We start from the raw sequence: 72,089 nt of genomic DNA, 5'->3' as shown, positions 1-72,089 counted from the left end.
CAAAAAGCCCTTAAGAAATACCCAAGAAAGGAAATACTTTATCACAAACCTTAACCAAAAGAGAACAGACTTAATTCTTACAGATATGTTATTCAGTACCCAATTTTTTCATACCTTTTTCACCCCAAGTATTTAATCCACACTTTTGCATCTCAGTTCATTTTTTTTTTCATCTGGACTTCTTTGTTCAGCTCTTGTCATGGATCTCTCTAATCATTCCCTCCACAGGCCCCCCAGGCAACGTATTTATTCAATAATCAAGGCCAATTATTTTCTGACAATTGCCATCATTTTGTTTATCTTTTAGTAATTTGATGACCGGGCATGCTATTACCTTATTCTCTGCATTTGTTGTAGCTCACATCATACATAATCCCATCCACAATTAATCTCTGGCTGGTGGCAAGTCTAACCCAAACACTTCTTCATTTCAAGCAGCCGGCATCACTATAGGAGACCAGCGCTGACTTTGGGGAGATGTACCTCAGAAGGGTGACTATTGGAAATATAATATTGCCTTTATCTTCAAGTAACAGCAGCTACACCAAATAAATAAGTCTTATTTGTTTCTGCTTCCTAATTGGCATAATAAAATGTTTCCCATTTTTTTATGGATATGCCTGTTTTGCAGTTTAGGCCTTGGGCTATTTTGTAAAAGTGGCGTTCAGAAAAATGATTTGTAATTCCTTAGCTGTGTGGTACCAAACCATGAAGGTGAGATGGGGTAAAAAATTTCTACAATCCCCTAATTGTTTTTAAAAGTAAAACTAATTTTCAGAGTGAGTAGAGTAATTAGGAAGGGGAAGTCCTACTGATTATTTTTGTAAATTAGACTCCCGAATGACTAAGTTCATTTTTAAAATGGAACCAAAATTTCTAAGACACTAATGTGGTTTTGATGTCCTTTTTAATAAAACCCCATAGAAAAGTTTCATTAATTGCACGGGCAAGAGGAAATTTTAGCCATGTTCTTGTGAGCTTCCTGAATGAAATGTTGCAACGCCTTGACCACACGTACACCCACACACTGCATCTGAGGTCTAATGACAGCGGAAAAGATCTTTGCAAACAGCTCAGTAGCGTGCTCTGACCTTTCTTTCACCGTTCAAAATAAAGCCTTGATAATGCTCTGGACAAATGAAGTAAGAAGGATAACACTGGAGAAAAGTCCAACATCAGCAGAGGAAAGGAGAGTAGGACAAAGCATATGAGAAAAGCGCAGCGAGAACAAACAAGAAGTCGTCTTCCCCAAAGCCAGGTACACAGGAGACCTCCTCTGTTAGAGATGTTTCTAATACACAGTGCCAGCCATACTTTCCAATTGTGAAACGGCCGTCTTTCTCAAGGGACAAAAATATTTTGCTTCTCTAAAACTTATTTCTATATTAAGGATGATAGGCCAAAACAGGATTACGGACAAACAAACATCTATATTAAGGATGATGGCCAAACATCAGGCCAAAACAATCATATATGACTATGCAACTACTGACTCTTAGAAGAATCTCACTGAAAATATTGCTTACTCTGTTTTTCCCCAAGCTATAATAGAATTCTTCTAATAGCTTTGCTAACATCTTTACCACCAAACTTGAAATTTAATAGCTCCTACAGATTGCTACCAGTAACAGATTCACAGAGCACAGAAGATACAATATACTGTGGTGAATGAGCTACAAAACTGTTTTGCCCCTGCCAAAAACTGAAACCTGCATCAAAACCTGTTCTCCTGCTCTTATGCAGCACTCTTCATTCAGAAAACCAGACCTGTTTTGTACATGCAGCCAGCATCGCAGCACTAGAAATCATGCAGGGACATGATACAGCTTCCCTAAAGGATGTATAAAATAGGGCAGGCACGGCCATTTGGAAAGAGATTGAAGGTGTGCCAGACAGCTTTATAAAACCAGCAACAGCGCAGGCAAAATGTGTAGGGAATGGGTGTGCATTGTTCTCACAGCAAAAGAAGTAGGGGGGATTTCATCATGGACGCAGAAAAAAACCAGGAAAAAAGTGTTACACGCACCATAACATTATACAGGACTTTGTGCAGGCCAAATACACAAATGGGTCTGAAAAAGAGATTAAACACAGCGATAGGGAACAGGTCCATAAAAGACTATTAAACACAATGATCTGCATGGTCCAGATCAGGAGTTCCTAATCTGATGATTGCCTGAATGAGGGAGGTGCTCAAAGCATCACTAAATATTTCTCCATTTCTTGTGCTCTTGCTTTGGCCTTTATCAGAGACATTTTTACTGGACTAAAACCCATTGGTCTAAAGTAGTATGGCAGTACGGGTGTTTATGTTAGCTTGACTCTCTGATTTTAGCAAGGACAATTCAGGCAAGACAGATCATTGCGTAGGAAGTTAGTGACAGTGAGGATTAAAATCTAGGGACAAGGTTTAGAAGTAACCCTCAATTCATGCACAGGCACTAAGGGAGTTTGCTGTTAAGTAAGTTCAAGCTTTCCTTCAGGTCATGGGGTTTTTTTCAGCCTTGGCTTGGCTTCTGTGTGCTCAGCTGAAGCCAGTGGCTACAGTCTATATGAAGTATCTCATTTTCCCTTTCTAACTGCTGTTGAAGATGGATGGAGTGAATAGCTGCGTTGGAACAGCATGTTGGTTATGTACCGAAGGGATGGTGTTGCCAAGTGTGCAGAGCATTGTAAAAGGGTTTGTCCTGGATTTCCTGCTCCTTTCTGAGTAACTTTGAATGAGTCCCTTCGTTGTCTGCATCCCCATGGGGATAATGATAGATACCATCCTTTGTAAAGAACTTTAAAAACTTTGATATCCAATGATGCTATTGACATTCCCAGGTACTTGCACAATCTAATTACTTAATAGAACCCAACAAAGGATGCAAGTTTATTTGAGATAATTTTTTTTCACAGCTGCAAAATATTATTTTTTTGTAGGAGAGGATGATCCATATCATCTTTGGCAATTCAAAGAGGCAAAAATTCTTTTCTGAATTTACTACTTCTCAGGGGAGGGGAAGAAGAGAGTGGAAAGATAAGAGTGTACACCCTGTCTTTAAGAATCGAAAGCGGTAGCTCTTGTATCACTTCCGTGCTAGGAGGGTCACCTCTCCAGTCACTCTGAAGGTAAAGGAGAGAGGCAGGCGTGTCTGCGTCAGGAGGCTGCGTTGCTCTGTGTCACTCTACCTGCACGGAAGGCAGTTACCCCATCTCTCTCCACCAAGGACGTGAAGGCCCATGAAGAGGGTCTCACCCTGCCATAATGCACAGCTCCGGATGCCGAAAGTGAGATGCATTTGAGGTAATGCTGCGTTAAATGAGGCAGTTGGATACTACGGGGTCCTAGACACGCCTTTTAACTTGCCTTAGTGGTTCTCACATTCTTAAACAGTCTGATATTAAAGCAGCATTTGCTCTTAAAGTCTCACCGTGGCCGAGCATCAGCGGTGTTGCTGAATCACAGTGCCGGTCATTTGCAGGTCCCCTCTTCAGCGCTTCCTAAAAACACCTCCCTGACTAGAGCTGTTGCAAGAACTGGTCCTATAGTGTTTTCTTTTCAATTCTATTTGAAGCATAGGGCAGGAAATGGGGAAAAAATCATCAATACATTAACAGTAATTATGAGGGAAAATTAAATTATTAATATTTACAAAGCTTTTTAAACTGGCTTATTTACTAGCTGCTGCTCTGGGAACCCATCTACACAAATGTCAATTTATGAAGGCCACAATGTACGTATCTGCATCTGAATTATTCACATCAGTCAATGCAATTCATCTTCTCTATAGCTGAGGTTTAAAATTGGTCAGATGAATAATATTTCTAAGGTTCCTTTTTCCTTCTGTAGACCCTAAGGGGAGCTTACAGTGACTCGCTTCATTATAGAGGACTATATTTTAGCTATCAAAAGCTCTGTGAGAAGAATCTCATCTTCCACAGTTCTTTTCATGACATCTCATTTTTGTTGTTCTCTGTCACACACATCCCGTGCTAGAAATGTGTATTAGTGACAGCCTAATGGAAGTTTTTAGAAATTATTGCAATATTTTTTGTTTAATGAAAGCAGATAAAGACGGTGGGTTTCGTGCTACTACAACTAGCTCATTTATAACTTCATTTTTCCCTTCATGTCTTAGGCACCGATATCTCTGTTAGTGGAAGCTGAGGGCCTGATACATCTGCTATTTTATCTCCTGGCTAAACACTGCTCCAGAATAGTGACCAGCAAATAATTCTACAATGTGCAGGCAGCTGTGGTTCCCAGCACTCCGTATTATTCTTCTCACGGGTATTACTCTATTCCAGTCACACTGTTAAGTCCATACACTCAACCAGTCACCTCTGCAATTAAAGGTACCTTTTCATACCAGGCCTAAAGAGTTCACTTTTCTACTTAGTTGAGAGTTATTAAAAATAAAACTGGGCCTTTTAACTGATCCCAGTGCTCTGATTATCAGCACAATTCTACGAATCTTGCGACTTTCACGTAGATGAGTACCGATGTGCAAATAACAAAGAAATTTCCTTTCTAGACATACCAGCTCCTCTTTCTTGAATGAGGTTAAACAAGAGCAGGGTTACCGAGCTGTCAAAAGGGCAGGACATGTGGAAACAATATTGTGCCAGTAAAGGAAAATTTTAAAGGAGCAAAGCTTTTTCCGTTAAGTCTTCATGCATTAAGAATATGGTCCACAACACGTGTGTTAGAAGAGCATGAATATGTAGAGCCTTGGGGTGTTCACATTAAAAGATAAAGTGGGCTGGAAAGCAATGAGTGGTTTCAAACTAAAGGGTCATTCACCATGCCAGCGAAGATTAAACATTTTAGCAAGTCTCCAGGTTTATATCTAATATTGCAGTAAATATCTCCAGGTAAATATCTAATATTTATATAGAGCTGAGCCCACAGAACTGCTGTCCTACCACTCAAAATGTAGACAAGATCACCAACTGACAAAGCAGCACTCACACTATTAAGCAGTAATAATGATACTTCTCGCCCGGGTACCATTATCCCAACTTCTTCAGACACGAAAATGAAGATTCCTGAAGCATGTAGATAAGTGATGTGTTTGTATTACTAGATAACATTTTCCTTTGCCATTGCTGAAAATGGCATTAGTTACATAAAAGACAAATTAACAATAAATATGGATTTAGGTCTAAACTTCCCAATGGGGAGGTCTGCAAACATCTGCTGCTTGAAACATTACCTGTCATTTAAAAATGAAAATTACATCAGGAATTGCTTGACAGTATTTCTAAGAAAGCGTTTTCTTTTTTGTCTCTCATGTTTTAATTGCAGGCTCAAAATTTCCCTTTGTCTTGAATCTGCCCAATCCCACCCGCAATCACAGATACGGCATTCAGTTCTCACATAGTTTGTTCCTGGCTGGAACTTTTCAGAAAGTGTCTGATCTGCAGAGGTATTGAAAAGAACAGCAGATAAGAAAAAATAAATCCATTTATTTGGATTTATGCTTTTGAAGAACAATATACTTTTTTTCCTTAAAATTTATCTTTATAGTTCACAGGTTATTTTTACAACTAATTTTATAGAGCAAATTATCTCAAATTAAGGTACAACCTAAGAAAACTATTGCAGAATCTTAATTCTGAAGTCCTGTTGTTCTCTGGTCATGCATTCAGTGGTAGCACAGATCCTATTAATTCTGTATAATCTTCTTTCAGAGCGCATCTCTAGAGCAGATGGACCAAGCGGGCATAGTGCTGCTGAATATGAACAGCCGTGGATGAACAGATGCATCTGACAATGTCATTCAGGAGAAAGTGTATTTATACTGTTTTCTGGGGCCCTATTTTTTCACTCAGTCTTATCTGTAAAATAAGATTTTATTTTCTCCACCAGACAGTATCAAACCAGGTCTGGTTTGCTTTGGTTTGAGGTGGTAAATAAGTCAATTGCTGAAAATGCTATAACTTAAGGAAGGTGTTTTTGCACTTGTGTATTAATTGGCTCTATTTTTCATTGAAATTATGTGCTCACCGACTTGAGGGACCACCTTATTTCAGGGGCTTTTCAAGTGAATTCACAAGCAGGTGGCGCTTTTTTCATTCTTGTCTTTGTCTGCTTTTTGATGCCAAGCTCTGGCAAGTATCATCTGTTAATATCTAACTGCACCTTTTTTAATCAGACTGCATTTCGGGACCCAGGTTCAACATTTGCAAAACAAGCGGCCCCGTAACAACATATAACAGTGTTGCCAGCCCAATGATTATCCCGCTTTGCTATCTAGTTTATACAGACAGATGAAGCAGCCGAGAAATAATAAGATCAATAATATGATCAAGATAAGGGTGAAGATAATCAGGGAAAGAGAAAACATAATTAAATGCTTTAGGGGAAAGGTTCCAAAAACACAGAGCAGAACACCAACATCCACCGTGGTATTTCTACAGCAGAAACGGGCACGACGTTTTTCACCAATTGATTTGTGAGCAATGTATTAGATTTATTGAAAACAAAGGAGTCGTCATCCTATTAAGAAGAGAGAGGAATCACCCTCTTGAGAAGAGAAAGAAAAAGAACAGAATACTGAGAGCACAGAGAGCACCTGGATGATGGGAAGCTTTAGAAACCCCACCAGTGAGCCATAGCCAACGTTGCGAAGCCCGAAGCGAGGCCGTGCGGGGTCCGTTTCATCAGACTGTTGAAGTGAAGAGATACGCACGCTCTAAGCTGTTTAACCTGTGAAGAGGATTTATTGAATTTACATTCTGCTTTTAATTCTCCAGAATATTTTCAGAAAATTCAGCAAGTGCTTTCACGAACCTAAGGACTGGGGGTCATAATAAAGTACCGGAACCTATTCCAGCCAGAAAGCATTACACAAGATCTCCAGAAAAATAAACCAGATTTCTGCCCCCCCTTGAAGCTTTTTCTTACTTCCCCCAGCAGAAAGCAAAATTACCCTTTTCAAAGTTCTTATGGAGAGCCTTGCACTTCTTGATAAAGCAAGATGGAGAGACCAATTCAGTACACAGTGTTTTTATAATGTATAAACTAGTTTAAATTGCACCATGTCATACGACTAGAATTTTAAATGTCATGAAACTCCATCCTTTTCCTCCCGTCCAAAAGGCAGCACAGACACAAACCACAGCGAGGACTCGACCTCTGAACAATGAGAGACGGTTGCTGGCACTGCTGAATGCACAACTTTCTCCAGCAAGGTCGTGGACGTGCTGGAAAATTTTGCTGCTATAAATTTTATTGACTTTCAGTTTCTGATAACACTCTAAGTGAAGGCACGCTGAACTCTGGCGTTGTGCCACGAGAGACTGTTTCATTCTGACGGCCAAACCCTTCAGTTTGCTGAGTCACAGAAAACTTGCAGTGATAAGTCTGTGTAAATGAAAGGCACCTTTAGTCAATGACAAATTGGTTTCTTTTCTGTCCCCTCTGTGGGGGAATATAACCAGAATATAACTCGGAGAGAAAAATATTGGTTCTGCACATGCAGGTCATAGAAAACCCTCCAGTTTGCCCGGCCTGTGGCCATTCCTCAATTTCCCTAGTGACTGTATGGTGAAAGGAATAAAACAGCTCCAGGAGCAACACATTTTATTTCCACTGCATCTTGTTGCACTGTCACGGATCACACTACCTCTTCTCTGTCAGTGTGCTTTGGTGATATGAAGAAAAATGTAGAACATAGCTCCTTTTTAAACACAGTTTCCTTTTTGCTTGCAAGACTTTGATTTCCTTATGACAGAGGGTGACCCATATTATATTCTTCAGTAGGAACAGGTAAGTACTTGCTTGTGATTTTTAGTATTCCTGTCATGAACAATTTTTTTTCCACAAGGAGCAATATATTTGCATCTGCCCCAGTTAAAACATGCAAATAGTAAAACATGATGAAAGAATCCTTTGCTTTAAATATATTTTGGCAGTTAGAGGCCACCTAAGCTTTCATTCACCAGTGGTCAAATTTGAGCCCACAAAACCTACTTACACCATCGCAAAGGTGAAACATATACAATTGTATATATGCGAACTCAAGAGCTGCTTAAACTCACTGGTGCTTATGTTTGGAAAGTACAACTGTTGCACGGACCTGTGTGGAGAAAAGTCGGTGGTGGGTGGTGGGTGGATCCTATCAGGCTGCCTCGGTGACTCAGCTGGTTAGCACGATACTCACCTTGTGGGCTTCCTCTAGCCCCAGCAGCGCGCTTGACAGTGAGGGGTCAATAACATGCACTGTAAGGGATGCTGAACTCACCACTCCCTTCCTCAAAGATCCCAGCAGGTGAAGCTGGGCAAGCTAGCTGGAGAAGGAGAATTTCCAGAGACTCGTCACTGAACTTGCCTTAAAAATCAGCTTCTCTGGCGCTCCGCTTCCACAGACATTGTTTCAGCACAGTGAGGTGCTGCTCAGCTTCACCTGACCCTCCACAGAGATGCAAAGTCAAAGAGGTTGCCTCCTTACTCCATCCCAGAAAAGCCATCCAGCCTATTTTTGTGCCATCTAGGCTATTTTTTAACGAATCTTAAAAGCCTAAGACACTATCTCTTCTTTCCATGAACACTGATGGCAAAGTGATCGGGTTTAATTTTTTTTCCAAAACCATCTCTGCTGGGCAAGCACAACTTCAAAATGTTTTCTCATATTAGAAACTTTCAGAAGATGTTCATGATTTCTGTACTATTCAAATGAACAAAGAGCCCCAAGTCTTCAATAGTCTTTGCTGAACAAAATGTTTTCAAGCTGGAACGTCATGTGCTGTATAAAGCAAACCTCTAGTTCCATAGTGGAGATCAGTGGAGGAGCAGTATCTCATTACACAGGTCTAAGAACATCTTCCTTCTCTCCCCAATGCCAGACTCCCGAGCAGTAAGCCCTGTGCGGTGGTACTTCAAAGTAGCATGGCTGATTTTGACAGTCCTTCTCCCTGACAGGTCCTTGGGGAATCAAGTACTGCTCTTTCTCGATTCACCTATAAGTGACCACAGAGTGGCCTCTTACTGATTTCACTTTAAAAAATCAAATCTGAAGATTTGTGATTCCTTCGGGGCTCATCCTTGGCAAGCAGGTTTTATATTACTTAGCGAAGGCCAAAGAGGCATCACCCTTCAGTCTATCGACAAAACCTTACACGCCATGTGCATGATAACTCCTTCTGTATTTAATTTCTACTTGTAATTATTGATGATAAAGCAAATTAAGGCAGAGCTACTTCACATAATGTGCAATGTGCATATGACATAATAGGAGACAATAATTTAACCCACAAAGATCCACTCACCACAAGTGCAGTGACTCATCAGCTTTTCAAAATATGATGAAATCTACCTAACAGATTCTAACGAAGCAAAACCACAGTCTAATATAAACTGCTGTAGATGATACGCGTTTGTTTTGATGCTTTTTCTTTTTCTCTGTGCACAACATCAGAGCAAAAGTAGGGAAAAGTACCCATTTTCAGGTAAGAAAGTGAACTGTCTCAGGCCTGGGCTCACAAGCCCAGATGGCATGCAACATGTTGGGCAGTCCTAGAAAAACTATTTTATTTCTAGGAATGCTCTTTGCAAAAATGGCACATTTACCTCATAGTTTAAATATTTTTATTCTGTAGTTTGAAACATTGAGACACAAAAATAATGACTTGTCCAAAGCTCCTGAGGAAGCCTGTGGCAGAGATGGAAACCTAGAGCTTTTGACTTTCAGTGCTCTGATTCAGCCAGAAGACCTTCCTCGCCATGTCATCAGAGTGGTGAATTATAGACCAAAGTCTACCATAACTCACACTTATAGAACACACGTAATGGACAACAGAATTTGGCACTGCCTTTTATTTTAGTTTTAGATAATACTATGAGAAGCAAGGGTTGTGTGGCTCCATTGCCAGGTGCCAGCAGGCTGGAGTTTAGCCACTGGTCAGGCAATGGTTACCTCAGCTGCATTTTTTTGCCTGGTTGCTTCCTCCCAAAGCCAGGCATTCAATTAACTCACAAGTTGCCACCGGTCAGCCAACAACTTTGTTCTTTTTTTTAAAGCTTGCATGAAAAAAAAAAAATGAAAGGACTTGGGAAAAATATAGTCAGAAGAAGCTCCATCTAAGAGAGCACTTAAAATCGATTTCCAATGAAATTATGGCTGAACGTGACAGGGAGGGTAGTAAGGAATGACGTCTCTGTGACTGACTCGTCTTTGCTGTTCTTTGAAATCAAGAGCATTGATTTTTTTTATACTTTTACTTGGGTTTGCTTCCAGCATCCTGGGATTCCCCAGGGCCCAGAAGGATACAATACTTGACACGCAGGCAAATTGCTGAAAGGTCAGTGTGCTCAGTGCACATCAGTAGCATCTGTGCTGCTGCTATATTTGCCAAGATCCAAGCAAATTCAAAGAAGAAATTTATATTTGAAGAATGTTTATCTGCAGTTCTGGCTCAGCCTCCTGAAAACTACCCGTCATTGCTAACTTTTATTTATACATTCGTGTGAAACAGTCCACATCAGTTTAAACAGGCTTGCATCTGAATTTTTCCACCCTTTCTTTTGCAGACTCACTCTAATGTTAAGTAAAAGCCTAGGGTTTCCTCTAAGCTAGTGACACCATCCAGTCCCACATGTACGAACATCACGGTGACACAAACCGGCACTGACACACAACACATTCTGGCCACCTCTGTGTAACCAACTTGTCAGCAACAAGCAAATCCCAGCTTGTACCCCAACCCTAATATTAACCTTTTACCCAGCCTCGCATTTAAGCTCCAGAGCAAAAGGTGGCCCAGAAACTGAATTTGGCATCATTTCTTAAGTCAGTCTGAAACAAGTGATTGCCTTAGCCCTTTGATTTACCTCAGCCTCGACTCAAGGTATATCCCAATCTCACATCCATCCTCTCGCAGTGGAATTTCCTAGCCTGCCACTGACCTGCCAACCAAAACACAGGACAGCAGCTCTGTTTCCCCTGGCAGACACTCTCCTTTACCCTGGAACTCTGTGAACTTGAGGCCCATCTCTAGCTCCAGCCTTTGCACCCCACTTCTTTTCCCTAGATGTGTTTTTTGCTCCATACCTCTTCTAGTCCAGCTAGGAACTACCACTAGGATTATGGTGGATTTTAGGTTTACTTTTTAGGTTTGCACAAATCATGTTTTTACTCAGTCTGACTCCTCACCTTTATCCCAGCCAAGGCTAATCATAGCCTAAAAACTGCTTTAGGATCCCAACATAAACACAGCTCAGTGCTTTATGCCTGAACTCTGAAAAGCTTCCCTGGTAACCTGCTATGAACTCAAGCTTTGCATTTTTCCTTTTATCTCTGGAAGTCAAACCCTACTTTACCCCACGGGGACACCCAGTGACTGAACCTCCTGTCTCAGAGCTCATTTCACAATGACACCGGACAGCATCACCTCTCAGTTTAGTTTAGCAGGCCCCGTTAATTACTGTCAATTATTACGTGACTTTATAAACTTACATAAACAACCTCTAATTCTATGCAAAATCTGTTTACTCTTACCAGGACACGTAACCTTAATTTGGAAGGAAATATACAGCCAGGAGTACCAGCCTTTCAGATCTGCCTGCCTTGCAGAAAACTGTGTCTTTTATGAAGGCAGAAGCAGTGCCAAGAGAACTTCAAACACATTAAAATGCTCAAAGCTTGACAAGAATCAGAGAGTTTCTTTAAGTTTGTATGAAAATGAACTTATTTTTCTTGCAGCGGGGATACAGTGATGTTTTAGAGATGAGACAATGTCTGCTGCGCACGTGTACTGTCTCATATTACTCTGGATGCCACATTTCCACTCAGATTATAGCATCAGAACACATTATTGACTAACTTAAAGGTAATAATTGGAAGGGTTTTATGATGTAAGAGTATTATGATCTGATAACAAATTGCCCTTTTTTTGTGTTTTGTTTTCTGCCTACATCATAGCAAGCACCTAACAAAAGCAAATTATAACTAAGAGCAGCTGGTAATAGCTGCAAATGTAATCCGTTAGCAGCAGTGGTGAGCCACATAATCAAATGAGGAAAAGAGGTGATGCAGCCTCTGGCTGTCTTTGGAAGTGGGACTACACACATGCACAGCCAAACTGGGTAGAAAAGGTTTAAACTAGCATAATCACCTCTGGCTTTAAACTTACAGGTCACACTCGCTGTAATGCCTCGTCGGGCTACCAGAAATTAGCCCAATAGAGAAGCCCCTCTTCACCTGGAGCACAAAGCCCCCCTTCCGCACAGAAGTGCAAAGAGACACTAAGGAACAGGCAAGCACTAAGGACCACACATGGATGAACTCCAGGACAATTTTCACAGCTTTCTGAACATGAAAGTTAGGGAGATTTCAGCTGGGAGCCCATCCTGAAAGGGACACTGTACCATGCATCTTCAGTGAGCTCCTCACACACAACAAATGGTATAGACAGAGAAAAAGGGCAGAAAGCCTAAATCACCCAGGTCATCACAGATTACAAGTGATACCTGCTGTTTTACCAGAAGCTATCAGAGAGCAACGCTCAGGCTGGAGCTAGGGATGTAAGCCCGTCCGACTGCAGCGCTCGCAAAGCAGGCAACTCATCTGCTGCAGGAACGTCACCGGGATCTGAAGGCAAATCACCCTCAGCTCTGCCAAGGGTTGTCCTGCTGTCTGTCAAAGGCCCGCGACTGGAGACAGGTCCAGCAAAATCTTTTGCCTAGCGAGGATATAAAAGATCTCCTGAGCTCTGCTGAGAGCCTGAGCCTCGCAGGGAGGGAAGGACCCGGAGGGATCTAACTTCAGAGTCACTCTGGTGATGGGAAGTGACTGCACTCTGCTACGTTCATCTCTTCCTAGGTAAGTCAGGACTTCCAGAGAAAGCATAAAACATAAGCTAATTAGAAGCTTTTTTTAAAAAATCCAAATTACTGCTTTTGGCAGAGGAAATGGTCAGTAACTCAGAACCCCCCCGCAGCCTGTGCTCAGAACAGGAAAGCTTTGTGCCTGTCCTACTGCCCTGGGGGCAGGAGCTGCTTGCTTCAGAGTTGGTCTGTGTGACGGGCAGGGTCTGAAATGCCCTGCTAAGGCAACTACTGCCTGCTGGTTTGCAGACTATGAGCTTGTATACAAGCTGCACAACACAGAGTACAGTGGGTTCATTTCCTTCAGGGAAATATTCTTCTACCTGATAAACTGTAGAGGTAGTCGCTGCCTGTGGGGTAAATAAGCTATGCAAGGCATGCCTCGCTAAAAATGCTGGACTTTCCTTTTTGAGAATTGCTATAAATATTAAAACTATTTAGAAAGATTTCTAACTGCATCAAACCACCCTGCAGTTCAGATTTACGTTCACAGCGTAGGTTTACTTAGAGGTAATTATATGAGACATGTATGTTCCCAGGAAGTTGTTTTGTGATGCTGTCTGTTTTACTTAAAACACAATTGCCATGCAAAATTGACCTGGTGAGCTGGAGCATCCACAAAACACTGTTTAGCTTCTTTGACAATGAGCAGAAAATGGACAAGAATGAAATAAATCCTCTGAGGGAACAATTATTATTCAAACAGCTGCATATGCTAATAATCAGAAGGTATAGCCTTTATAAACTTGCTAAGAAAAAAAAATAGCGGCCTGAAATTGTCCCTAAAATTGACTCTGTCAATGAGCCTACAGCCCACCACTTGTGTAAAAGCAGAGAGCAGCAAATGAAGCCAGCGGGCCTCTCGCTGGAAGGTGGGAGCTGCAAAAAGGCTGCCTGGAAGGAGTATTTTTTTCAAGAGGATGCAAGTTACAGCCTTCACAGTGAAATACAAGGCAAACTGGTACCATGATTTGCTGCAAATATAATGACTGAGCAGCAGGCACAGATCACATAATGAAATGATGGAAAGAGGCAACGTACCAAGCTGCCAGGCTCTGGATATGTGTCCAGAGGGTCTGCGTGTGCACCCTTGCATACACACACACATGCTGCGCAGTGTGACCATCACCAGTGCAAATGAAGGCAGCATTCCTGCCTTTCTTTACCTTTTCTGCCTGTATACATCTGGTAGTAATGGAAGATAATTATGTTTTTTGAATTATTTTTTAAAGACTTTTAATTTTAAACAAGCATTGATGAAGTTATCCTGAGCGGCTTCCATCACTGATTTGGAATGGTCATTGATTGACAAAGGGAAACCTAGCCCAGGCTACAAAAAAAGAGATAATTGCTTAGTCATCGCATAAAATATGGATGTAAAAAAATTGTGTAGTAAATTACTGACAGTATCGTAGATTAAATCTTGCCCATCTTGAAGCTACTTTCAGTATAACAGTGTCGGAGAGCTGCGGGATCAATAAAACATTAATTTTCTATCTTTTCTTTTGCCAAGCTTGGCAGAGTAGAACTGTCCTTCCACTGGAATGGTTTTGTGGATTACAATTAAGGACAACTCCAAAACACAACAGCTGATCATGGAAGAAGGCACAGAGAGAGGGGTAAGTAAAAACTATCCACTCAGGGAAAAAAAAAAATATTCTGCAAATAGTTTTGTGAATTTTTGTTGTTCCAAATATGCTGCGAGTCAAGTGATGTTTTCTTTCAGAAGACAACAAAATTTCAAGGGGTGGGAAGGGGGAATCACATAGTTATTATAATGATTTGGATCTGATCCATTATTTGCACATTGTTTCCTCTGGGAATGTAATATAATAAAATTCCATTAAATGAGATGGACATAGAAATACCCACAAAGAAAAATGCTTGTCTCCCCAGGCATGTATAGAAGTCAAGACGGGGAAATCTTTGTTCTAGTCTCTCCCACCAACTGACAAAAAGGCTTCTACCAATAATTTTACCTGACTCTTTGCAGAGGTAATATGATTAGCAAGAACTATCACCACAGAGATAAAAAGATTAGCAAGACTAGGGTGTGAACTTGTAGAATTTCTACATTTTTTACACTAAAATATGTAAAACACTAGAAGAAGTATGAATATAATAAGTACACCATCAGCTTGGAAGGTCTTCTGAGTGGCCACACTCACGTATTCAAAAATGCTGTCCCAAAAAAACAGCATTTCCACTGGCTTCTTTCTGCCCTAGTGAAACCTGGCCTGCACCTTAGATGTAAGTATGAAAAATGAATTTACATAGACTATAGAGAATTTAAAATGGTGTGAGCTTGTTGGTTCTTGGAAGCCCAAAAATTAATTTATTGATTACTTTATCAATACTTGGGAACATTTACAAACATTATGCCAAAACCAAAAGGAAACTAGAAAAAAAACAAACCACCTTTAGAGTGGAGAAAAAAACCCAACTGCTCTAAAGTCTAAGAAATATCCTTGCAACAGTCTTAGCTTTCTTTACATCTTCAATTTGTGTTCTAACATCAACTACACTTGTAACGAAGCCATTGAGATACTTTCTTCCAGGACAAAACTAGATGCACATTTCTAACCCTACAGTTACTGTGGATCACTTTCCAAGTAGCAGAACAGACTTCACAGGAGTTTTCTAGGTCTGCTATACATCCTCCTTCACTATTGTATTGTCAAGAGACATTAACAAAATAACCAAAGCGGCACCTAACTCTTCCTCCACTACTGAACGGGAATGATGCTCCCGGTTATTTCTGGAAATAGTCGTATGGGTATTTGTCAGAATCTAGCCAAAAAAAAATGTGGTTACTTATCTGAAGCTCTGTAACGCTCAGATTAAGCTTCTGACACAAGGAGGTGTAATCTCCACAGGTGGCAGAGAAGGGATAGCCCTCACACCTAAACTGGTTAGAAAAAAAAAAAAAGAACATTGTGAGAAAACTAAAGCTGATGACTGAATGCTTATTTTTCATTCTGCTGAATCCTGCTAAATCCTCCTCACTTTTGTTTCCCTTCACATGCAAATGATTTGTTTTAAAACACTGATGAGTGCCCAAGTCATATAATCTGGTATTTAACAGTGGTTGCTCTGCACCACTGTCAAATATTTACATCCATTTTCCAATCACCTGGCAACTGAAATGCAATTAACAACTTTGGGTTTATGTCCCCACTGGAACTGGCTCATACATCCATCGACAATGCATTCATTTACTCTGTATTTATTTTTTGGATTTTACTCATTTAAATGAAGAAATTACATTCTTAGTTTCTGACATCTCTTCTGTCCATCAGCCTAGAGGGTCCGTGATAACCGTTTAGGTATTTATTTATAGCCTATAATCATATTTGACATTGTTGTGACATTATTGCCAATTCTGTTCATTTTGAGCCTGAATCAGCATAATTCCAGGAGAGAGGAAGGAGATGCCAAGTAGTTGTGAGATTACCTATTGAAAACTCTCTTAAAAGCTTAAAGCTGGTATGTCATCCTGCATGTCAGTAATTACTTGAAGTCACAAAGACCTAGGAAGTGGCATCCTGAACAAAATCAGAAGCAGAGTTGCTTCTGCTTGCAGAAGACTAACATAGTACTGGAGTGCTGGATAATGCACAATACAGGTATTTTCACACCACGCCTACTTCGTAAATCCTCATTTTACAGTTGGGAGCTTAGAGAGAGTGGATCATAATTATTATTCACTCCTAGGAGCATCCCATTATTATTCACTCCTTTTAGGAGCGTTCCCTCTTTGCTGCACAAAGGGATCTTCAGCCTCACGCTGGGAACCCTACAACCTCATCGAGCAGATGACGGCTACAGGGGGTGGACCATATTCCCAAATTAGCAGAGGTGGTTAGCCTTGAAACTGGTGGTGGTGAAGCTACATTAGAGTGGTGACGTGCATGAACTGAAAGAGAAGGGTTGTTAGCTCAGGGGTTGTACCCCACCGGCAAGGCTGGCCCTCCCTGAGCACTACGCTAGAAGCTCTGCTTGGTAGGTTTGAACTCTCGAGACTGCTCAGGCAGCTGACACAGCACACGTGAACACATACCCTCCTTTCCTCTGTCACAGGAATACTCTGAAAATACTTACTGGCTCTCACCCTGTGGGTCAGAAAGTCCAGGGAATGTTTGGGTGTTAGAATCAAAGTGGTCAGTCATAGGCAAGCCAAGGCACTGGAGATCTCAGCAGTTCCAGATATGGTAGCGATGGACTTGTAGCCATTCACACAGTCAGTCAGCCCAGGCAGACAACAGGTTTATCCACACTGACCAACACGAGTTGCATACCAAAAAGCAAGATAATGGCACACGGTTAGCTTTCTCTTTACCTAATTGGCCCATCCCAAAAGCCTCCCGTCTTTAACCTCTCACTAATGTGCGGTTATTTTCATTATTTGAAAGCAGCCAAATTAATTTTTACAATACTGGCAAATTCATAACTGTCAATGCCTGGTGACGTTGAGCTATACAGATTATTATTGCAAAATTCTCTTACCTGTTTTCATGCAAAGCATACGGTGCAGGTGAGATGAGGAGGACAGGGTGAGCACTGGGTGTCTGCGGTGCCAAGCTCCATTGGTCAGAAGGTGGAGAGCAAGATCACCCATCTGCCCAAGGGATGGGAGGACACGCACCATGACAAATCAGTGCAGTTTTCCTGATACACTTCACTGCTTCCATATGCTTTTCTCCAGAGATGAACCACCTATCTCTAGTACATATACGATTTGTGTATCTCACCAGACAGTCTTCAGAGACACCGTTGTAGTGCTTGTTGATCCAGATGTTGGAGACTGTCAACATGACAAGTAGAAGCGTTACCTGTTTCTCCCCCACTCCCTCAAACTGATTATTCAGTTAATTTCAAAGCAGGGTCATTTCAGACACTGACAAAGTGCTGCATTAAAGTACAAATTCTGAAGCATAAGACATCAGCTTATATGCCATCCTAAACAAGTGAGTCGAGTCAGTTATGACTTGAGAGAACAAAGCCTCAAAGTGCCATCAAGTGGAGTGGCTTGGAGAGGAGCAAGATGGGAAGTTTGCCTGGGGTTTTTAACATGCGAAATGACACTACTGCCTGAAGTTCCTTACAAGCACAGTTACTACAGTTTGATATCAGCAGTCAGTATGTTAGTTGCTGTTACTTGGATTAAGTCAACTCCAGCTTCTCTTTTTCTACACCACTTGTTTTATCTGCTTTTTCCTATATTTTCAACAGCAGGATTTTAGGACACTATCAGAAACTGTAAGAGAGATTCTATGAAGAGATCAAAACAAAATTCTCTTGTCAAATGGCACTTTTTGAAACCTGCATTTATTAAGGTATAGAAATTGTGGCTCTAATTTCACTGAGACATTGAAAAAAAGTAACAATCTTACCTTCAATAACTATGAAGAATTTCACAGTAACTCCGAATAATAATACTTTACATAGTATATGCAAACAACAGAACATCCAGCTACGACATCCTGAAAGTATCTCTGTAACCTCATTATGAATCTACTACCCCCATTTTACTGGTGTATAAACTGTAGCTCAGGGCAAAGGGCTTAAGCAATTTGCTCAAGGATACACCCATACACCCCACGTTACTGAGAGCCCAGGAGTTCAGAGCACCCAGCCCCCTGGATGTGTGACTCAAGGCTATTGTTGCCTCTCTGTGTGACCAAAGTGCACAATGATTTTGCTTCCTTTGTAATAAGTGTGGTTTTGCTCATGAACAAGCAGCCCAGGAACCCCAATGAGTAAGAAATACTGGCTGCTCAGCTATATCACTGCCATGTTGGCCATAAGGTTTGTTAACACTAAAGAGAGTGGTTGCATACATCCAATGGCTTCATATACTTTTTCTAGCACTCTGAGATTCTAAAATATGGAGCAGACCCGAAAAGATGAACTCTATATTCCCTACGTAAAATCTGAGCATCTGCAATCCTCCTTGCATGGCATGTGAGGGGCAGGAGAACCATGAGAGCAGCCTGCAACCACCCAGCAGCACCTCTACGTACCTCCACACAGGACCTAAGAAAGTCTGATGCACTTGGCCTTACATTCCATAAAAAAATGTCACCAAAGTGAAATCTCTTTTGCAGCACAGTCCCTTTTCCTTAACGTCTTGGTAATTTTCAATAATAATGTTGTTTTAAAGGAAAAAGTTCAGTTTTGAAAATGTCTTTGCAAACTATTTCCAAGGAAACAAACAATAGCAAATCACGCCGATGAACTGACAGTTTGCTTTATCTTTGTGAGAATGAAGGACCTTTGAGTGAATAACCATTTAACTTTTACATTTTAAAAATCTCTGTTGACTTAAAATCAGTAGATATTACAGTTAATTCATTTTACCACCAATTTATATTTTCCAAAGAAAATAAGAAAGAATATTGTTTTTTCTCATACATCTTCATTTCTTATCTATTTTTTTTTTAAATAATAGATATACTATCGAATAATTTTCGCATTTTTTATGCTTACTGTTTGATTTTATGAGCCATGCTGTACACATGTTAAGTTACTCTACGGACTGTGATATTTTCCAGCAGTTTCATAAATTAGCCTTCTAAAGTGATTAAGCTGTTCTCTGGACTCCAAAAATAAACTCCTCGAGCGAAAATATGTATCTTTCATCAAAAAGTAAACACCAAGCATGGAAGCACTTTATTCTTCCAGAGCTGCAAATATTTTCAACAACTACTTGTCATCAAAACATGGGCTAAATATATCACGCAAAGAGAAATCAATTACCCACATATCAGCTCATGTGCGGTGAAGAGAAAACCGAGTGCTCCTGCTGCTGTGAGGAATCAATTATCTTGAATTACCTGTTCGCTTGGAATGCTCAGCTACATCTCCCACCAAATACCTGATGCAGATAGCTTGAATACGTTTGCCCCGCTGCACCTGTGAGGTGGCTGGACATGGCTCACGCCAACTGGGTTTATCTAAGGTGACTCCTGGCTTGTAATTGCATGAAGAATGGGGAAAGAACATCTTGGAGTGTACTGTCCCTGACACCCCATTGCTTCCCTCTGGTGCATTTCCACAGTAAAGGAGAACAAACACCATCCTCCTCCTCAGAGTGGAGGGACAACTCACTGCTACTCAGCGCAAGCGCCAAAGGTGATGGGTATTTGGCACACATGAAAATCAAAGACAGGATAAAATGCTACAGAACAGAGAAGAAACACCAAATATACCCTATTTGTTCCACCAGTTGGAGTTATTGTCGTTACCCTGTCCTGTCCATACTCAATGCATTCACAGCAGCCATTCCCACCTTCGGAGCAGGAAGGGTTACTGGTGGGAGGCTCTGGATACTCTGCTCTGTTCTTCCTGTTTTTCAAAGAAGGAAGTGTAGTACATCTCTCTACTCTGAAAAGAACACAGGTAGCTTTCCGTAAACAAGAATTACCCTATTTAACTCTGCGGCAATGAATATTTTGGCAGCCTATGAGTCTTGGAATTTCTTGCAATTTTATTTATTCTAGTAGATGGTACCACTTTCTCCCTCTTAGGCAATCTGCCAGTATTTGTTAGGATTTCTCCTACAGTTTCTCGTTAATGTAGGCTTGGGAACAATGAGAGTAGGCAGTAAAATGAACCTGTGTTCTAGACAAAAGGAAAGTTTTATAATGCATAAATATCAGAGCCCTGTGAAATGGATTGTGAAAAGGAAGAAGCAGTTTTAATGAGCTTTTAAAAACTATCAGAAGAAAAAAGGGGGTATGTGGGCAAAAATAACATGTTCTGCATGAAGTATACAGTAGCTGGTCTTTCAGGAGCTGAAATGCAGGGGAGGTGGAAGAGATTTTTTTCTGCTACTGCCCCACACACTGTATCATGATGTGACAGGAGAAGTCAAACCAGAATATTTTTCATTCCCTGAAACTGACTGAAGCAGGACTGAAATGGTCCTGCTTTTGTTCAAAAATTTAATATGCAGAGATGCATTGCAGCTGGAGGAAAAAAAATAACCCACATCAGTTGGCTGACTGTATGAAAGGGGGGAGGCGGTGTTTGCAGGGGGGTAGATCACCTTATCCCACCCCATCCCACACTTCTCTCAGCCTAAGTACAAGCAGTGCTAGTTCAGTGCTGAAACAGACAATCAGAACCCATTTCAGTGGCAATCACTCAAAATATCCTTCTTTTTCGCCTTCTGATCATGAGCAGCTCGAGGAGTTCCTGTGTCCTCTCCCTGCAAAACTACCCCTGTTTACAACTAATGCAAAGATTCTTCTGCAAAGCCCAGAGGCTGACCCCACCGGTCCCATCCCTGACGCAGTACCTCCTGCAGTTCGTCCCATTTCAGTCCTACATAAATGATATTCCGTGTCCAGGGCTTTAGATGGCTTTTTTTGCCATCTAAAACTGCCATCTATTATGTTGTACGAGACAATCCTCCATAAGACTAAATAACCTAAAGCAATTTTGAGCTTCAATTTAAATAAGCCTATGATTGTACCAAGCCTCCTCCTTTCTAATATAGTGTGGGAATAAATTATTTTTTCAACAAAGGTAAAACTGAAATATTATCAACATCCAGACAATATTCTGGTACGAATTACTTTTTTCTTTTGATATCTGAAAGTAATACCAACCCTATTCAAGGTCTTCATGTGAGGAGGTGAGCAGTAAAATGACAATTTTAATGGAGAGTAGATAACAATTTTGGTCTTCTGTGCCAGCAAAGAGAAAGTTACATCATTTCCCCCATAATAGAAGTGTCTCCTACCAAGAAGTATCCTCTCTTTCGAAAAATAGTATGTGGAGGAAAGAGAGCACTAATGAGACTTTTATTACATCTCTGACATTACATGATAATCCTTAAAACTACTCGCCTGTTGTATCTTGCTTTTTAATATAGTCTTAAAAAAAACCCAAACTGAAGCAGATGCTTAATATACTTCATTTGCAAAGCTGTTTACATTAAAAATCATTCTGGAGAAACTTCTGCTTCCTGATGGGAAGCTATCACGGTTGCTAAGCCAGTCCTCATTAGGCACAGCTGCATTGCCAGGTGCTGGCACACCTAGCCCAGCTTCTTCTGCAGGGAGACCCACGCAGAGACACCACCCCAGATGTCCAGATGCGAGTCTGGTCGAGTACTATGTCCTGCTAAGCACAGCTAAAGCTACTGTTCAGTTTATTCGCTGGGACTGAACGCTATGCAACTCATACCCCTACAGACAGATTTAGCTGGGAATCTCTGCACGACAGTTGATTAAACAGGGACATAGCTTCCAGTCCTTGCAAACCAATGCCAGATGATTTATAAATTCCTTCAACACTTTTAGGGCACAAACTTTGCTTTACTTTTTTTGGGTTGGGTTTTGCTTCCCTCAAGGAGGGAGAATTCCTCTTGCTCTTCAGACTGACTTTTATACAAAGTTATAGGCTTAATTTTAGGAAGAAAATCAGTCTTGAAGAATAACTAAAGCAAGAGTCACCCAAAAAGAGTGGGTGTAGGAAGAGCATGACATGGAGTGGTTCTGTGGTCAGTAGAGATATCGGTTCTGATGCCTTCAAGGACGGATGCTCCCAGAAGCACAGACATAACAGTGTATGTCTGACCATGTTACAAGAACTTCTTTGCACCTCTCAGCTACACAGAGACACAGGGAAAGAAAAACAAGAGCTCAGAAAGGCAAGAAGAGTCTTCACCTTTTACTGGACACATTGCCAGATGCCAGCAGTCTACCAGCTGCAAAGTAACTTACAGAGAATAGGACAAACTAGCCTCAAATTGGACTACATAGCCCCAAGACCTCTTCCATAGCATCACCCGCAAGAGGAGACTGGCAACATAGAAACATGCACAGCTGGCCTATATCACAGCTGGTCTATCTGGATGCTTGCTTCTTCCATTTCTCCAGATGAACACCTCGTGATCCCCAGGGTCCACATGCACACTCAACTGGAAATCAGACCCACTTGTGCAAAATCTCTGAGCTGTTACTGGAGCTGTGCATCCCCGCTCAGCTCCTAACCTTTCCAACCATGCAGAGAACTGGGAGGCCAGGGGACTCCCCAGCCATCCTCCCTAGTCCTGAGATACCACACAAAGATTTGCTAGAGGAAAGGATGAGATATGAAAACCTTTGATGGAGAAAAGGTTGACAGCCCAAGAGGGAAAGGAAAATCCCTTGTTTACCACATATTTGATCCCTTCCCAGGTAACTCATTATCTGTGCATTTCAGGTGCATGTTTCCCCTGAACAACAGGAAATCAGCCTGTGCTTGTCAGAATGGAGGTGGCCCTTTTTGTCGATAAAAACTGCAGACATCCCCACCTCAATTTTACAGGCCAAAACCCATTACTAAAGACTTCCCAGTAGATGGCAGGGTTACCTTGTGACAAAGCTGGAAGTCTCAAGTTGCAAGGGCTGACTGAAAAAGATTCAAGTACTGATTAAATATATTTAATTAGCAGAATGAATTTATATCCAAAAGGCATAAACACATGCTGGTTTAACCGATCTAATGGAAGCTGGGAAATGTAGAAGTTATGTATTAAAGTAGTGAAAAATCTTTAACCTCAATACAGTATCAAAAATTAGCTTCATTAAAAATAAGCTCCATTTAGACAACTGTTTGTATCACAAAACTATCAAAACAGAAAACACAGTATTTAATGTGAGAATCCACTGGAGTTGCCAGTTGTAGAATAAAGTCATGGAAAAAGCTAAAAGCCCTCACAAATATTATTGAAAGTAATCAGCAAAAGTGGCTTTCAGGACCAAGATGAGTTCAGCAGACAGTGTGGCATTCGCCGCTTTCTAGATACTGAGCAAAAGAAGAGCACCCTAAAAAGGGAATCTTGTATCGATTTTATCAATATGGAAATCATGACCTCAGCAGGTGGAGAACACCTTCACAGGTTGGCACCCCACTCGGAAACAGCCATGGGGGAAGAAAGCCTGATGCGCCCTGAGGATCTCAGAAATGTTTTGTTACGTGCCAGGAACCGAACCACTCAGCCCAGTATGATTTAATAATAACTGGCTGCAAACAGACAAGGCTTCAGCTTTTTAAAACTACAGTTCTCTGAATCTGCTTTTCCAGCCAAAGCAGTAAGAAGCACCCTACGGTATTTCTAACACTTATAATGACTCTAGCAAGTGAATTCACTTATAAGAGTTCGAGATTGTATGCGCATCTCCCTGAAGGATAGCTGGGCTTCAATGAGGTGGATATAAATGTGGTCATTCTGGTTGTGTCAACACTTTCTAAAAACATTTGTGGATGTTGTGTGGATGACAACCTCTGGACATTGCAGGTAAACTGAAATGGATGCAGGAAAAAATACCAGTCCACACTTTACACAGGTTTATTTAGCAGAAAAGATTCAGACATCAGACAGCCAATACTTTTGCTTCTCATTTGGCCTGTGCCAGATTTGGCTTGCCACACTGAAATTACTCACGTATTTAATTTCACTATTATACTGTGGAACTAGAGGATTAGTGGAAATACTATATTTATTGACAAAAAGAGGTTACCTGCTTTCTTTTGTGAAGACCTCATAAGAAACACACAGGCGACGACACACAGGGCTCCTGAAAAGTAGAAAGTATGCCAGCCTGGCACACCTTCGGTGTCACGACAAGTTCTGCATTTATTGCACCAGTGCTGCTTGGCAGTGCTACCCGACTGCAGACCATGCAGAAAAACAGAATTCTTTTTGATTAACAGTATCTTTAAAGTCACATTTCCTATTATTTCCTGCAATAATATGCCCAACTTCCTCTGATACGCACAGAGTGTCACTAACGAACATAGCTTTGGACTATGTCACTGAAAACAGTTTGGGGTTTTGTTTTTATTTTATAAAATCCTTAATAGTTCATTGTCATATTTTTGGAGGGTTTTTTATATATTAATGCATGATTACATTACATTCTTAAAAAGTTTCCCCATCCTATAGACACCTTATTGATGATTCATACCTATTGATTTGCCTTGTTTCTGAAAGTATTTGCATTATAAAAATACAACCCCAAAAAGGAATAAAAACTGCATTGATTGATGCTTTAAAATCGTATTGTCTTTTTGCAGTTGGGTAATACACACAAAGCTTGACACACTCCTAAAAATCTGACTCTGGTGAGAGTGTATCAGAAATGGTAATATTAACGTGATCATCTTGATTTTTTCCCACAGGAATAACATAATTCTAGCCGCTCCAAAATCACATGTCTTTTCTCCCCCTTTCAGCCTCATGAATAATTTGTCTCATCTTTCTCACTGACATAAACACTGAATCTTGCTGAAGGTCACGCAGCATTCCCAGTACCTTCTCATTCATGTGCAATTCAGCACTGTAATCTCTGCCTCACATTATTTTACACTCATGACATGCAGTTGTAGATTGTTTCCATGGTGGTATAATGTCTGAGAGTCAGTTCATGCAGTGAATGGTAAACACTGATGTTTCTAAAGCTAATTAGTGATGTAGATTTGTTTTTTATTGCCCTATCTCACTTTATTCAGCTGGAGAGCTATGGGTCAGGCAAGGTCAGCAAAAGCGATTACAGAAACTATCATTGTTTCATACAATAGAAAGTTGAAATAAATAAGATTATTTGGCATAGAAAGGAAAAGAATTAGAGTCTGAGGCATCTGACATTATTAAGGTAACTGTAAACCAATTGTTTTGACCCCTAAGCCTTGGGCTCACTCAGGGTCCCCACTAATCCATTTGTCATCCAATATTTCTGTCTGAAGACAAAAGCCCTCTTAAGCTTCAAGAGAGAACCAAGATCCTTCTATTCCTGGCTCAGCGACTCTTCATTTCCAGCCTAGAGTTTCATCTCATTAGTATCATCTGAAGCAACACCCTGTCTCCTGTTTTCAGCAGCTAGAAGGAAACCAGGAAATCATGGGGCAGGAAAGCGGGGGGGCTGCAGAAAAAGAAAGGAACGAAAACTCTTTTATCCAGAAGAAGTACTCTCAGTTGACCTCAACTTACACGGGGAAAGTTTTTTTCTGCTGTATTGCTAGGGGAGGGATGGGGACAGAGGGGCTTTCACCAGCCCTTCATGCCCTAAAGAGCTTGGTAACTTTTAAGCAACAGTGCCAAACCCTCTGGACCCAGTTTTCTGTGACCTTCAGCGTGGAATTTTCCCTTCAGACCACAAGAGGTGTGAATTTCACCCTCTCCACAGCTGGCAATAATTTATGCAGACATATCTGCCCTTGGCTTCGCATCTCTGCGCGGCTGGGCTTTCCGTGGCACACATCACTGAAGAGCCTCAGCAGCAACACTTCCAACACAACTACAAGCACATGCAGGAACTGCCCAGATACGTGCTGTAGGAGAGGGGGAGACCTTTACATCAAGAGAATATACTGCAAAGCCAAAAGACTCTCAAAGAGGAAATGAAACCACAAAAGATATGCCGTTAACTTCAAGAAGAATCATATTTGCATTTGTGTACGATAATATTATAGTGACCACATAATCAGCATTTTTGTTTCATTTATGGAGTGTGTCTACAGGAAGGGATTCAGTGTTGTAGACTGAAGTGTGTTCAGGAAGGGATTTCTCTCAGAAGTGAGTGATGAAATTGCATCACTGCAGAGAAAGTCTTCCTCAACAAGACAAGAATTTTTCCTCCTCTGGGAGGAGCAAAAAGAAGGGTCACCTTAAAGGTACAAAAATAAAAGTTTATTTTGTAACCCCATGCCTTAAAAGATAAGGCATAGGGGGGAATAAAATTTAATTGGTCATTCCTATTCATACAATTGCAGAGGACAAAAAGGAACGACCAACAAAACTGGAAAGTAACAAACCCAGAAGTGCAGAAGAGAAATAGTTACCACTATATGATATTATGAGGTACAAATGAAAAACAACATAAAAGCATGAGCTTCATGCCTAACCTTTTTTAATTTGAGTTATTTCAAAAGGTAGGGAGGAGAAACAAGAACAAAACACAAGCCGTGATATGAGCCACGATGCCTTAGCACACAATTCAGAGTAAGGTATTTCTGAAAGGACTGATAGAAAGCCAGCTCTCTCCCTGATCAGGTACCAAAAGAAGTGTGTCCTTTTTCACTTGCTGCAAGAATATATGCTGCTTTAAATAAATGAATAAATAAAGTATTTTGAACTAGACCCCAGCTGTCTGGTTCAAGGCAGGAACGTCCATCCCCTCCCGCAACACCTCCTCCCCGACCAGTCCGGCACATTTGGGAGTTCCTGGGACCATACGATTTCTGCATCTCCCTCCCACCCAAGATGAGCTGCAGCAAGATCCATGCCTTTCAGGTGTCCACATCTTTCCCAAAACCCGGGATGGTTTCTCAACCAAGAAAGCAGTGCTGGTCTAGTTTGGAATTGCAGACTTTCAGATGACCATAATGCAATTACAGTGACTAATGTAATAATCTTAGGTAACACATACAAATAAAACCAGAATGCAGCTCATATTTCAGAAAACAATTAAATTGAGTTAATATAGCATGCTAAAGATATTTACCAAAATAAAGAAAGTTAGTATTTTTTCATTAGTATTCATGCAAGATCTAATTGTACTCGGGTCTAAAAATTTTAAAAAAGAAAGAAAAGAGTAACATCATCATACTGAAAAAAGGCATTTCTTGCAATCCTTTCTACTTTGTGTGAAATATGCCAATCTAATTTCTACATGGAATATCCTCTCATGTATCTATGTTGACTGGCACGTTAATACGGCTAATTTGCTCAATACTATTTGAAAACTTCCCTGTTTTCTTTCATTTCCCTGCTGTTACCTTACACTGTACGGCACACAAGCTTGTCTCAGTCATTCCTGTATCCTGCTCTGTGTAGTGGATGGAGGGACTGTAATTACACAAAACGTACAATTTAATCTTATCTTAGATTTCTAGCAGCCTGATTACAAGGCTTCCCTCATTACACTGTTCAGATACAACTGTCAGCAATAACAAAGTTCTGTTTGCTCTAAGGTAAAAGGTTTCCTCTTATTAAACAATGTCACAGTTCTATAGGAGCAAAATGTGCTCACTGTAGTACCAAATATAAAAGGCCAGTGTTCATCTACAGCAGGCGTTGTCAAAGAACAAAACGACATTCTCAATTTCATTCTTTACATGCTTTTATCTGTATATAATAATTTAATCTCAGGGAAATTAGGGTGATTTTTATAGCTAATCTAGACCTGGAGCAGACATCCAGAAGACCTGTGTTACAGTCCTTCCTCCACTGAGTGTGCCAGTCCTCTGCATGCAGCTGGTGCAAGCACTACTGGAAAGGTGGGATGGAAAAACACACCTCCAGAAGTCCGGACGCTCACTTGACAGACTGGGATTTCAGAACTTGCTCCAAACTGGATCAAGTACGAATTTGAAGCCAGCTCTCTCTCTCTATCCCAGAGACCTTAGCTGTTTTTTCCTATGCACCAAAGCCATCAAGCTTAGCCACCAGGGTGCAGAGTCAGCTCAGAAAGCTTGCCAAACTTGCAGTGTTTGAGGCACAAATGATATACCAGGTGGGTATACCTAATGCTGGAAGCAAGGACAAGGATCAGCCGTTCCAAGCCCTGGGCAAGGCAGCCTGACCTGTTGGAGGGCAGTTCCCCACTGGCCATCAGGAGTTTATGGTCAGATAGTGACCATGCGCCATGGGTAGTGGGAAACGCAGTTCCTCTTCACAGCTCAGCTGCTTTCCTCAGGGCTACTACACGTTGGTTGCAAGAGTGGGAGATGGGAAGGGAAGAAAGAGACATCACGGAAGCATTGAATCAAAGGAAACTGTGCACTGCTTTTAACTGCTGTGGTGGTGTAAGTCCTTGCATCCTACCTGCTGCAGACCATGAAGAGCAACAGGACACTTCCCATGGTAGCCTACACGGCTACATCTTCCTTCTGAGTTACCCCCAGGACAGCTACAGGAACGGGAGGACAAGCATGGGCCATACCAAGCCTGGGAGATTGTGATCTCCCACCAAATAATGCGGTGGCTTTACTGTCAGCAGAGGGGTCATATCAAGATGTGGAGGCGCTGGGAGGAGACAAAAGTCCCAGAAAAACTGCCTCTTCAGCAGGTATGTGGGCTTCCAAATTCATACATCTGTCTTCAGCAACACAGGTTTATGTTCACTGAAACCCAAGGAGACTGAAAGGGTAGCCACTTTCAGAGGGACTAAGGAAAAATGTGTGACTTTTCCAAATAAAAATTCAACCTCATCTCACAGAGATCTGACATGCATTCAGAGAGCAGCAGAGTGCTACCTGACTTAAAGGAGTTTGTGGGACTGGGGACTCGGTTAAAGGCCACTCAACTGTGTTCAAGACGAGTACTTAAACATGGGAAGAAGGAAAAACAAATGCACAGTAAATGGGGCCAAGCTAGCACAAGCCAAAAGTCAGTGGCAAACAAGGTCCTATGACCAAAATTGCTCCTCCCATCAAGAAAATGTTTTGCTGGGTGAGTGGATGAGTAAGAAGCACACACCTGTTCCCTCAGTTGGCACCTGGCTCTGGCCAAGCGTGGCAACATTAGATGTGTCTTCCCCACTGACTCCCAATTTTTCCATACTGGAGACCCTGAAGACAAAAAGCCCTGTCTGTCAGCAGCCCTGGTCTCGATGGTGCCTGCCCCACTCCCGAGCACTGGCAGCTGCAGCCACCCCTGCTCTTCTTGCATGCAAGCTGGTGGGTCCAAGTGTCCAGGCCCTTGGCATAACTAGTCCAGCTCCCTGGAGTGGGTCTTCCTCTTCATTTCTGAACCCTTTGATGCTGTTCCTCTTCAGTTTTCCCTATGCAGGCTGGAGACCTGCTTTGATGTGCACCATAGTGTGCCTCACCTACCCCTCACCCTGCCATGAGATGCAGTCCTAACCCATGTTTTTCTAGCAGTTTCAGCAAATGCTCTCTCATCTTATTACTCCTCCCAGGAGCGGAGGAGCTTCAGTTACTACTGCCCTGGAAGCAATCAGAAGAGGGTATCAAAAGCAGGGTCCACACCTGGCTATAGGAGGATTACAAACAAACACCTGGAAACATATTCCACTGGCCTTGATGCTCAGCCAAAGGTGGCCCTTCATCCTCCTCTTCTGATGCCACAAGGTCAGCCAGAAGTGTGTGAGAATGGCACAGGACAGCACCGCTACACACGAGGTCCCAGGCAGACTCTTGCCTGCAGCTGCCCGCATACATCCCAATCCATTTTTAGTGGCTGCACAGCCTGCACAGGTAGCACCAACCACATTCAAGCAGTTTTGCTCAAGCTAAAAGACACCTTTATCCTCTTGTGAGAGAGCACTTGGACAGCTCAGAGTCAGTGTCAGCTTCCTCCTGGGAAGGGACTGAGACCTCCTCAGACTGGAGTTGGATGCTGTAATCCCGTTACGAATATAACCCTGCGGAGACACCAAGCATAGCATTTCTCTGAAGCACGGCATTTTGATTTTCAAGATTATCCAAACAGGTTGGCTTTTCCCCCTTTCCTGCAGCCCCTGCTCCCGCAGACATCTCCGATGCGAACAGACAGCCGTGCGCATCCCGCCGGCCGGGGCTCCCGCCGGACCGGCGGCTCCGCAGGGGCAGCGGGGACGGCGGGGTGACACCCCCCCGCCTCCACCCCAGCGGCCCCGCAGCCGCCCGCTCGTTTCACGCCCCGCCGCCTCGCCTCCAGCCGCCCCACGGCACCCGCCAGCCCCGTGGCGGCGGCCCGGCCCCTGCCTCGCCCCGCCGGGCCCCGGGCACTGCCGCCCCCCCGCCGCGTCCCCCCTCCCGGGCCCCGGGGCCGCCCCCCGGCCCGGCCCCGAGCATGCTCAGTGCCGCCCTGACCTACTTTCCCCTGCCGGAGCCGGCGGCGGCGGAGCGGTGGGTAACGCTGCGGCACGGCACGGCACGGCACGGCACTGCGGCAGCGCCGCGCTCCGCCCGCCCCGGCCCCGGCATGGTGCTGCGCGGGGCGCGCTGAGGGGCACGGCGGCGGCGGGCGCTGCCGCGGGGCGGCGGGCGCAGCGGCCGAGGGGGAGCAGCCGCGGGCAGGTGAGCGGGCGCGGCGGGGGCCGAGGTTTCCCCGGCGGGCGGGTGGGCGGCCGGCGGTCCCGGGGAGGCGCTGCCCGCCGCCGGCACCTGCCGCGGCTGCCGGCGAGCTGCGGGGTGGCCGCGGAGCGCCCCGGTCCCCGGCGCGGAGCCGCCGCGGGGAGCCCCGGAGTGGGCGCGCTGCCTCGGGGAAGCCTGGAGGTCTGGAGTAACGGGGACGGTGGTCGTGCCCGGGCGAAGCGCGGCGAGCCTGGCAAGCCCGACATCGTCCCTCTCCCGCGGCGGCTGTTCGCGGGGAGCCTGCCATGGAGTCACCGCGCCACGGGAGTGGAGTAACGTGGTGTTCAGCGTGAGAGTTCAAGAGATTAATTGAAACCGGCACCGGGGCTTGCCGGAAAGTGTGCTTCTTTAGAAGAAAAAAAAAAAAAAAGCTACTGAGCCCAAAGGTCTTACCGGAGACCCGCAGCCTCTGCGCTCCCGCCGCAGCCCGCCGTCGGGATGCTCGCTGCCGTCCCGCAATGGGCAGGAGAACGGGGGGTATGGATGCGGTACAGAGACCTCTGCAGCGGAGCTGATTGCTTAAGAGAGCTTAAACTGTGCTGCTTCAAATTTATAATATGGGGTGCCTCCTGATATTTTGCTTTAATTACCCTTTGGCTTGACAGGATGGTCTCATGAGATAAAACTCAATTTCCGAAGTGCCCCGAGGGAACGACAATCTAAAACTTCATCGCGGTCTTGCAATAACTATCAAATTGTTTCTTAACGGGGCAAATTCGAACAGCGTAGGACGAGCCAGCTTAAGAGAACAGAGAGCACTACTGAGCAGGCACTTTTCTAGTGCATTTATCTGGAGAGGCTTGTAAGAGACTGCGCTTCCTAGCACTCCTCTTTCAGATGTTAAATGGAAGCCTCTCAAATGGAGCTACCCTGATAACCCCGCTCTGGAGAGAAAAGTACCAACTGTGTAAGCAATGCTCATTACTGAATGCGACCTGATTTGGTATGTATTTGCTTGAGAGACTGTAAAGTTAGTTCACAGGGAAAAAGACAGAAGAGTTAAAAGGAAAAAAATGTAGCATTTTAGTTGTTGTGGAAGAGTTTCTTTCTTCACTGCAGTAGGACAAAATACAGCAGATACCTTTTCAATGGAGATGATGATTGCATGGCAGGAATCTTTTGTCTGGCTTAGTGTGTACGGTTAGCAACAGCACCAGTGATATACTTGTGGTTGGTGTAGTAGGAATCCTTTTTTATTAGAAAGCCTTCTCATTTAGACTGCAGTATATCAACATCAGCTGATGTTGAATGCAGCTTGCAAAGCTGGAGTGCACATTGTACACCCTTTTTTTTTTTTTTTCCTAGGCCTAGACAAAGAGCAGAACATCCACCCAAAAAAAAAAAATTTTCTTCCTACTTTAATACAGTGATATGTGGTATTTATCCAAGGCATGTTTCCCATCCTGAAAGGCTGGAGATAAAATCAGTTGCTCTTAAAACATTTAACACATGGTGGAAGCGTGGCAGTGAAATCTGAAGTGATCTATATTGTACAACTCCAGTTGCCTCCCTGCCCCGTCCCCTTTGCCTCCCTGCAATTAGACAGGTCCTGTTCTAATATGGAGGAGGAGGATGGAATCGGCACAGGCACCTGGTTAAAGTGTATTCATCACTTTAACCAGGGGGAAAAAAAACAAACAAAACCAACCAACAGAAATATTCAAAGCCACCCCCATACAGTTTAGGAGAGGGTCATGTTTGTGATGCAATGATATGGGTGCTGGGGAATGATTTAAATGGAATAAAACAAATCTCCAATTCAGTTCTTGTCTAAAAAATTTGGAATCTGAGGACTGGCATTTCTTTTGTGGTTTAAACTTCTTGTCAGTGTTAAGGACCCACTGAGATAAAGATGCAACTTATAATAGGGAGAGTGAGCTTGCCAGGAGCTAAAGTAACCTGTCCTGAGCTTTGCTAGCGGTGTCTTCTTTCTCTGTCAGGAAGTTGCATCTTTGCTAGAAGTTTTTGCAGCCACAAATGCCTATGACCCTACTTTGAGATATCCTAGACCATATTAGTAGGTCACCAGAAGACACTGGTGTAAGACCAAGCTCCTGGGTACTTCCTGGTATTTTTTCATTTTGAGCAGATTCCTGCCCATCCATGCAGACTTGTGTGCCTTTGCAAACCTCTCTTTGTAGTCTTAATTTTGTTATTTAGTTCTGTTAACTAAAACGGTGGCATTTTCTGTCCACATACAGACCCATCTTAGAAACATCATTTCCAAGACAATGGAGATGCTATTACTTTTCAGCAGTTACTACGATTAACGTCATTTGTAGCAGCATTTTAGAGCATCGTATTTTCTGTCTGCCAGGAAGGCTGAAAAGGGCAGTCAAAATTTCTACCTATTTGCGTCAGGATAGAGGAATTCAAACAGGTTTAGTGATTTTGATTTAGCTATCTACAAAATTTTGGTAGTGGGCTGTCTTATTTCAGAGTAAAAGTAATTACCAGGACTAGCACCTGTTCATTAGGAATAAGGAACTCTGTACAGATGTGTGTAAATGTCTTGTTTTGAAAGAGGGCCACCACATGCAGAGGAATTGCATTAAGAATAACACACCTCGCCTAAACTTAACATTTAATTCACATGGTTCTGCCACTCTGAAAGTTTTATAGCAAGAAAAGATTTCTGCTGATATTTTTAAGTCATGCAGGGCCAGGGCACGTATATGGCACTGCAACTGCACTCCTGTGTGTGTGGTCCCCAGTCATACGTGCGTGACTGTGTGGTATGCAGTCCTACCGACAAGACTGGATGCAGAGAAAATCGTGTTATTTTAATGCTACATTTTTCAATCTGACGTAAAAATAACTGGTACAAACGTCTGAAATTATAGAGGTTCTGTAGTAAACTTTTGAGGGCTTCCAGCTAAATTATTGCATATGTGTGGCCTTACATAGACATGCTTGGAAAGGGCTAAATTGATAATGTTTGTGTACAAGTAAGTTATTGTGTTATTATCATTACATTATTGTGTGGTGCAGGGCAAACTCCTTTGAATCCTGTCTGCTGTCCCCTTTGTTACTTGTGGAGGAAATAGGCACAGGCACTTTTAACCTGAAATGATCATTTTCTACTGCAATCAGTCATGAATGGTTAGGTTCCTTTAAATTCCCCCTCTGACAAGGTTAATCCTGTTGTAATCACCGCATCCACGTGTAACCTCTTTGCCCTGTATCCCGGAAACCAATAAATGTGAAAGCCAGTCATTAAAAATTATACCCATCTTGCAGTTCTATAGGGAAGGAGAAGAACTAGTCATACTAAAACCTGTTTTCTCCTATTTTTTTTTCTCTTTTCTATTCTAACTAAAATGGGAGCCTTTTGTTAAAATACTATAATGAAAACTGTATCAGTGCATTGAAAACATTCCCTTATTCAAAGCACATATAAAATTTAGAGTTTAAATATCGTAAGTCTTTAGCCCTGCAAAGCCCTTCATATCTTTGTTTAAACAGAACTTAATTTTTAATTTTATGTCTCGTTTCAATGGCCTACATCTGGAATTTTTCTTCTTCATTTGGAAGAGGAAAACGATTAGATGTGCTTAAAGGATGGTTACACAGCTCAAAAGAGGAAGAGGAGGGAAGTGAATCAGGCCGCATTCTGCATTGCTGTGTTCTTAGCAGGGTCACATAAGCCATGCCAAGAGCATACGAGAGCTGTTGTGTTTGCTGACTTTGGTTATTTAAACTGTTGGCAGAATAATGCCTACAGAGTGCCGGTATAAATAAAAGATAAGAGGTGTGTAAAGAAAATGAAAGATAACTTGGTGAGGCCAGGCATTACGCAGATGTCTGTGGAAGTGCGGGAGAGATTCTCTGTGCATCTTCTTTGTTCCTCCTTTCTCAACAAAGGGGACTTTTAAGCATTGATCCATCTGCGTTTACTGCAACAGTAAAGCAGCAGCTGTGCTGAAAGCTCACAAGGAGTTAAGCAAGTGTCTCTTAAAGCCATACAGATGTTTCTGGAATAATAGCTTTGTATACAAAACTATATTGAGTGGTTATTGTCCAGCCTCCACATAAATACAAATGCTAAATAAATCTAGATAATCTACATAAACAAAGTATTTATTTGTAAGATCAAAAATCCAGTAGCGTGCATACCTAATAACATAAAAGATGGGCCTTAAAAAGTCTCCACTATGGAGAGTGATGAATCTGCTTTGTGATCTGGGTAGCCCATAACTCAGTAGGACATTTCCACCACAGTACCTGTCTTGATTAAAAACAGCAAGCTTCTCCACTAAATATAGAACTTTGCTTTGTTTTTACTGGAGTCATTAAAATACTTCCAAGAAAGAACACTTAAATTGCTCAGTCCCTATCAGAATGGACGTACAAACTACAACTTATTTAATGAAAAGTTAAGCATCCAGGTTGCCTGAATGTTTTTGTTACTTCAGTGTATTTCGCAAAAAGTTGATTTGACAGGGCAGAGATGCTGGGATTACAGGAGCCGCAACATCAAAAGGGGACTTTACAGAGGTTTGGCATTCTTGACTTACTTTTAAACAATCTCTTCAATAATTACCTACCAACAGCCTTCATCTGTTCATTTTTAGGTGAACGGATTAGGGTCCCTGCGTGTTCGTTGGCATGAGGGGCATACACACCAGACCATTCAAAGACATGGTTAAATCAATGAGACCATTCAAACACTTAAAGTGAAGGGGGTCTTAAAGTCTCTAAGAAGTCATATGCTTGCTAGTTTTGCAATATGGAGATGTGAAGTAGGACAGAGAGGAAAAAACCTCAGGAGAAATTTACAGAAAAAATATTCCAAAATATTTACACACTTGTACAGGCAGCATGAAGAACTCCTTGTACCATTGCTGAACAGAATGGCAAGTGCTTCTTTCCCTACAGCAAAAGTCTGGATATAGCATTCATTTTTGATCACACATATAAAACGTGGAATCACTTTATTGCTTGATGCTTTCTTGCTGTAATTTATTGATACGCTGTGGAACCCTGAAACTAAGATAACTGCATCTTAAAGTCATTAACTTTACTCTGTTACATCCTACAGCGTTGGATGTGTTCAGAACAAAGTAACTTTAGAAGCTACTCGTTACAAATTTTACTCCCTTTCTGCCATCAATGAGCTAGGCCCTTGGTTTTTCCATTTTCTTTCTTTTGTTATTTATCATTTGTCACCTTACAAAACAAACTGACAAATGTTTGCCTGTGATAGATTACCAGTGCCTGGAAAACATAAAATTAATTCATAGGCTTCTTTATTATCATTTCTTTTAGACAGAAGTTTTATTAAAGGGCTCCAAGTTGCCATACTGACAGCCATTCTTGTTCATTGCCCGGGGCTACACACTCAGAGGACAGTGACTACACAGAAGATAGTTAAGTACCCACATTCTGCATAAACGACCATAATCTATCAACCTATATCAACCTATATACAACTATCTATCTATCAACTATATCAATCTATCAACCTATATCAAATTATATACAGTCTCTCTTGAATCTTCCTGAATTCCCAGCCCTTTACTTTATTTTCTGTCAAGAAATTGCAGTCTAGTCATTGTTAATCAGAAGTTTCTTCTCTTTCCTCTCGCTGCCTCATCTTGCACCTCAGTTTCACTGAAATTTGTCTCATTTTCATATTATGAGAAGTAGTAAATACATTGTCTCAGCTGTCTTCTTTACACCATTCAATATTGTGTGTATTTTTAATAACATCTCTTCTTACTCATCTACCTTCTGAAGTCAGTTCTCTGAAAAGGTTGTCTTAGTCTATCTTTGAGTCTGACTTATTTCTGCTTTATTCTATTTTAAGATTAGATTCACCACAACTGACAATTCTCTAATCTATCAGCAGCTAATAACCCATAAACTTTAGAGTCTGACTATCTGCATTTGGAGAAAAAACCCAGCATTTGCTATTGCAGATGCCCTAAACAAGTAAGTACAATGGAGAAGACCACACGCATTTTTTTCAGGCTGTAGTCAACTCTCTCATCCTGTCTCATCATTCTAAAATACTGCTACTCAAAAATAAAAGGGTTATGAAGGGGATCATGAAGGCAATTTCTCAGCATCCCATATAGAAATTTTTAAGATTAGCCATATTTTTTCACATTGACTTCGCCATGGCAATTCTTGTATTTGTGTTCCTTAAGTATTAGAATTTCTTTAGAAGGAGCTGCTGGAGGCTGTCTGATCCAACACCCTGCTCAAAGCATGGCCAGTGTAGACCAGTGTGCTCAGACTACGTCTAATCAAGTTTTGAACATCTCAAAGGATGGAGATTCCACAGCCCCTCTGGGCCATCTGTTGCAGGGCTTGACTGACCCTCTGCTTAAAAATTTCTTCATAAATAATCCTAATTCCTGTTGTTGCAGCTTGTGTCCTTTTTCTCTTGTCCTTTCACTGCGCATTTCTGAGAGGAGCCTGGGTCTGTCTTCTCTATACTCTCCCATCAGGTGGCTGAAGGCAGCGAGTGTGACACCAAGTGGCTGAGCACACGTGGCTGGGGCAGTATCACACATCTCTGATGAGAAGTTTCTAAAAGATCCCCAGGCAGCTGAAAGCAGCTGAAGAGACTGAAACACACACATAGTTGGGAGCTGCTGCCCAATTGGGAAGCCCTGTTCTAGATGTGCAGAAGCATGCTCTTCATCTTAGAAACCTCACCAGCGTGCCACCTATTCAACAGAGCCAGGGAAACAGAAACCCAAGAAATTATGAAGGACTGAAATCCCCCTAAGGAGAATGAACAGATCATCTCTTTTGGAACCAAGCCTTAATATTTTATTGACTAGCAAATTACTAGAAAAATAAGTCAGAAAGTTTCTGGTAGTTGTAAATGAGTGACACTTCTCTTCGTCTGCCTGTCTGGACCCTCATAGCTTAACCTTTTCAGTAGGTAGTTCTTGCTCCTAAGCCCATGAACTGTCAGTGAGCTTCTCACCTTCCATGTGGTGTAAGTTCCTTCATTTGCATTCCTGTTCCACTAAAACCTGTTAACTTTTACTTTTGCTCAGTCTGTAAAGGCATTACCCATGGAAAATAGGAAAGGTAGCAAGTAGTTTTTAAATAATAAAGAATTACCTTTAATTTTGTTTTGTAGCATCATCCTTGATACTTATTTATAGACACATGAGAATTAGAACGAAAATCATTTCATTTTCTTGATCACTTACAAGCAAGATAGCATTGGGATGTTAAAGCTATAGGAACATAATTTATGCATTATACAATAAGCTGGCCTCTTGTACTTCACTTCTGAATTGAATAACCTCACAGTTAATAGGATTACACATTATTCCAAGAACAAGAACAGGCCAGTCTTACAGAAGTGAGCGAGCCAGGAAAAGGTATGCACCACTGCCCTCCTCTTCTGTTCTTTTGTGCTCTGTCATCATGTTATTCTGCACAAATGCAGTACTTACAAATGTGGCCCCTCATGCACAGTCATTTTCTTTGGTGGCAGTAATACTGGGAAGCAAACTCATCTGTGACATGAAAAAATAAATGGTCAATCAGAACATGTCTCTGAGCGATTAATGTTCCCAGCCAGTCTGAGCTGTAAGTGCCTTCTTTTTAGACTGATGCTTGATTTTGGACAGAGAAGTTTTAACCTCCGTTTTTGTCCCTGTGTCACATAGTCAGGAGTAACACCACCACCTTGCAGCTGTGCTTCTTCTGGAGCACGTTCCAGGGAACTTCTCTGGATAGAAATGCATAAAGAGCACCATAAAGCTGGATATTGTGTCATGTATAAGAAAAGCCTGTTATAGTTCCCTCATGTGGCACAAGTCTCATGCAATTTCCCTTGCAAATTAATTCTGCAAGCAGTAAATTTGTTACTTTCATATTTTTAGTTTATACCATTTGGGTTGGGGAAGAAAAAACCAAAACTATTTAATATAAGGACCACTGGCAACCATCTTTCAGTGGTAAATGTTGCTACCGATACAATACAGCAGGGTAAGTTATCTATATTTATCTATGTTCTAGGTGCTGGAGGAGAGTTTGGGGATTCCTCTGATTCCATCTTGGGCAGTAAGCCTGTCCCTGGCTACAACTTCAGGTGGAAAAGGTAGCTCAGAATAGCTGGGGGTTTTCATTTGCCTTTTCATGCACCACAGTTTTAAAATTAAAGAAATAAATAAAAAGAAAAGGAAAAAAGTATATTGTAAACTTTTACTTTTTATAAGTCTTTTTCAGTTAGCTCACGTGCTTTGGGGATGGGAGAAAGGAACGCTTACATTCTTTCTGTGACCAGAAATTTAACTTTTTGTTTATAGCAACCCTTTTGTGGCAAAAATGCTCCCAGAGACTCAGTCTGTTTCTACAGAGTAATACTCAAAATTGCAGATGTCCTCTTCCATTAGTGTCCTATGCTACTGTCAGTCTTGAGGAGTTAGTACAGGAATCTTTGTTTTAGTCTAGTCAATCCAGCTTTCTCTGACTTTTGGGTCAGATTAAAAGGTTACAATTTTGGCTGCCGTCATCAGGTTTATCATGGGCCACAGCTAATTACCGCCTCTTGTGGCCAAGATCCAGGGTGACAGCACTGTGCCCACTTTTCCAGTATTCTGTATTCTCTTTCTTCTTTGCCAGAAGTGGGCAGATAGCACTAGCAGTCCTATTTCAGTCTCTTAGCCTTATCCCCATTCAGTTGCGTGACTGAATCATAACGCATTACATCGCTTAAGTTTAACAAAGCAGCTGGCTCACAGATTTATTTTCCCTGATATCCTCAGGCTGTTATTGTGCCTATGGCAAAGCAGTAGGAAAGAAACTCTCAGGAAATCTGCCTTTACATCAGAGTCTGGTGTGAGCATATTTTCTGTGCTTTCAGTTCTCTCTCTCTGCTTCTTCCTGCTTTTCTAACTGGACTCTAGCATTTTTGGTCCTGCCCCACAGGTTAGCAGAGGGTCCTGGACATGCAGGTCCCTGCATGGCCATCCTTTAGCTTCCTCGTGCTAGTGGAGGCTGAGAAAACCTTCTTTGGTTTTTTCCATTTATTTTTTTTTTTGTTCGCCACTAACAGTGCAGGGATACACACCAAAGAGAAGATTCCCTGTCACTTCCTAGTTGCCCTGGGAACATTTGTCTAAACTTGCATCTTAAGACACCGTTCTTCAGAGACATCTCTCCCTGACTTCTCAAGCATACTCAAGTGTCCATCAAGAGCACTTCCCTGGATGGCACGTGAAAGCAGCAGCCACCATTTCCAAATACTCTGCTTTAAACCTGCTGCCTGGTTATTCCTCGCACTAGCCATCAAACTGTATTTATTTCAAACAGAAATGCATGTGCAGAGGTGTTTAGCGTGCTGTCAGGATTCAGTGGGCCACCAGCTGCCTTGAGCTTCCCAATACACTGTGAGCCCTTACAGGTTTTCTCTTCACCCCTTGGGGTGATGCTGTTTCATTTCCTGCTGGAATGCAAATTGCTCTCCATGCTAAACACCTTTTTTGATTGCCACTGATTTTACTGCCATCAAAAATATGCTAGGCTCAAATACACTGATAACAAGCCACAGCCAGTAATTAGCAACACAAAGCTTAATCAATTTATGTTGTTCTTTTGCCCTTCCCATTGTCTTAATCCAGCCAGTCTTTGTTCCTGTTCCCTTGCCAGGAAGTGTGACGTGTCTTTTGGCTTTTCTGTATGGCGCAATGCAGATCTGTAACACTGTACAGAAACATTTTATAGAGTGAATATGTGTAACCATAAAGAATGGCTGTCTCCAAGGTTAATGGAGTAGTAGAAATGAGATGTAAATAGTTACTGAAGTGAATAGGCAGAATTGAAGGATTTTTTCCAAAGTGTAGATGCAGACAGGCTATACCTATACAGAACTTCAAAAGCGCAGGCTCTACACGCTTTGCATAATTGGAAATGGATTTCTGAAGTCATTGTTTATATAGCTTTATATGGCAAATGAGATTTGCATATTAATTTAAAGCTAAAATTATTCTGGCTATTCAAGGCAAATATTTCCACATTCAATAATTAGAAAAACAGAGAAAAAAATGAGGGCAGGCTTGGAGTTGTGACTAGCATCCACGCATGCCATGTGTGCAGCTTATCTAAAAAAACCATAGTTTGTCATTTCTAGTAATGATTTATCCTACAAAATGGAGGAAACTATTTTGCTCTTTTAATAGCAGTTGTCTCTATTTGTATGAAATCAAGTTTTTTGCCTTGCAGAGAACAGGGGATGGGGAAGAAAACAACCCAAATCAAGTATTTCCAGTGAAAGACAGTAATGTTGTTTTCTTTCCTTTTTGAATAAAGACTAAAAGAGGGAAGGGGATTGATTGTTTGTATTTTAGAGTTTCCTTTACATATAGATCTGACCTAACATTGTCAGCAGTCATTTTCCATGCAAAGGTGGATAAGTTACCGTAGTGTCAACCAAATCCGTAATAAAATTTAAACAGTTTTGCAAGTAAAATGATCATTTGGGGAAGGTTCATTAGATGCTTCCTGTTACCTGTATTTGGATTCCAGGTAGATTCCTCTAACTAATAAGTTTCACTAAGTTTCAATTACGTATCTTGCAAAAACATGAGTAAAACCAATGTAGTTAGATATTGCGATGTGATTTTAACATGATTTGTAACCCTTAGACTCTGAGTGAAATTTTTGAAGGCACTCATTTTGCGGCCAACTGCCCTCTGTCAATACTGAATGCCAGTTGTGTTCACTGGGAGCATAATGAGGCCAATAGAGAGCACGTTTGTAACCCCCCCCCCCCTCTCTCTACGAACTGAAATCACTGCTTAAGACAAGGCCCACTGTTGATGATTAGCTGAGGGAAAATATTGTAGTGAGAGTGTGCAAAAAGTATACTGGCAAAAACGCTTAATGCCACACAAGGAATGGAAAAGTCCCAATTTCATTTGTATCTCAAAGAAACCTTACCTATAATTATGTCACCAGTCAGTATTTTTCTTTCTAATTCTGCCCTAAAAATGACATTGAAATGACTTTATCAATATACTCTTTTAAGAATATTCTCCCATGCTATGTTTTGTTTCAGAAAACTAAAAAATGCAGTAGCTTAAGAAAAGTGAATGGTCTGAAATGTTTTGCTGTATGTGCTATTGTATTTGGACAAAATTATATATATTAAGGATTCCAGCATCAGCTCCAAAAACCTTTCCTGGAGCAGTTCTTTCTTACACCATGTTCCACAATTCACCTAAGACCATGCACGTGACAGACTTGTGGTAGTGTCACTAAAGCTGGTAGTGACAGCTTTAACGTGCTGTACCTTTGTTTTTCCTGTTGATTTTGCAAATGTTAAAAAAAATAAGAAAAAGAAAAAAAAGAGAAAAATCTGTAGAACTTTTGGCATAAAAGTGTAGCTGCTGCTGTAGCTAAATTGCCGCTAAGTGTCTAGGTGATAAAAGCGTTCTCCCACGCCTGCCAGTCTGAACAACACTATTGTCAGGAAAATGTATGCATCTTTTTCCAGTAAGGATAAGGACTGTGATAACATTAGTATTTAGACAAGACACTGAGCTGATGGTTGTGAAATGCATTAATGGATGTGTCACTATTTTAAAAGAGCACATCTAATGGATTGTTTATACATGCCATCTCATTGTACTTATTTATTTATTTTATAGGATATTTTAAACATAAAATTGCACGGATCAAAGTAGAACTCTCCTGTGACCTCCTTGCCTCAAGGGCCTGCGTTCAATAGAACTGATCCCAGTTCCCAGCCAGTTGCGTACACTACTGAAGGAAAATGAACATACTGAACAGCCACCACTTCTTGTACTTTCTGCCTACCACACGCCTTGTCATCTTATTAGCAGCTTTGACAACTGCTGAGGATGTGAGTAATAGCACTTTCAACCGCACTGAAATGAACACGGGATCTGTGCCTGTGGTGATCTCCCGCATCGACCATATTATAGTCAAGGAGGGGAGTAGTGCCTTGATCGACTGCAATGTCCAAGGTAGTCCTAGTCCACATTACAGATGGTACAATTCCAATGGCCGCCTGCTCCAAGAGGAAGAGAATAAAGGTAAGATCTTGGTATTCATGCTGATGTAGCCTGTCCAGAGACATTTCTGATTTCAGCAGGTTGACCAATAACCTGAATTTAATGGCCTGACTGTGGTGTTTCCCTGTGTGAAAATATATGAAAGCCTGATGGCAGCCATAAATTTGTTGTGCACACCTTGGAAGAAAACAATAACGTTTTTATAATGTGTTATTTATAGCAACACATAGCAAGAAGCTGAAACACTTAACAGAAGGTGTAGACAGGCTTCTTTTCATTGGAAGACTTCGGGTTTGATTCTATTTCCCATTCTGTCCTCTTTTTGTTCTTCTCTGGCACCAAAAAAGACTAAAAAGCTGTTTTCCAACTCAAGGGAGGTTTTTCTTGACATATGGGAATAGTTTGTTGGCACGAATTCAACACAGTTAGCTCCCTGATACGCCTCCTGTCTTTATGCACAGTGCCATGGGTGTGTGAGAAACAGGAAGACGCCCTGAATGACCAAGAGAAAAACCTATATAGGGCAGCAGTTGGAATGACAAGCCAAGTTTGAGCCTTCCTGGCTGTAGTTAAGACTCCTCAGTTGCATTTGCCAGAGACCTTAATTACACATGAGCTTGTTTTCCTGAAATGGAAGGTTTGGGTGATAATCCTAGTTATATTCTAGGGAACGTTTCGGGGGGAATTGGGATGGTTTTGCACATGTAATCCTTCCATACTGACTTCTTTGTTCACAGCATGATGAAATAAACTCTTAGTTATTCATAATAAATGCACAATAGCTTGCCTAACTAATAGTTGACCGGAGGGAGAACTCTGCTATGACGGGAGTAATGATTGACCCAGCTGGATGTGCAACAGCATAGTGTAGCTGTAAAAGCTTACTGCATAACTGGTTATATTTTACTTTACAGTATTATATAATTTTCTGAGTAAAGCTAGAGAAAGGAAGTACTTGAGCTAGTAAGCAAACTTGCACATATAATTTGTGCAGTCATGGCAACATACTGTGATTAGTGGGCTAGAGTGTTTTACTAAGGCTCACTAACAAATTTTCCCCATTAGTCAGGCATCTAACTTTAGGTCTTTGTACAGTCAACTGAGAGAGGTAGATACTAACACAAATATTTAGGTAGGTGAGCAAAAATTTTGAGCAAATCGGTAAAAGTTGCAGATGTAGTATTAAGACAACATCACTTTAACTTAGACTTTCAACAGTGCGCTTCCTCCTTTAAGAAACTGACTGTCTTCCTGTAAGAAATATCTTCTAGCACAAGACCTTTCTTTATTATGTATAATTATGTTGAGATTGGCATTGAATTATCAAAACCCAGCAATGATACCTTTTTCTAATCATTGTTTTCTCATTAGGGTTCTACTATCTGCTAGGATCCACTGGCACAGACCCAGTCATTGAGTCACCGTTCAATGCCATTGTGTCATTTATAACAGTGGAGCCAGGATACATCAGCAAGGCATCTTGTCGTTTTACAATTAATAAAGACCTACTTAGCCAACATTGCAATTCAAAGAAATACTGAGCAGCCACTACTCTGTATTTTATCTTATTCTAGAGGTGGAGAAACAAGTGTCATCTGTTACAGATGCTGACATTTCCTCTGTAAGAGAGTTTTCCTCTGAATTTGCTTAACTTAGAAGATTGGGGTCATTTTTTTTATGTGAAGGTCTGCTTCAGACTGAGTTTTTTATTCTATATTTTTTTAATTTCAGGCAAAGTGATTCAACTGTTTTCAAGAATCAAGCTAGGGCAAAAAATAGTGTTTCAGCCAAGTTAAAAATTCTAAGTAAGAGGATAAAAAGATGTAATTAAGAACTGAGGCAGGGATCTTGTGGGAATACTTTCTACATAGGCTTCTACTGGAGATAGTGTAGAAAAAACAATTTGAATAATCCATGTTTAATTAGAAAAACTTTCAAAATGGTAAAAGCCCATAACTACTCTGAATTAAAGGCTTTTTTTGACTAATGAGTTTCAGAATTGCCTATAGATCCTTCCTTGAAAGAAATATAGTAAGAAAATAGAATAATCTTTTTAACAACAAAAGAACTTCCATGAAAATGATAAAATAAATGTAGAAGCAAGGTATGCACCAACCTGTGGCAGGACTGCAGTCCTTGCCTTGTGATTTACATGCATTGCACAGGGGTTTTGCGCTGTGTTATTCTTCTAGTCACAGATTCTGTGTCTTTGCTCAGCTGCCTTAATAGACTTAAATTGCAGCTGGTTAGGTTAGGTTTAAGGAAAAACAACTTTCTGATAGTAAAGATGGGTGAACACCTGAAATTCCTTCCTGTGGAAGGTTACTGAAATTCCATTACTGCCTTCAGCAGATACCTGTCAGGAACGGCTTGGGATTGTGTTACAGAGGTTGAAAACAGTTGAGTCGGCCTCGGAGCAGCAGTATGTATTAGATGATCTTGTTGGCATATATCAGGCTATGTCATTGTTTTAAAAGGAAACCTTCTGTATGACATCTCCCTGTATGACGAGTTCAGAAGGCTCAGAGGCACTCCTACACTTTCCCTCCACCATGTGAACACTTCCAGGGCTCGGTTTACATGAAGGAAAGAACTGACACCAGGCTCTCCTGTTGGAGTTGAATCATGTTTTTTGTAGCAAAGTTGCAATTTAATAAGTCATATCATAACGAATAAAGGAAAAAATGCACATCCACAGCTCTTAAATGGTAGTGATGCTTGAGTAAAACCACAGCTGACTTGGGGAACTAAAAATCTAATTCGTTACCAATATATAGTGGCAAACACAGTAACTAGCTGAATCTTGAATCACTTTAGCAGTGATAGGAGCACTGGATTTTAACATGTTGTTTAAAACTTAGTTTAATAGCTAAATTGTTCTGCTGTGCCAGGGTCCAAGGATATGAAATGTACCTGTACAATTACATGTAGTGACCAAATAAGTCGATTATATTGCACTGATAGAAATGACTTTTAAAAGTAAAAGGAATTCCATTGTGCTGCATAGAAGTTCATACCGGCAAAGAAGATATTCTTTTAATTGGTCATGGCACTTCTCTTTCCCATCCATCTTACTCCTCCTGTCCTATTTCCCTTTTTTAAAATCATACTTCAAAATTAGATTCGTAACACCTCACAGGGCAGGCAGTGTAGTATATGATGTCTGAAATTTTAGGGTTTTTAAAGTTTACATTAACAGAATTATATGAGATGCTGTAACAAAACACCACAAATAATTGTAAGAAAATGCATTGTCAGGGAACAAAACAAGGAGGGCTTAGTAGGTTTTTCTGCCTCACAGTCCCATTGTTACTGTTCTTTGAGGAAGTGTGGCATGTGTTTGGGAGGCTCTCTGGGGTAAGTAGTCCTCTCTTTGTAACTTAACTGACCATAAGATTGTGGTAGATGTCATGCATATTAACATCTTTTTATGAGACTTTTTTAGGGCATGATCCGATTATTTGCAGCTTGATGTCAGGGATTTGATAGCAACACAGCTAGGATCTTGGGCACAGACAGGCCTTTGCGATGGTAAATTCTTTGTTGTCTTGTGAACATTATTTCCTTCTTCCAAAATCTGAAGCCAGTTTGACAAAGGCGATGTTTAAGTCTATGCTGATCATGTGAACAAAATACTTGTAACTAAGTTACTCTGTCTCTTCTCCAGCAGGAAAATGGTGGTTTCTTGACAATGGGATACTAAACATTACCAGCGTGTCTTTTGAAGACAGAGGTAAATACACGTGTGTCGCATCTAATGCGTATGGCAGTGTTAACAACACTGTGACGCTGAGGGTTGTTTTTACCTCCGGAGATATGGGAATCTATTACATGATTGTCTGCCTTGTAGCTTTTACCATTGTTATGATACTGAACATTACTCGGTTATGTATGATGAGCAGTCATCTGAAGAAAACAGAGAAAGCAATCAATGACTTCTTCAGAACAGAAGGAGCAGAGAAACTCCAGAAAGCCTTTGAGATTGCGAAGCGTATCCCCATTATCACTTCAGCCAAAACGCTCGAGCTTGCCAAAGTAACCCAGTTCAAGACCATGGAATTTGCTCGCTATATTGAAGAGCTTGCTCGGAGCGTACCTTTGCCACCTCTCATCATGAACTGCAGGACTATAATGGAAGAAATTATGGAGGTTGTGGGTCTGGAGGAGCAAGGACAGAATTTTGTACGGCAGACAGCAGAAGGCCAGGAAACCACTGAAACAGATGATCTGTACATGATTCCGAACGCTTTGAAGCGCAGTGACTCTCCCACAGCTGACTCTGACGCATCGTCACTGCACGAACCACCTCAACAGATTGCAATAAAAGTGTCAGTTCACCCGTTGTCCAAAAAGGACTGCATGGATGGTCAGTCACAAGAAAGCATGCAGTTGGACACCAAGGAAGAAGACACTCCTCAAACACCAGCACTTCCTGCAGAGCCCCCTCCTGAGCCTTCTGCTGAACTCAGTTCTGATGATACAGCATTGGCAAATGACAAAAATACATGCGTTATATATGAAAGCCATGTATGATAGTTACTCCTGAATCTATGCATAGCAGGAAAATCAGGTGGAGCTCTTTTAAAAAAAATACATATTGTACTTGCCGCTAAGCCTTACCTGGAGACTATCATAGCAAAAGCATGTATGTGGATTATTTGGCACTTTCTTCTCAGTTTGACTTTAGTTTACCATGATGTATGGCAGAGTAATTGCTATTACATTAATATTAATTGCTCTTTTAAATTAGGAGTATTTCCAAGGAACATTTACCTCAGCATTTTCTAGGTTGGAGTCACCTGTAGTGGCCTCCTGGAAGTCATTGGTAGTCTTTGATGTAGGACACTTGAACTTACTAAACATAAAACTGGTTTTCATTTTCCTTCTTCACTCTTGTTATTTCCATCTATTGCATTTTTGCAAATATTATCTTGTGAATTTGAAATACTGCCCAAGAGGCAGCACTCCAGTAGCCAAATAAAATCCTAATAGATCCCATTTACAAACCCTGTTTGCTCAGCTGCGTTGTGATTTAGAGGGCTATTAAAGAAAGTTAAAATGTTTCCGATTCATTTGAGGCCACACTGCTTAGGCACACGGGAAATGGTTTTCCCTTTTCCATGGAATAAAGATGCCAACAATCGTTTTTTTTTCACATCGAGAAACAACTTTGAGGTGTATTTTACAGATGGGGAAGCCCATAAACATCTTCCAGAAAGTTGCAGTCCAACAGCTCTGCAGGGTTTTTTTGCATATATTTGAACATTTTTTACTTTGCCAGAAGTTCATATAGAAAACAGCTGCAAATATGCAAGATGTCTTGTTTTGTAGTAATTTGGTAGTAGTAAGTATGCACTACCTTACCAGAAAATACGCAAGTTCCTTAACAGTCCTCCAAATGCCAGTAATCAGCTGATGACAAGGCTGAAATGGCAGAAGAACCTTTTAATTGGGATTCTCAATTTTGTGCAGATTCATATTCTGAAGATCAATCCTAAATTCATCTATAAGCATAAGTTTGAGAGTGTTTTATCCAAACTGAAAAAAAAATATTAAAATCAAGTGTTCTGTGAAATTACAATGACCATCACACAAGCTGTTTACTGTGTTATAATTGCTTTGGTATTTTAAGAACCCCTTACCTGTGTAGGATGTTCACTGCTTGAGTACATGTGACTCTACCCCAGTAAAGCTTTTATGGTCACAGGTGGCATTAAAAAGGATCAACATTTATGCCAGGAAATGCCAGGGGTGGAAGGGAAGGGATAATTACTGTTGCAGACAGACAATAAGACGGACCTTCTCCGGAGTGAGTATGGAAAGAAAGCACTTACAAGGAGGAGTCTGTGTAGGATTAATAGCATATTACTTAATTCCCTGACGCATATTTAATTTGAAACTAATGAACAAACTGTCACCTTATAGGTTTTAGGAAAGACTGTAGTCTAAGTATAGATATTCAAAATAAACCTGGAATCAAGTATATTGCAGAAAAAGAGGTCACTTAGGTCTGTGGGGTGGCTTTCTGGACATTTTATTGAAGTAGCCACATCTGCTTAAGGTGTCAGTTGGAGGCAATCGGGTACATTAACTGCACAGGTAATTGAGACCAAACAAAGTCAATGTTGCAGCTGTCTGAGAAAACCCTTGATAATAAACTGAGGTTTTATGTCAACTTCTCTGTGTTAAAGTGCAGAGCTTCACTAGCAGTGTAATACAGGAACACCCTATGACTTACAGAGGTGAAGCAGAGAAGGCTCCGTATTTATCTTTCTATGGTTACTAAAAAAAAATACATGTTTAATAACAGACTTCAGATTTTGTGACCAACTTGTGAAAATCACAGCATTCAGTTGCCTAACATTTGTGCTCACCACAGTGGCAGGCATCTATACAAAATGCATTTGCACATGCAAGGGCAAAGTCCTTTTAGGAATGTGGCTGGAAATATTTTCGTTCCAGCGAAGCAATATAAATCTAGAACACAGGGTAGATTAAGAGAATACCATAAAGAACCTCACTTCTGACCAGTGCGATTGAAAATACTACTGATGCAAACTGTTAACTTCTTGCTTGAGTCCAAAGTACATTTCTGTTTTTCAAGTTACTTAATTTGCTTCTAGTATGAAAAAGGATGAGGGTGGAAACAAAAGCAGGAGCTTGCACTAAATTCTTTTAATTCACCTTAACCTCCTGAAAAGAGGCATCTTGATTTTTCAGCCTATCCAGCAATTACAAACAACGCTCATGCATTCTAAAGTTACCTGCCTGGTGCCCGGCTGAGATTGCATAGATAAGCAAGGGTGTTCTCCTTGAAAGCATAAAAATAACTTTTTTTTTTTTAAGTTTCAAAATTATTTATTAAACTACACTATTTTAATTGTTTTTTAATTATGAACTTTTTTCAGTAGAGACCAGCCCCCTTCACATATTTATGCGGTGATTGGTACCAGGCAGTTCTGATCCTGACTGCTGCTCTCAGACTGTCCTCCAGCCTGTTTATTATTTATTTATTGAGAAACATTTGAGAGCAAACAATCCCCATGGTTTTCTTCAGTATCTCTGTGTAAACTTCCTTGAAGATACAGACTATGTTTTTTTCCAAAGGTTGCCCACAAAGAGCATGTATTTGAAGTACACATGAACAAATGTACATTGCAAACCACATTATGAGCAACAGTTATTTGTATGAGATGCACATAATAGGTGTTGTGCTGAATTCCCGCCGTTGCAAGGTCAAAGGGAACCTTGACTTTGCTGGAGCTGGACTCACTCGGAGCTGAGAGTTCACAGGTAGGAGTGGCCCAGCCAGCCTGCTATAAATTCTTTGGACATTTAGCTTTGTGGTATTACTGGAATAAGAGCAGATCAGCACTGTACCTGAAGAAAATACAGATTGTAATGGTTCTGGTTTATGTATTTTTTCTGTTTTCATGTATGCTGCTCAGTATCTTTATTCATCCATTGTATAACACGTGTAAGCCTAAGGCTTTTTACATGCTCTCAGGCACTTCCTTTCTGGGAGATAGATGGGAAGCAAGACCCAAACCCATCTTTCCTGTTCCAGACTTTCTGTGGCTGTGCTATTATGAAGTAAACAATTCTTTCTTGCAGTATTTCTTAGGGAATGGCTATTTTATGGTGCAAGAACACAATTAACAAATACAAAATTAATGATGGCTCTAAGAAAACATTAATATTTGCATTGTTACGTATTTTCATGCACCTTAAGCACTTCAGGGACATTAGAGCGATCTGTTCCCACGATTGGACTATGCACACCTTTTGTTACATTGTCGTATTTATTATGTCACCAAACACTAAGGTTCTTAAAACGCTCAGGGTCTGGAAAATCCAGTCCAACAGAATTTGCATTCTAAAAGCATAAGGAACACCAAGCCAGCCTTAGAAAGGAAAAGAGATTTGCAGGATATATTTACACCATTTAAAAATATTTTTGCCAAAATGTCATGAAACGTGACTAGATTTCTGCAGCACAAGAAACCAGTGTTGAATTTGAATTTGCAACTTCTATTCTTTTTTCACTAAATGTAAGACCATACAATCAAACCACTCACTATGTCCTTATTCAACATATTCTTTTTAAGCAGCATTTGTTTACTGCTGATCCTTTTTTCTTCTCCGATTTGAGTATGCTTGTCATGAAACCTACCCTTCAGTCATTTTTTGAGATTGTAATTTAAAAAATGTAAAAGAACCCATAGATCAGCATTTTGATGCAGGTTTATTGGTATTAGGTAGGGCACAGCGTTTGCTCCTGTGCTTAAAAATTACTGGATAAGACTTGCAGAATGGCATATACAGGCAGATATTGATTTTTTTAAAATCAGTGCCCGTTTTATTCTAGTGTACATACTAATGTCAGTTCCTTGATTTGAAGTTACCTTTTGACAAAAGTACTGTAACATATAACCAGGGCTTTCTGACATTCAATTTGGTTCAGATCAGCTAGTTCTGAAAAGCGTTAACAGTGTCGAATTTCAAAAGTTCTCATGGAATACCTTAGCAGCATGCTATTTTAAGAGTTGGCCTCTTAAGTATGCCATACTTAGTTGGACAACTGAAAGCTTCTTAGATGCAAAGGAAATGCTTGCACTAAAGTATCTTAAGTTATATTTCATTTATTATAAAATCCTTTTTGATTTTACAAGAAGTGTAAGACAAACCTGAATGTGTTCTTTTGAGAAGTAGTTACTGTATTTTGATTTGAATAACTGTTACAATTTTATAGTTCACAGCCGTAAACCACAAAGAGACCAGTTCATGCTGAAGTGGCAAAATGAAATGTGATCCAGCTTGTATATTGATCATTGTTTCAATAAAGAATTTGCACAGAGTATGTCGAGTTTGTACACACTCAACAAGATGATATTTTCCTAGTAAGAGTATGACATGGCTCCAGTTCAAGGGGAAGTGAACTATGTCTTTCATTGTACATCTGCTAATATTCCAGAAACTTTGATCAGGAGAAACAGTTATTTACCTAGAAAGGAAGTTTTAGTAAAGCTCCGAAAGGGAGCTGTTGTTGTTATTCAGAATGTAGACCCACTTGTTAATTGGTGGTGTTATCAATAGCCTAGCTTGCTGAAGTATGTAGCATCTTCCCTTTGGAAGCATGTCGGCGCTTACGCATGTAATCCAAAGGACTACTTTGTCCACTGTTGCCTTTCTGAGCCCTGTCATGGGCTTGCTGGTGTTTCAGAGTTGGGGCCAATGAAGTAAAAGTCTTTTCTCCCAGATGCACCCTAGTACCAAGACAAAATAGAAGTGTGTGTTGCCATACCCACCCCCTTTCTTTCATCCACCCTAAAAGGATGAGGTGAAATGGCTTTCCTGTCCTACAGCAGTTGGCCTATATGACTCCCTAATAGTCTTCAGCAGGGCTTAGCTGAAGCAGACGCTGTAATACCTTGGTCTGGTTCTGCTGGTGCTACCACAACTATCAGTCAGTGGCAGTCACAGAATCACAGAATGGTAGGGGTTGGAAAGGACATTTGGAGATGATCTAGACCAACCCTCCACCAAAGCAGGTTTGCCTACAGCAGGTTGGACAGGAACGCATTCATGCGGGTTTTGAATATCTCCAGAGAAGGAGACTCCACAGAGGAGCCACTCTGGGCAGCCTCTTCCAGTGCTCTGCCACGCTCAAAGTAAAGAAGTTTTTCCTTATGTTGAGATGGAATTTCCTGTGTTCCAGTTTGTGCCTATTGCCTCTTGTCCTGTCACTGGGCACCACTGAAAAGAGTCTGGCCCCATCCGCTTGACACCAGCCCTTTAGATAGTTACAAGCATTGTTAAGATCCCCTTTCAGTCTTCTCTTCTCCAGGCTAAACAGAGCCACGTCTCTCAGCCTTTCCTCATAAGAGAGATGCTCCAGTCCCCTGATCATCTTCATAGGCCTGTCTTTTTTGAACCGGGGAGCCCAGAACTGGACACAGTACTCCAGACGCAGCCACACCAGGGCAGAGTAGAGGGGGAGGATGACCTCCCTCGACCTGCTGGCCATGCTCTTTCTAATGCACCCCAGGATGCCATTGGTCTCCTTGGCCACAAGGGCACATTGCTGGCTCATGGTCAACTTCCTGTCCACCAGGACTCCCAGGTCCCTCTCTGCAGAGCTGCTCTCCAGAGATCAACCCCTAACCTGTACTGGTGCAAGCAGTTATTCCTCCGTAGGTGCAGGACCCTACACTTCCCCTTGTTGAACTTCATTGGTTCCTCTCCACCTAACTCCCTAGCCTGTCCAGGTCTCGCTGAATGAGATGAGATGAGTGGGGGGACTTGCCCTTTCACACATGAAAGATTTGCTCTTGCCAGCTGCCTGTTCTAGGCTAAAAAACAGACAATAGCAGGAAAACAGTTGATATTTTATGTTTTAACTCTGTTGTTTGAAAGAGTGCTCCAATTTTAAAAAATATTTTCAGAAGCATTTTCATTCAACAGTTTCAGTTGAGCTAGCAAGAGAGCTGAGAGATCCACAATTTATCTACAAATATCTGTGAAAAATAGTGAAGGGATCACAAACCGATCATAAAAATGGAATACATATGGCTAGACCCATATGCTATTTTATTGTCTCAGCACGTGACCCTGTCTTGCAACTGAGGCAGTTTGATAGGCTGTGACTTTTTTTTTTTAAATGTAGAACACCACCACTTCAGGATGCTCCCCTCCAGAATGCTGAACTCCTCCAACAGCTTTGGTGGCGCACTTTTCAGGAAGGCAGAGTACCACCGAGCAGTTGGTCCTAGTGAGCTACACTCCTGAACACTGTGAAACAGGCTCTCCCTGGCCCCAGTGCTTCTTATGAAGAGAAGATATTTATGATGCGGAGGAGACTGGCTTTCATCAGTACTACAGAGGCACTGCAAAGCTAAAAGCTGCTGGTGGGTAGTGTCTCCACAGAGACAAAGATGTCTCTGCTCTCCTAAGACTGGAGCCTGGGAAAGCCTGTGCGTAGCTCAGGGCTGGTACCCCAGATATTTGCAGTGCTACATCACCGCTTTCCCACAGGACTGGACATTTTCTAGCCCACATCCTGCACCAGTGCTTCGAATAACCAGCTAAGAGACTTGTGTATCAGTTCCTTTTCAGTGTCCATTTCTTCCATCTCTTCCTCTCTCTGTCTTAACTTCCTGCGCTTTTCTTCATCCCCACCAGGTCTGCAGCATTTCTCAAATGAGAACAGAGTGAAGTTAGTGGTTAGGGCAAGTGTTTCTGTACTTCAGGCACCTCTGTTCCAAACTGACCTTTCATAAGTCCCAAAATGGATTTTTTTCCCCAGCTGTACCAGGCTCTAATGCTATGTACTATATTTAGCTCTCTGTCTCCCAGGCCCAAACTGAGTCATTATACTCTTACAGTAAAAACTGACTCGTGAATCCATGGTATCATGTATAAGTCTGTAAATTGGTCAAAGATAGTAATATAAACTGAAGCTAAGTTACCAATTTCTTATTCAAAATCAGGATGTATTGCAGGAAACAATAAAAGTGGCAGACTTAGGACGCTCAAATTATGTAACAAGAACCTATTTCATACCACGACAAGATGAGGCAAGAATGAGAAAAATTAACAGCCAGCCTTGTATTCCGTGGAGAATACATGTAAAACCTTGCTTATGGTTGAGTAGAAATTTAGCACCAGTATCAAATCAATTTGCCATTCTATAGCCACTTCCCACTTTGAGAAAAGATTCCTGTTATATGGGCAAGCACCTTAGGCATGGAAATACTACATGAGTTATCAGAAAGAGCTTTATCTCCCTACCATTTTTGAAATTATTTTCAGGACTATTTAGCTATGCATCACAGGCCAACCACAGACTGCCACCCTGTCCTGTCCCGTCCTGCTGTGGAGCCACGGAGTTTGGGAGCTCCTGTTTGAGACGTACAAGCGGGTCTTTCTGAAATATTTCTGTCTTCCCTTGCATAGGTTTTGATTATACCACAAAATAAACCACTCATATTTATTAACAGCTCAGGCCCAGTTATTCTCAATTGATAATTACAGAGAAGCCAAATAAATGCCGTCACCACTTCCCTCTTTCTGAAGCCTCTTACTGCTTCCACCTTGAGATTATCCCTGACAGACAGATACCTCCTGAGTTGTTGGGGTATCCTTTAACTCCTTCCTGCTGGTGAGCACTACCTTAAGTCAGAAAGCAGGATTCAAAAAAAATATCAGCCAGAAAAAGAAGCTCCCTTCTAAGACGACAAGCGTGGATCCTGCCTGTTTAAAATGGTTCATTATCCTTCTCTCTAATATGTGCAGAGTAAACAGCCTCAGGAAAAGGAGGTAAAAAATGGAAAGAAATTTAAGAAGATTAAAATGGAAAATTTTTCTCCTCACTCAAAACATCCAGAGGTGATTTATCTTCAAAGTATATTAAATTTTAGCCCATTTAATCGTGTTCACGTGTTTTTAAAAATACTCAAGTGGAGAAAAAGAAGATTCCTAAAAACAATGAAATTTTCACCCCCAACCCTAAAGTAAATTATCACAAAAATACGAAACATATTGCCAAGCCCTTCTCTCAGGATACCTTTTATCAGGGAAGATATTTCTAGTCCATTTTATGGTTCTGCTTTGGTGACTGCAACTTCCTTAAGGGACTGATGGAAGTGGGTTTCTTTTCTGCTGTCTTCTTCTTGGTTACATATTCTCTACCCTGTGTGATCTCTTCTTTGTGTATAAAAATCAATATTTCACTGAAGATTTATCTTCTTGCTTCCTTTCCCCATGCTAGCATTCCATTTTGATACTTTTTTTTGTGTTTTGTTTTACTGTTTGGATTTTGGTTTGTTTGCCCTAAAATTCCCCACATTTTAAAATAAATCAGAGGATCCTAATGTTTTTTCAGTTGCCTGTTTGGGGGCAGGATCCCTCACACATGTCCGTATAATTCAATTTTAATTATGCAGATGTACAATTAACTACTCCCAGGTTGGTGCAGGATGAACTAATCAATAAGCTGAAGCAGATTTCTTTTGAAGAACAGCATCAACAGAACAGGTAAAGACATAATTCCTAAGATACAAGTGAAATAAGTGTCCTCAGTCACATATGGGTCTATGAATAAGTTACGTTCTTTTGTTTGTTCACTTCAAAAAAGTCACATATGACACATCTCTGCCTTAAATAATGTCTTTCTTTTTGCTTAGCTTCCTATCATGGATGGACTAGCGTATTTGCACAGTCCCTACACTTGTACATCAACTGTCCATTATCTGTATTGGTTTATCTTATTCATTGGAAAGCTCGCCAAATGCAGAGCCCTCTCTAAATTAGATATTTTTGAAGAGACTGCAGACAGCTTGGTGGCACTATGTAAATGGTATTCATTTCAAATGCATTGATAAATGCTTTTTCACTTTTTTTTTTTTACTAAAATGCTGTATTTCTATATAGGCTGATATCTACATATTAATAGAGTCTGTTTTTCTGTATCCTTGAACTAGAAACTCCAGTTTTTCACAAGTGTGCAGTAAAATGACAGTAATCTGCTGCTGAATAAAACTGCTTTTTAGAACTACAGTTTCTACATTTCGTAATCCCTGTGTAATCTCTATTAAGCAAGAGCTCATTCTTTAATATATATGCTACAAATGAGGTGAAAGGCTCCAAATCTGTTATTCATGTAGTCCGCATCAGACTACTAGTTATTTTATTAGAACATATAATAGACCTACCCTGACACTGTAACTCCTGTTTCAGTTACCAGAAATAGCCCCAGAGCATTAGCCAAATGTTATATGATACAGCACCACCGAGAACTATGTTCCTACTCTACACCAGTTTCAGAAAAAATCTCCAGAGAAAACCCATCCCTTCTCAGCAGAGAAGCAGGGACTGAAAGCTTCTGAAATACTTAACGCTTCACATGTTTTTCAGAAAAAAAACACCAACATCTAGGTAATTATTATGGATCTTTCTTGTAAAATTGATGCAGGGGCTAAAGTGCCATCATAGATGGAGCTCACTGCAGCATGGAAGCTCATCACTACCAGTAGGCAGCTGTCAGTTATCAGACAGTAGCTAACAACACTTCTCAGGGTCACGCATGATACTATAAGGAGGGAAGTGTTACTCCATATCATGTAAATTGGCAATGTCCAGGAGACTATGGATAGTGTCGCAGGATGCAGTCCCCAAACTGTTCAGGTGATGGCACTGCATCTGAAACCTCAAGCCTGTTTCCTGACTAGAGAAGGGCACTGGGAGCATCACCAAAGGCTCTGTGCTGGGATAGTGGAGTCAGACCCTTTCACGAGAACCTTCCTTTTGGCTTGATATTGTGACCAAAGTACCCCTCTTCTTTATTTGCTCTAGCACGACCTCATAGTTCTCCTTCAAGGGAGGCTAAACATGGGCTCTTCAGTGAGGCAACTGCTGAAGACCATGCAAATGCACAGGGGAATGAGCAGCTCAGCTGTACTGGCAGATGCGAGTTTGCCTTTGTACCATACCAGATAAAGACTCTCCCAGAGCCCTGCCAGCGTCTAAGTGGAAAAGGGCTGTGATGCTGTGAACCTGGACAAGCCGGAAGTAGATGCAAACAGGCAGGCGAGAGTGAGCTGGAGGCAGCCTGGGCCTGTCCAATAGACATGGAATTAAGAGGACAGTCCCACACTTACTACTGCAAAATACCTCCAGGAAAATCAGCTCCCTGCCCCTACCCCCTCTACTCCTGAGAGCTATGTCACCCATCATCAGCTCAGCAACATCTCCTTGTCCTTCTGCCTATTCAGGCTCTGACCAGACAGTTTTTGCTTTTACTGAGCAGCTACAAGGTTGTCTAATCCTAATGGAGGTTTGTTCTGGCTCTTCTTGCCCTGTCTCTCCCCATTACTAATTTACAAGAAGGCATGGGATTCACTTGCCAGCACACAAGTGAAAAGCGAGTCCTCAGAGACCTAACAGACCAACTATTCTGTTCTAAAGGAGGATGTGCAGAAGCTAGGCACATCAAGATGAATTAATAGATTTAAAGCCCCTGCCAGGTTAAACCCTGTATGCTTATTCATCTTCCCAATCTGTAATGGCAGGATGCTGGCCAGATTTAACAACGTACAACTTGACCTATTGCTGTGTTTTAAAGGGAGTTTTATATGATTTTTTTTAACCTACGCAAATTGAGCAATGAAGAGTTAAGAGAACACAGATTCCAGGCGTAATCACAATGCTTTCTTCTCACAATGGTAGGAATTGTATTCTGTGCCTATTTTCAATTTGCAGAACAAACACAGGATGTCCTAGACAAATCAATATTTTCTCAGTGATTGTGGTTGTCCTCAGCTTGCCTCCAGGTAACACAATAAAAGGTTTTAAGGTACTGTCAATCAGCAGATGATAGCAAATGCTTTTGATCAGGTACCCTGTTTGGAAAGTAACCACACTGGGAATTCCCAGTTTGTAAATGAGATCTGTTGCTTTTAGATTGACTTTCCATATAATGGATTGTAAAAGGCCAATTTTACTGGAGCAGGACTACACAATCTTTTGCAAGTCTAGTCTACTGCTGCACGTTTTTTCTTTTCTCTTAAGAGTCTGCTATAGGATATAATATGTACTAGAAAACTTTAATGCTCTACCCATGCAATTAGAGAAATTTTATTCAAATAAAGAATCAGAAAAAATATGTTGTCCCTTATATTTTTTCTTTCAAGTGCTATTATCGATAATTCTATCGTTTGCGCCATGTTGTAGTCACAAACACTGAGACAGATGCTGGTAACATTTCTGCCCACTTCAGCCTAGACCACGCCACTTCATTAGAGTGCTGAGAATTTGCTGGCTTTGGAGAGGCCAAAGCATGTATTCTCAAGGGACTGAAAGGAAAATGTTCCACAAATGCCAAGCTGGAACTTGGCACTGCGGTCACTCAGCAAATGAATGGCACTGTACATAATAAACAAGCAGAGAGAGGGAGCTTAAATTCTAAATACCCTCTTGAGAAAAGATAGAAAACAGTTCCTAGGAACAGTGAACAAAAGCTGTCAGAAAACTAAGATCATTGATTTTTGTCATGAATGACTTATGATTATGGCTATGTGGTTGGAACGGGAATGGAAGATTCCACAGTACAAAGCACTGCATTCTCAAATCTCATGTGAGATTTCATTTACATTCATTAGATAAAGTACAGTGTCACATTTGTTAGATCTGTTGGGCTCAAATATTGTATTTTACACATTAATCCAATTATCTTCCTGTTTCACTACATCTTTAGATGACATTAATATATCATCAATTAACAAATGCTTTTCTAGTTCCATGTATATTTGTGTAGAAGAAAATATGGTTTAGAATAGCCATTAATTTTCAATTCAAATGTATAATCTGCTTCAAAATGAAACTGACGAAGCTGCAATTTTATTTCCACACCTCTCATATTTTTATTATGCGACACACTAATACTAAAAATAAGAAAATATATGGCACAGAGCTCAGGCTGCCAACTGGCTACCTGACAAAAGAACAGATTAGGCAAGGTAGCAGGATCTCTGATCCAGCAGATGAACAAGCTGTATTCTACCTTCTGCATATTAACACCATTCAGATCTGAAGGGAATCTGCTGTGACCGACATGCACTTTAGTTCTATGCTGTGCAGCACTCAGGATATTCACCAATCTGTTACCAACCCCATACCCTCGATACCTTTCATAGTAACCATCCACTACCAGCTCAGAATTTCATAATGCACTCTTACGAAATCTTTCAAAACCTTACTCTGCACTGGAACAGGAGGCAGCCTCCTCAGAGCCCAAAACATAGCCTTGTTCTTTACCTTAGAAGGGCTTTAGTCCACGTCCAGTCCCATTCTCTTAAAATACAAACAAAGATTAATAGAAGGCAGAAAATGAACCTTCAAGCTCACCAAATAAGCATCTGCAATTTTAAATACTAACACTAAACCACCACTGTGCAAACTCACATTCTATTCTCTTCTCTTTTCCAGGTCTTTTGCAACTTTCTTTTGTGGTCCTTGACTTTCTGATTTGGGGGCCTGAACTATACCCTCCACCAGAGGAATCTGAGTCTAAGTTTGTGTTCTGCTTCTTCTTGCACTTACTTGCCACTTGAAAGAAATCCAGTTGTGCAGTTAGGCCCAGATCCAGAAAAACACATAAGCACGTGATTTATATATATGAATAGTACCATTGTGAAGGGTGCAGGCTCTTTCCCAATATTTGCCACCAGTCTTTTCTCTGGTATTGCTTCTTTGTTCCCTATTACTGCATGTGGCATTTCTGTTTATTCCAAGATTTTCCTGTAAATTCAAAATGGGGTACAGGCTATCTATACGATCATCCCCAGCACTGAGAGGAGAGGGCTCTCAGAACAACTAAGACATAAGCACACGTACAACTGTGTTTAAAACGAGATGTCAGAAAGTTCTCAGCACTGCTTTTCATCTCAACCAATTAACACGTATCAGAACAACGGCTGGCTAGCTTGTTTGCTCAGCTTGAACCTTTAGGAAGATCGTCCCAGTAGCTCATTTAGTTAGGGAAATACCACTGCAGAAGTAGAAGTGAAGGTTTATGAGTTACAACGTAGTTGGGATGTTAAGTGCTAAATACTCTAAAATTAAACGACTTAAATAGTGTGGATTCTATAATATTGTGAACCTGTAAATATTCTTTCACCTATGAGCAGTGGTGTATATTTAGAGGAGAGATATCAACATGTTTCAAACAGTCCCATAAGCAAAATAAACATTTAGAGATAGGTATTAACTGAGAGTGATCATTAACGTGAATTCTCCTGGAAACAATTTCATACAATCAAGTTATTTCAATTATCCTACTTTAGGCTTAGGAATTCCTGTTGGAGATTCCCACATATTGGACCAGACATTTAAAAGTGCTGATGGGATATTTACTCTAAAATGCCAGACATGAACTCTTTGCAGCTGTGTCTGACACAGCGCAACTTCGTACTGAATGATTTGAGTCCTAGGGTCAGTATTGCAGAAACACTGATGATGGCCAAACACTCTTCATCATTAATTTTCATAAACTCTAAGGGCAGTTAACAGCGTATCTCAGGGAGGTGTTCAAAATCTTGCAGAGTCAAAGTCCTGATAGACCTATCACATAGCAGACAGCTCAGCTTTCTGAGGTTAAAATCAGAAAAGAAAGTTGAAAAAGCAATTTTTAAAAAATCTGTATTGAATTAGTGACATGTAATGCATGCAACGTCATCAGTCTGGTTCTCAGAGAAAGGGATAAAGTACATTCAATGCTGTTGTCCTAGTAAAACTAATTCCTAGTTGCTCAAAACCTGAAAAGGCAAAGAATCCTTTAATCCAGTATTCTTGAGGCATTTTAAAAAAACAAACTACAAGCTTTTGTGTTAAAGCCCATTCTAATTGAATCTTAAATCAGCTGATGTTATAGTGCTGACAACTTAATAAATGTTTCCAGGCAACTGAAAAAAAAAAGCAAAAAGTAAACAATTCAAATATGCTAAAGAACAAACTGATACAAAAATAAAACCTCCTCCTGTATAGAGCTCCTCGCTTAACGTTAACTCCTTTAATGTTTCATGCGTAAAGAGGAAGTACAGAGTCTTACAAAACAAGGGGCAGTGTTTTTCAGAGTTTTTTGGCCGCGTTATTTTCACAACAGATCCTCTTGTTTCAACACTTCAGCAGACAATTGCTTCCCATTTCAGTCAACCCAGGAAAACCACCACAGAGTCTCCAAAGACTTCATAAAGTCACTGAGCAGACTCTGAAAGTCTCCCTGTGTCTGTCGTGTGTGTTGGGGGTTAACTCCCTATAACCACTCTTGTGTGGCTTGCATAACGAGGCATGGAGACTGTATTTTGTGCCTTGTGATACTTACATTTTTTACTGCTCCAGCAAACTAGAGGTGCTGAAGTTGCAGTTTGTGCCAGCCAAGAGCAGTTGCAGACTGTAGTGAACTCCTCTTGGGCCAGACAGAGACAAAAAGTGGTCTCTGGTATTTTTCTGATTGTCTGTGCGCTCTAACTCATCACCAGAAAACCCTTCTTCCTCGCTATACCCCAGTAATACGTGCTCTCCACCTGGATGGGACAACTGCTGCCCTTTGGATAAATGCAGAACACACAGGCACTTGCTCCAATGTCCCTGATGCCCCGGTTTATAGGTGCGATGGCTTTAGAGGCATCACAGTTCTGTGTGGGGAATGTTTTCTTATTATTCATCTACTTCAAAATCACTCTTACCACAAAAGAAGTTAGAGATGCACATAAGACTACCTTTCTACCTACATCTCTCTTTTATGGTGCAGTTGAACAGTTACAGATTTTCCTGACAAAAAGATGTGTTTGTGTCCCTGAAAGAGGGGTCAAGTAACAATCATTAAAGAGTGTCTTATCATGCTGGAGAATGATACCCTCTATAAGCTACCTCCCATTTAAAATCCTGCCAGGGGTCATAAAACATATTTTTTGTCCTCCTCTACTATGTCAGCTGACCATTTCCACTTTGTTAAAATAAGCACTGTTTCACTCCCTTGGAGCTGAAAAATACCTCTTTGCTAGACAAGTTATCAGGTCCTGTGCTTGACTAGCTAATTAACAGCTTGTATTGGGTTTGCATGGGAAGGCTTTGGTAGCTGGGGGGCTACAGGGGTGGCTTCTCTGAGAAGTTGCTAGAAGCTTCCCCCATGTCCAACAGAGCCAATGCCAGCCGGCTCTAAGACAGACCCACTGCTGGCCAAGACTGAGCCAATCAGCAATGATGGTAGTGTCTCCGTGAGAACATAGCTAAGAGGGGGAAAAAAAAATCATGCTACACAACAGCAGCCAGAAGAGAGTAGTGAGAATACGTGAGAGAAACAACTCTGCAGACACCAAGGTCAGTGAAGAAGGAGGGTGAGGAGGTGCTCCAGGCACTGGAGCAGAGATTCCCCTGCAGCCCGTGATGAAGACCATGGTGAGGCAAACCGTCCCCCTGCAGCCCATGGAGGTCCACAGTGGAGCAGATATCCACCTGCAGCCTGTGGAGGACCCCGCACCGGAGCAGGTGGATGCCCAGAGGCTGTGGCCCTGTGGGAAGCCTGTGCTGGAGCAGGATCCTGGCAGGACCTGTGGACCCACAAAGAGAGAAACCCATGCTGGAGCAGGTTTGCTGGCAGGACTTGTGACCCCATAGGGGACCCACGCTGGAGCAGTCTGTTCCTGAAGGACAGCACCCTATGGAAAGGGCCCACACTGGAGCTGTTTGTGAAGAACTGCAGCCTGTGGGAAGTTCTTGGAGGACTGCCTCCTGTGGGAGGGACCCCACGGTGGAGCAAGGAAGAGTGTGAGTAGTCCTCCTCCTGAGGAGGAAGGAGCGGCAGACACAGCATGTGATGAACTGACCATAACCCTCTGCACATAACTGCACCGCTTGGGAGGAGGAGGTAGAAAAAAATCAGGAGTGAAGTTGAGACTGGAAAGAAGGAAGGGGTGGAGAGAAGGTGTTTTAAGATTTGGTTTGATTTCTCATTACCCTACTCTGATTTGACTGGTAAAAAATTAAATGGGTTTCCCCAAGTCAAGTCTGTTTTGCCCATGATGGTAGCTGGTGAGTGATCTCCCTGTCCTCATCTCGACCCACGAGCCTTTGATTATATTTTGTTTCCCCTGTCCAGCTGAGGAAGGGGAGCGATAGAGCGGCTTTGGTGGGCACCTGGCATCCAGCCAGGGTCCAACCCACCACACAGCTCCTTCTGTCGACAAAGGGTAAAATTCTTCCCTTGTCCTTGTTGATGACTCGCTGCACGTGTTTCAGTTTAAAGCACTTCCCACCTGAACTTCATGGTCCATATTGCATATTTGTAAGTTTGTATTAAAAAAAAAGTGGCTTATTACTAGCTCTATACTGCAACCATTATAATAATGTTGCCACTTTGGGCTGGCAGTTGGTTTGGTATCACCTTCCCCATCTTCCTTCTTCAAAGCATCCTGTAAACTGACTATACTACTACGTCAGGAAGGCATTCTTCAGGAGGCTGGTTTTACATTTCCCTTCCTTTCCCAAACTGCTATGCTCTTGCTCAACTTAATGCACTTTGAAAAGGAGTTAAGCTAAAAATGGGAGTCATGCTAATTACGGAATAAGAATACCCACATATGGAGTTACTCAGGAATAGCTGTTCTTGAATAACTTCATATAACCAAGCCTGGGACAAGTAGGACTTTGGGATTTTTAATTTTTTTTTCTTTCTAATTTTTAAAATTTAAACAAAAACTCTGTCACAAAAGTTGCTTCAGATAAGTTGTTCAGAAAGTGCACGCATATTTGTATCTGAGTTCTATCCTAGTTTTCAGAAAACATACCCATTACAATGCAACTAGGAACAGAATCATTTTTCACATTCCTAACAGCAGAAAAAGTGATATAACTTTAATTATATCAGGAAGCATCAATTCAGCACACAATGGAAACAAGACGCTGGTCCCTGATGTTAGCTTGGTGACTCAGGCACCATGGCAGGATTTCCTTCTCTCTAAAAATTCTTTAATTGGAGTGGATGATGAGGCATCTGTTCTCTCTCCTTTGGACTCAGTACAGCCCTCTATGGAAAGACACAACTGTTTTGGGAAACAGACAATGGAAAATCTTTTTGACAAAGTACAAAAGGGCAACAAACAGTGGAGCCAAATCCATTCCTGACATCCCTAACGAATTTCAGTGGCACCGTGGCAGAGATTATTATAGCCTACGTGCTAGATGCTCTGCTACAAATTAAAAGCATTGGAGTAACTTTGCAGACCTGGTTCACAGAAACAGCTAGCAGTTAGGACATCTGGCTATGGGTTAATGTTCCACTTCTAGGAAAACATTGCTAACTTTTTTCTTAGGAAGACAGTTGGCTCTTGAGCCTTGCTCCCTCTTTCCCTGGCCCTTCAGGAAATGTGGATGCATGTCTAATGAACAGAATTATATTGTTGCAGCAATATTGCAATATCGTTGCTGTTTCTGGAAAAACGAGAAAGATAATAACTTAAATCGTGTATTCTTTGTACCCCTGTATGTGCACAGAGAGTAGGATAGGGTAGAGAGCAGGACAAGCATCTTAGAAAGCAGTAAGGAGCACTGAAACCGTTTGAACATACGTTTAGTGTCTGCTTATTAGAAATTTTTATTAAAGGTACAAAGTCTTTAACTTCCACACATTAATATTCCAGTGATGAACTAACTAAACCTAAGGAGGAAAAGCTACACATGCAAGCACATGCATCCCCCCATATATACAAGCACAGAGGAGGGGAATAGTTCTGAGGGGGGATGCTGTAAGAGCTGCCTTGCATTACGTACAACACGCTGCAGTGCTGACCTTGCTGGGAACTGATGCAGCAGACAACTTACCAGCCTGGGAATCACCAAACTCTGATTTTGTCAAGGAGTCTGAACCGTTTTAAGGAGAAGTTTTGCTACTGTTCAGGTGCTGCTGTTCTCCTGGGTTCAGAAGAGTCAAGAATTCACACAGACACACATGGTGAGGCCACCCAACAGAGAATATTCAATCATCTCCCTGAGATGATCAGAGGTGTCTGTATTAAAGACACCTTGTAGCTTAGTGTACTAAAATACGGAAATGTATGCATTCCGGTGAAATCTTGTCTTGAAACTTGACATTTAAAAAGGGGGGGGGGTGCGTCTTGTAAGACACATTTACAGACTGATTTGCTCCACATTAGTTTTGTTCTGAAGTTAGCAATGCTGTCTGGAAATAGTATTAACATTATTTCAGTAAGAAATTACATGCTACTCTCCAAGATTTATTGGACGCTGCTATAACGAGAAAGCACAGCAGAAATATACATAAAATTCAGAGTCCTGAAGTCATAATCCTAAGGATAAATCTTTCTGCAAATTCCTGAGAAAGCCTAATTTTAGCCAGCTTGCCAATAAAAAGAGATAAACAGGGAGCAAAGTAGAAGATGTAATAACAGACCCATGCATAGTTTTACATCACCACTATTACAAGTACACAGAGGGATTAGACTGCACGAGATTTCAAGCAGGAGAGGATCTCCACAATATTGTCCTCCTCAAGCCCCATTAGGAATTAATGATGCCTCAAGCAGTATTAACTCTTGCAAATTTCTTTCTACTGCTGCTGCTGCTACACGACTATGGCAATACCATGGCTTCTGCCCAGCCTGTGCTATTAGAGGAAGGGATCTGCAACAGAAAGAAGGAGGCACAAATTCCTCAGGGACATCTTACTGATCCACATATCACTCGACTCCATTAACCACATATCTGGGATTCCCAGACTTTAACATTCCCACGGAATGCTCCATCTTCCCTAAAGCTCTGAGACGACAGCAAATATCAGCTGAGCTTCCCGAAAACTCCTGCTTTATTTCCCTTCCTGTGGGATGTTGTTTCTGGGGTACAATGATACATGTCTTTGCGTAGACCTTTAATTGAGCCTAGATTCATTTTGTCAGCAAAATATTAGGTTTATCAGAATAAATGGGTGAGAAAACTTTGCAGAATTAATGGAAGCACTCAACCTTTTCTAATTATACACTGCATTAAACTTTTATGAGAGAAACCATACACAAATGCTTTGCTTTGAGTGTATTCTCAGAGCAGCTAATTTAGTTTGGTCAGTTGAACTGAACAGGCAAACAGAAGTTTAACCCAACAGAGTAAAAACATTCATACAGGGGTGGAATCCCACATTAATCTCTGAGCAGAACAAAAACAAAGACAAAAGCTCATTGCTGGCTCCAAGAGGTAATAAAGAACATGCTGCTGTATCATAAAAAACTCGCCCTAATTCTAAAGCAAAAGGTTCTTCTAAGGCACTATTTCCAAGCATACATATTTGTCTTTTGCTCATTTTATTTATCTTCCTTTGATACCTCAGCTGATGCTGAATTTTATTTATAATACTCAACTTTTTTCTGCAGCTCCAACTCAGATGCATGTCCCTGCTGTGCAGTACAAACACGTACATAATAAAATACCAGTTCTGTTTCAGAAAGCAAAGAACTTGAGGGCTACATAGGCAAGGCAAGAAAATCGGCAGGGAAAAAGAAGACTCAGAACACCCATTTCATACTGTGCCATTGAGGCACAAGGCTATGATCTTACACTGGTAAATGGCAGCAATGTTTTGTCACTGAGACACATAGGCATGGGGTTGCATTTTACATACTGTACCCAGAAGGACATCCACGGCAGAAGGGAGGACTGAGCCCCCGTCTGCTGTACACCATTCAGAGATGCTGACACTCTGACTGCCAGGACAAAATACTTTTATATAGCATAAACACACACATTACATATACATTCTATACATAGTATGGAATATAACATACTATTTATAACATAGTGTATATATAATTTATACATACATTACACTTACCTCAAAAAAAGTCCAACAATCTCAGAGCTAGTGGTTTTGATGCCTGCTTGGTATTTATTAGGGAAACAGTATGTGGCTCTGCCTAGTAATTGCTAAGTGTCAATACCTGCTGGTTGCCTTTGAGAAAGAGACAATTTGCTGTTGCTGATTTGTGACAGATGCTGGTAGTTGGTGGGTGGGCAGCCACCCCTCCAGATCTGTGATTTCACCTTTTGAGAAATAGGAAGTGTGTGCACTAAAAGAGAACGTGGGCCAACTTACCTGACCTCCACCCCCAAATCTGGTGCTTTGGAGTCAAGGGCTGTCCTGCTTTACCAGCAGCCGTTGTCATGCCGTTGTCACAAGTTTCCCTATTGGAGAAAGAGAGCAATTGCAAGCATTTAATAAAGACTAGACCTGGGTGGAAAACACAACTTTGCCTAAGAAAAGATGGTGATATTTCAAGTTGGGAAAACCTTCAATATTTTCAAAATTACACACAAGGACAATTTTTTAAAAGGAAATAAAAAGGAAACAAAATAAATTTCTGCTCCCTCAGGATCTTTTGATTCAGTTCTAGGTTTTTTTGTGGTTTTTTTTTTAATAAAAGCTAAGAAAGCAATTGAAATAGATACATCATTTCAAACAATGACAAAAAACCACAACCAAACTCATCATTCTAAATATGCCAAAACTTAGTCAAGTGTTTTTTTGTTTGTTTGCTTTTTTTGGTCCAAAATTAACATGAGCAAAACTTATCTTTCAAAGCCTTCAAAGTCAGTATCATCCCTGCGTAATTCTTTGAGAATCACAAATAGGAGATGATATATACATGTAGTGAATAATAATTACTATTGCAGACAATACTTCTTATACTTTTTTGAGCTAAGCTATATATTCAGAGCTATAAAACATGAACTCCAGTAAAACTAGGCTGATCTCTCTTGCGTGACGTGATTGGGAGAATGAGCTGGTTACACTAAACACTACATTAAGTTCTGCTAGTCTGAATGAAGATCTTTCATGACCATATTGTCTTGAGTTTCCTCTGTGATTCCTACTGAATATTCCTGTGGAAAACATTAATTTTTTGTTAGCTTCAATGTATATACTGCAGCAATAATTTTAAGGGATATACAATGAAGCTTCAAATAGTATTTTGGAATAACTTATATAGGCTTACGTTCTTAGAAATCCCAGAACAAAAGTGGATATATTTCTAAAAAGATATAAAAATTACCAAAGGGAAATGTGGTAGTTGGTGCAGAAATTATTTAAAGAGGATCTTTAGCTGTAGCATGCAGAAACTCGGTCTTGATAGTCTTACTGTCTTTTCTCTTCATTAATATTCTAACTTTTATTCACCTACCATGATGGAAACTGAGCTTAAAATGAAAAGAGCTGCTTCCTTATTGCAAACTTAGTGGTATTAAGCACAATCTGAATTTAGTTTTTGCTGCAGCATGCACAATTCTGCTGAGTGCAAACAAACAATGCCACTTAGCGATTCTTTGCTGCTAACTTTATCAACTAGCTTTGGCAGCTTCTCTGCATGGCTTACGGCTACTGGCCATGCAACATCTAAGAAAGCAAGCTGTTTTCTTGTTCTGTGCCCTGCAGAAAAGGGCTTTGCCTGATTTGCCTATGTGCTCAAGCTCTGTGGCATATAGTGTTTCATGCTTCACAGTTACTGTCTCCTGCAGAAGCTGTGACTACAGGTATGTCCTAACCTTGCTCAGGAAGAAAGGCAATACTTTACCACCTGGTAAAGTATAAATGTCTGCTTCTTCATGCCCAATTCAGACATCTCCAATGCTACCTGAACACACAAGCACTCAGCTTGAATGTCATAGCTCTATCAGAGTGAAGTACAGACCACTGAACTGGAATTTAGAAAACCTGAGCTTTGTAACTAGTCCAGCAAATAGACTAAACTTCTCTGTGTTTGGAGCCATCATCCATAAAACAGGAAAAGATGATCTTGCAATTAAAAGTGTCATGTAAAAGCAGATATAGTATTATTATCATATCTACTACTGAGATGATTTTGCAATTCTTTTACTAATCAGAGTTAGGACCAAGCAACAAAGTTTGGATCCTAATGCTCAATTTGCAGGTGAAATTTTGCCTGCATAATGTCACATCTTAAAATATCCCGATCTTAGGATTTATGTGTGCAAGGTAACAAACACACCATTTCTTTTCTTTAAAGGCTAGTAACATTTTCTTTTTGGATTAAAACATTAGCTATTGTTTTAGCATTTTTGTTGGATTTGCTCTTTGGAAGTCACCCATGAGTTCAGAACAAGGGTAGGGAACGCCACCCCAAAGGAAACATTTCTGAGAAGTTATGATTTCCTAAAACAGAGGCACAGAAAGACAAGTCTCTCTGGGTTTTTATCTTTGGTGGTCAAATAGACATAGCAAAACACAAGAGGTACATCACTCTGTGGAGATTATGTATATAATTCAGTGCCTTTATCTACTAGATTTCCTCCTATAGCTGAGGCATATAGTATCCAAGGACAAACAAGTGTCAACTGTCACACAGAAAGCATGTCAGATATTAATACAGGTTCTGCCTGCATCAAGACAGCAAAATTTTATCCCAATTTCACATGCTGATATAATTAGAGACAGAATGGGCAAAGTTTGCAAAAAGATCAATCCATCAAACATAAGAGTTTTCATTAAATCCAGATGATACAACAGCATTAACAGTGGACATCTCCATTTCAACCACAGGAAAAAAATGTGATTTTCCCCTATATCCAAGTTTTACAGTTTTAACTGAGTCAATAAAATCTATTTTGATGTACATAAAAGAATTACATAAATAAGTGTTATTTAAGGAATACTTGTACACTTTTAACATTTGTGACTGCAGTCCAGTCCCAAAGAACTTGCCAGTGCCAGGAATCAGGATTTAGAAGAGAACAAAATGTACTTTATAGAGAAATTAGTGGTAAAAGCAGATGAACTTGTTCTGAGGAGGATTTTAGTATGTGCCCTTTGAAAATTATATGCCCCACCATTTACAGCAACAGTGAGTCAGAGATGAGAACTGGGCAAGGCAGACTCCTCAGAGAGAAAAAATGACTCATCAGAATATGCTCAGACTGAACTCCCTGGTCCTGACTTCCTTATAATAAGAAAAAACATTATGGGAGACACAAGGATGGTCAGATGAAGAAACATTTGCCCCAGTCGGGCTACTTTTTCCTAGACCTTTATGATCTGCTGTAGTTGATAACTTCTTCATATGTGGAACTGTAAGATGAAGAATCCTGATCTCACTGAAAGAGCAAGTACTTGCAGGGGAGGACAGCACTGATTCAAATGCAAGGAAAGAAAATACAGATAAAATGAAAGACAAAGTTCAATGATAAAATTAGCAATTACTTGATGGGCTTAGAGATGTCATATCTTAGAGAGAACAGTGTTTCATATGTGGTCACTATTTGTAATTATCAATGTTTTATTCTGTATGTGATCTCCTCTTCTTGGAAAGGCCAGAACCTGCCTCGCTGTGCTGCAATCACAGATGGCCAAGGCTAGTCTTACGTTTCTGTTTCTGTCCCCAACTCAGCAGAGATTACATGCAAAAGCTAATTCAGCTTAGAATTGTAACATGTCTTTCCAGAGACACACTCAGGGACAAGAGCCCTTCAACGTGGTTATCAAAGCACTCAAGCAGAAGGAAGGAGTCCTTAGCATGGACTTAGCAGAATCACAGAGTAGGACTGGCAATGGAATAACATGAAGAGGACCATCATCATACCCTACTCTGTGGAGCAATGTAGACTAATCTCTGTAAAAAGAATACCCAAAAACATCTGCTCAAGAAGGAGCTCGGGCACTGTTGGGTGGGGACGTGCTGGAGGGACTGATGCCTAGGTGGGTCCTTGGCTAAGAATTGCATTGAGCAAAGCCAAGCTGTCTCTGACATGCCACAGCTGTCAGTGAGTCAGCACAGGGGCCGCCTACCACAGCAGAAAGAAAAGGTTCACTCCTTCCCAGGACAAATCCCCAGGGCAAACAGGACCATCCCCATCCCAAGTGGATTTAACCACTCACCAGCCAAGAGTGCTTACTCTTCACTACTTATGCCAAGAATTGTTTTTCGCACTTTTTATAAGGGTATTTTGTAAGGTTTCCATCCTGTTCTCTATCCATAAAGGACCAGCTGTTGGATCTAATTGTTTTATTTGAAATAGCACAGGGTAAACAAGTATCTCACAAAGGGACATGGAGCTTTCCTCATCATCTTTTTTTTAAATAGTTTAGTCTTGGTGCAATCTCATTCATTCCAAATACTTCCCCCAAATATTTCTTTCCAGGGACTTTACCTGTGGGACTATGCTTCTTCTAGACAGGAATGATGTGAGAGCAACCAGAAGTGGAATTAATTTTTCCATTGTACAAAAGGGAATCAAAGCAACCTTGTCATTCAGGCTAGTGACAGAATATTAGTGAGGGGCTTCCACAGGGCCCTGAAATCATGTTCTGCAATGAAATCCAATTTAATTTAATATGATCCCTGCCACTTTGAGAAATATTGCACATCTCAAGTTGCCACTCAGCCCTAGCTAAAAACCAGCACTGGCCTTTCAACGCATTTGGTTTTTATATATACTAAATATATTTATTTTGGGTGGCCTGGTTTTTTTGTGAGGTATTTTTTTCCCTGAAGCAGTCAAAAATTATTTATACATTGCTTTCAGGGTTGACAGGCAGTTTATTTCATTATTGGCATTAACCGTGCTACTTAAATTTCCTGTTGTTTAACAGCATCCTAACTGATTAAAAAAGGAGAAAA

At 41.1% G+C, this 72,089-nt stretch overlaps 1 protein-coding gene across 7 annotated transcripts; it reads left to right on the top strand.

Annotated features, from left to right (window-relative positions):
* Nucleotides 1-30,646: 30,646 nt before the first annotated feature.
* Nucleotides 30,647-56,489, top strand: MFAP3L (microfibril associated protein 3 like). Of its 7 annotated transcripts, none has more exons than XM_063335749.1 (4): nucleotides 30,647-30,832; nucleotides 42,514-42,921; nucleotides 46,571-46,633; nucleotides 46,751-51,747. In XM_063335749.1, the coding sequence occupies exons 2-4, from the start codon at nucleotides 42,639-42,641 to the stop codon at nucleotides 47,431-47,433; spliced, it is 1,029 nt and encodes a 342-aa protein (XP_063191819.1). In that variant the 5' UTR covers nucleotides 30,647-30,832; nucleotides 42,514-42,638; the 3' UTR covers nucleotides 47,434-51,747. The 7 variants fall into 7 exon arrangements, with proteins under 7 accessions (XP_063191819.1, XP_063191818.1, XP_063191817.1 ...); XM_063335748.1 differs by having other exon boundaries at nucleotides 46,568-46,633; XM_063335747.1 differs by having other exon boundaries at nucleotides 46,571-51,747.
* The last annotated feature ends 15,600 nt before the right edge of the window (nucleotides 56,490-72,089 follow it).

The sequence above is a fragment of the Chroicocephalus ridibundus genome, chromosome 5 (assembly GCF_963924245.1).
Source record: "Chroicocephalus ridibundus chromosome 5, bChrRid1.1, whole genome shotgun sequence".
Lineage (NCBI taxonomy): Eukaryota > Metazoa > Chordata > Aves > Charadriiformes > Laridae > Chroicocephalus > Chroicocephalus ridibundus.
The sequence above is the reverse complement of the archived record's forward strand: the minus strand, read 5'-3'. Positions and strand labels throughout refer to the sequence as shown.

Bases quoted from the DNA above. Each gene is read 5' to 3' on its own strand.
- MFAP3L (XM_063335746.1), top strand. From the start codon at position 42,639: ATGAACATACTGAACAGCCACCACTTCTTGTACTTTCTGCCTACCACA. The intron at 42,922-46,567 runs GTAAGATCTTGG...TCTCTTCTCCAG, and splicing joins CCAAGAGGAAGAGAATAAAG to CAGGAAAATGGTGGTTTCTT.